General features: G+C 35.6%; 6 protein-coding genes and 1 long non-coding RNA gene across 9 annotated transcripts; 4 read left to right on the top strand and 3 right to left on the bottom strand.

Annotated features, from left to right (window-relative positions):
- Positions 1-19514: 19514 nt before the first annotated feature.
- LOC140883211 (eukaryotic translation initiation factor 3 subunit E) lies at positions 19515-23400 on the top strand. Its single transcript, XM_073289590.1, has 8 exons — positions 19515-19832; positions 20234-20388; positions 20631-20858; positions 20951-21072; positions 21510-21729; positions 22315-22457; positions 22887-23024; positions 23190-23400. The coding sequence occupies exons 1-8, from the start codon at positions 19622-19624 to the stop codon at positions 23287-23289; spliced, it is 1317 nt and encodes a 438-aa protein (XP_073145691.1). The 5' UTR covers positions 19515-19621; the 3' UTR covers positions 23290-23400.
- An 838-nt stretch (positions 23401-24238) lies between these two features.
- On the bottom strand, positions 24239-27249 carry LOC140883212 (cytokinin dehydrogenase 1). Its single transcript, XM_073289591.1, is given in 4 exon segments — positions 24239-25006; positions 25081-25343; positions 25423-25683; positions 25769-27249. Coding segments are annotated over 4 exon segments (1752 nt in total). The 5' UTR covers positions 26669-27249; the 3' UTR covers positions 24239-24678.
- LOC140883213 (uncharacterized) lies at positions 26519-30623 on the top strand. Its single transcript, XR_012150349.1, has 3 exons — positions 26519-26652; positions 26758-26877; positions 27266-30623. It is a non-coding gene; the product is annotated as an uncharacterized lncRNA (long non-coding RNA).
- A 5237-nt stretch (positions 30624-35860) lies between these two features.
- Positions 35861-39606, top strand: LOC140881491 (uncharacterized). Its single transcript, XM_073286848.1, has 11 exons — positions 35861-36243; positions 36461-36548; positions 37570-37661; positions 37747-37865; positions 38034-38149; positions 38222-38349; positions 38437-38523; positions 38724-38784; positions 38969-39009; positions 39090-39210; positions 39341-39606. Exons 1-11 carry the CDS (start codon positions 35912-35914, stop codon positions 39398-39400), a joined length of 1245 nt encoding a protein of 414 aa, XP_073142949.1. The 5' UTR covers positions 35861-35911; the 3' UTR covers positions 39401-39606.
- A 532-nt stretch (positions 39607-40138) lies between these two features.
- Positions 40139-44481, bottom strand: LOC140884338 (uncharacterized). Of its 3 annotated transcripts, none has more exons than XM_073291068.1 (14): positions 44411-44481; positions 44259-44339; positions 44113-44160; positions 43959-44023; positions 43770-43867; positions 43644-43695; positions 43334-43426; positions 42951-43061; positions 42450-42747; positions 41259-41728; positions 41035-41144; positions 40876-40934; positions 40598-40785; positions 40139-40515 (listed from the first exon to the last, which is right to left on the bottom strand). In XM_073291068.1, exons 1-14 carry the CDS (start codon positions 44439-44441, stop codon positions 40327-40329), a joined length of 1893 nt encoding a protein of 630 aa, XP_073147169.1. In that variant the 5' UTR covers positions 44442-44481; the 3' UTR covers positions 40139-40326. The 3 variants fall into 3 exon arrangements, with proteins under 3 accessions (XP_073147169.1, XP_073147168.1, XP_073147170.1); XM_073291067.1 differs by having other exon boundaries at positions 43644-43713; XM_073291069.1 differs by lacking the exons at positions 44113-44160; positions 44259-44339; positions 44411-44481 and having other exon boundaries at positions 43644-43670; positions 43959-44022.
- A 2836-nt stretch (positions 44482-47317) lies between these two features.
- LOC140878208 (probable calcium-binding protein CML36) lies at positions 47318-52966 on the bottom strand. Its single transcript, XM_073281818.1, has 3 exons — positions 52827-52966; positions 52460-52753; positions 47318-47441 (listed from the first exon to the last, which is right to left on the bottom strand). Exons 1-3 carry the CDS (start codon positions 52964-52966, stop codon positions 47318-47320), a joined length of 558 nt encoding a protein of 185 aa, XP_073137919.1.
- A 7463-nt stretch (positions 52967-60429) lies between these two features.
- LOC140878209 (uncharacterized) lies at positions 60430-61686 on the top strand. Its single transcript, XM_073281819.1, has one exon. It carries the CDS (start codon positions 60430-60432, stop codon positions 61684-61686), a length of 1257 nt encoding a protein of 418 aa, XP_073137920.1.
- The last annotated feature ends 10403 nt before the right edge of the window (positions 61687-72089 follow it).

A 72089-nucleotide genomic window follows, 5' to 3' on the forward strand; every position in this document is an offset into this window, starting at 1 on the left:
GGCAAAAGTATTAAGGCACTTCGATCGGATCGTGGTGGAATACTTAAGTGCCGAGTTTTTGGACTATCTAAAAGAGAATGGGATTCTCTCTCAGTGAACTCCTCCTATGACACCTCAGCTGAATGGTGTATCGGAACGTCGTAATCAAACTTTGTTGGACATGGTTCGATCCATGATGAGCTTCACTGAGCTCCCACCTTCGTTTTGGGGCTATGCTCTCGAAACGGCGGTATTGTTGTTGAACAACGTTCACACTAAAATAGTGAACAAAACACCATACGAGTTATGGAATGGCAAAGCTCCTAAGTATTCGTACTTGAGTATTAGGGGATGTCCTGCTTACGTAAAGCAGACAGTGGGAGATAAGTTGGATAGTCGATCCACCTTATGTTATTTTGTAGGGTATCCGAAGAATTCAATCGGATATTATTTCTATCATCCTACTGAAAAAAAATTGTTTGTTTCAAGGAATGTCACCTTCTTGGAGAAGGAGTTCTTATTGGATAAGAAAGGCGAGATGATGGAACTCGAAGAAATTCGAGAAAAACCCAAGATACAAAATAATGATCCTACACCTCAGGAACCATTGATGGACACGCCTATACCTAGAAGATCCGAGAGGACTTCTAGACCTCCTATTCGATATGGTCTTCTTCTTGAAGGGGATCAAGATGAACCCGACGTTGGATGTGATCCAAGAAACTTCAAGGAAGCAATTTCTGATGCGGATTCAAATTTATGGCTTGAAGCTATGCAGTCGGAAATAGATTCGATGCATACAAACCAAGTTTGGTCTTTAGTAGATCCTCCCGATGGAATTGTTCCAATAGGGTGTAAATGGATCTACAAGAGAAAACTTGGGCCTGATGGTAAGGTATTGACCTACAAGGCACGATTGGTGGCGAAAGGCTATACTCAAAGACAAGGAGTTGACTATGATGAAACCTTTTCACCAGTTGCAATGTTCAAGTCCATAAGAATCCTTATTGCCATAGCTGCTTGGTATGACTATGAGATATGGCAAATGGATGTGAAGACTGCATTTCTTAATGGAAACATTAAGGAAGAGATCTATATGACGCAGCCTGAGGGATACACATCCATGGGAAGTGAGCATAAGGTATGCAAGCTTCAGAGATCGTTCTATGGTCTCAAACAAGCATCAAGAAGTTGGAACCAGAAATTTGATGAAACAATAAAGGATTTTGGTTTCATCAAGAACCCGGAGGAACCGTGCGTGTACAAGAAAGTAGTTAAGCATGCTGTGACATTCTTAGTACCTTATGTTGATGACATCCTACTCATTGGAAATGACGTAGGGATGTTGCAGTCAACAAAGATATGGTTATCAGGTAGATTCTCGATGAAGGATTTAGGTGAGGCATCCTATATTCTAGGAATTCAGATCTATAGAGATAGATCTAAGAGAATGATAGGACTCACTCAAGCAACCTACATCGACACAATATTGAAAAGGTTTTCAATGGATGGGTCCAAGAGAGGACATCTACCTATGTGTCATGGAGTTTCTCTATCCAAGTCCATGTGTCCCAAGACTGATGAAGAGATAGAGAAAATGACACATGTACCATATGCGTCAGCCAAAGGTAGTATCATGTATGGGATGATATCTACCAGACCGGATGTAGCATTTGCTCTGTGTGTCACGAGCAGATATCAAGCCAATCCCGGTCAAATGCATTGGAAAGCCGTGAAGGACATTCTTAAGTACTTACGAAGGACTAAGAATATGTTCATGGTTTATGGAGGAAGAGAACTGAAATTGGAAGGCTATACCGACTCTAGCTTCCAAAGTGACGTGGATGACTCGAAGTCAACCTCTGGATTTGTGTTCATGCTCAATGGCGGTGCTGTCTCTTGGAAGAGTTCCAAGCAGGACACCACAGCGGATTCCACCACTGAGGCAGAATACATTGCGGCATCAGCTGCTGCTAAAGAGGCCGTTTGGATGAGGAATTTTGTCCAAGAGTTGGGCGTTATTCCTGAAGTTGTTGGTCCAGTCCCGGTGTACTGTGACAACACGGGTGCCGTTGCTCAGACAAAGGAACCAAGGTCTCATCAAAGATCCAAACACGTACTGAGGAAATATCACATCATCCGGGAGATTGTGGAAAGAGGAGACATCACTATCGAGAAAGTGGCCTCTGCAGACAATATCGCTGATCCACTTACTAAGCCCTTGCCAGGACCATTATTTGACAAACATCGCGAAGCAATGGGACTGCGTAGTATGACTAGTTGGCTTTAGGGCAAGTGGGAGATTGAAAGAGTGGGTGCCCGGTGAGCCAACTTGTGGCTAAGGGCTTTTATGACTCTATGTATAAACAATCTTTTGTTTAATATAATTTACACTTTTATGGCATTTACTTTATCTTTTATCATATTATTATGTTGTGACATACTATAAGATGTTTAGATGAAGACCTTGAATATACTATAGTGTATGTAAGATGTGGTGGCACATGGGGATGGCTATCATGAAACACATCTTATAGTCACTGTATATTCTAAACAGTTCCTAGTCGATTGAGCCGTCCGTTAATAAGGATAAGGATCGCTCGAGATTGAGACTAGCATTTGCGATGCCGAGTACCATGTTTCATTGGTATGGAACATAGAGATGTTCAAAGCATGCAAATGGATATTCATACGATGAATGATCGAACTACCTTATCCGGACTTTCCAAGTGATTATCACTTATCGAGTGGATAAAGTCCGCGGTTTTGGTTGTACACCATTAGTCCTTACTACTTGAAACATCATTGAGACTCTATATGCTAGTACTATACTTTGACTCATTTACCAACTCTATTGGGGTCATCAGGTGTCGGGATTGGGTACAGTTACGACACATATAGGAGTCGATGCTTTGTTGTCAAGGATTCACCACATACTTGGTAGTGTTGATATCCTATGCAATCTGAGGAGATCATATTAGTGTGACGAATCTCTGGCCAGAGTACATTATGTGTTTTAAGAAATGGTTTCTTAGTAGCACATGCGATGTCACTATTTGATCTTCAAGATGCATTGCATAGTTGTCGAATCTCGAACGACTCTCAATTTACCAATGGTTGTTGATTCGATTGGGATATATGGATTAAGGGACCGTACTGTACGCTAACCAAAATCTATTGGTTCTTGCAGGCACTATCAGTGATACCTAGGGAATCATGGGGAGATGTTGCTAGGCGCTCTTACCATGATTCGATGGGCAAGTCGGAAATTGTTGTTCCGAGTCACAAGGAGTTGTGAGCCCACGGCTAGCTGTATCCCTGAACCATTGAGGGTCACACAAATAATGGATTTTTAATTCTCGTTGAGATAATTAAATTTAAAGAGTTAAATTTAGTGAATAAAGAAGTGGGACTTCTTATTTAAGAGTAGAGGGAGTAAGATTTCCTAAAATGACATAGGGATGGGCATTTTTGGAAATCACTGAATTCGGATTCAGAAAATTTATCTTGACTCTAAAAGATGCAGAAATGGTTTCTATGCACATTGGTGAAACTGTTTTATCAATCTGAGTCACGATGAATTTTATATTAATTTCTGAACATGCGGGCTTTGCTTGTCAGGCTTGAACTTATGACTAATGGGCCCTAAGCTGTTAGCAGCCCACATTATAAATAAGTTATTGCAGTACAGAAATTACACAACAGAGGCATAATTTTAAAAAAACACTAGGGTTTTCTCTCTAGTGGCCGCCGCCCCTCCCCTCTCTCTGTCGAAAATTCCAGCCTGTGAATTTCGAATTTGCAGTCTGGTTTAACGGATCAAATTCGTTAATTCTCTTCGTAGAAACTTCTGATAGATTTTCTAGTGCAATCTATCAGAGGGATTAAACTTCTGTTCGTGGACCTGATTGAAGAATTGTTCGGTCATCAGTTCCAGGGATATACAACAAGAGCAGAGTAATCTGTTGGTGTCCATAATCTAGTTTCGAGATTCAAGGTAAAAATTTAATTGTTATTTAATTTTTACACGCACAATTTAATCGTAAAGTTTTGATATCCACGATATGGAATCATTCCATATAAAATTTTAAACTTCCGCTGCATCGGGTATCAATCCTTGATTGATCTGATCACAGTTTTCCAACAGAGCCAACAAATCCTCGAAAGTTCGGGGTGCTTTTTTCACCAGTGGTTTGAAAAATTCCCCCTCCCGAAGACCTTGGGTGAAGGCAGTTGGTCTCCTGAGCGCAGGTCGGGACCTCCAAAGAAATCTTATTGAACCTTTTGATGTAGGTTCGTAAAGATTCCTCTCCTGACTGTTTTGCTTCAAATATGCTATAGGCAGTCTTCCTATACCTCTTGCTACTACTGAAGTGCTGCAAGAACACTTGCTTGAATTCTGCAAACGATCGAATACTCTGTGGCTCCAACTTCTCAAACCACCTTTGGGCAGAATCCACCAAAGTGGTTAAGAAGACTTTGCATTTGATCTTATCCCCATAGCAAGGCAGCATAGCTACATTCTCAAAACGAGCCAGGTGCTCCTCTGGATCAGTGCTCCCATCATACTCCCGGATTTTTGCCGACTTGTAATGAGATGGCAAGGACTCCTCTATCACCTCCTGTGAAAAAGGGCAACACAGGATCTTGATAGACCAAATTCTGTATCTTCCTCCTAAGTTCATATAATTCGTCAGCCACGGAAGGCTGTATTGAGTGCATCCAAGAACTTTTCTCTTCTTTACCTTCCCTGGTCCGGGCATCAGGGTTCGGATTACCCCGGTTTTCTTCTTCTTCCATCGTGATTTCCTTTGATCGTGGCTGCTTTGTAGCTGCTAAGGATTTCTGTATCATATCCTGCATATATGATTCGAGCTGCTCCAGAGGAATAACAATGTTCCGGCCCTGCTGGGGGCCTTCCGAGGGTGTTTGTTCATGAGAATCCATATCTATGTCTATAGAACAAGCTATCCTACAGACGGTGCCAATGATGATGGTTTGCTAAACCGGGGCCCGAGCTGTCAGGATATTAAAGTGGGCCTGACGAGATGACCGGGCTAACAAGAATGATAAGTGATCCATCCTTTTCCGATTGAGGTAATCTGCACGCAAGGAAAGAACCGAAAGCACGTTAGTGGAACACCAAAAATTTTTCCGGCGGAGCCACTCCGATGCTTAAGTCAGGCTCAGAAATGGAGTGGGCTTTAGGAAAAATGAATATAGTGTTTTTGAGATCTCTTGTGAACACACCTCTATAAATACCTATGGCAAGGTATTTATAGGCCTTGGAGTGAGAGAGTCACTCCGCATTTCCAGGGAAGTGGCCACGATTTGGGTCGTGGGCGCAGGAGTTGCCCACGTTTACGTATCACGCACGATGAAACCGAAAGGTTCGGGATGATGGCAATCGTGGGGATCGTGCCCTTGAGAAATGGGCATTATCTACATCATGAAGACCTGGTCTTCCCGGGCTCCTGAGGCTCCTGGCCTGCCTTTGTTATGGTGACCAGCCCTGACACCCCTGCCTTTGCATAGCTCTGCTACCCCTGGGTTACCGGGTTATCAGTACCAAAATAAATAATTTTATAAAATCTAATTTAACGGATAAAACTTACAAATTTTCCAAAAATTCAAATTTATCCAAAAATCAATTTTAAAAATTTCGGACTCAAACAATTTGACCCGATGCCTCGTGGTCTAATCAAAACAATTTTCGATCGGACCAAAAACTAAAATTTCAAAAATTTAAAATTCTAAAAAAAAATCAATTTTTAATTTTCCGGGCTGCCCGGGACGTTCCCGGGCAGCCCCGCCCCCACGTGGGGCAGGGCAGCCCTACGTGGGGCCTGGGCAGCCCGTCGCTGCCCGTGTTGCCCATAAAATTTATTTTTAAAATTTATTTTTTTGTTTTCCAAAAATCGAGGCCAAAATTTTGTACAATCGATAAATTTTAATCGTTTGATCTGAGAACAACTTGTCTCTGGCGCCACTATTGGAACACATTTTCAGATCAGTCAGATCTGATACCCGAAGCAGCGGAAGTTTAAAAATTTTTCTTTTCTGATATGGAACGATTCCATATCATAGGTATCAAATCCTTACGATTAAAATAAAGAAGTAAAATAATAATAACAATTATAATTTTACCTCTTCAAGCTATGGCTTGAACTATGGACTCCAACAGATTAAATCTGCTCTTGTTGTAAATCCCAAAAACCGATGACTCGCTCGATCAACTCCTGAATTAGGTCCACGAATAGAAAACTGAAACCCTCTGATTGATTGCACTAGAAATCAATCAGATGTTTATCGAAGAGATTTACAGATTTGATCTGTCAATTTAGAATGTAATTTTCAAAAAAATCACAGACTGAATTCTCTCACAAAAGGGAGACAGAGTTCGAAAGTTCTCCTTAGAATTAATCTAGGATTTTCGAAAACTGTAGATGTGTGTGTGGTTCAAAAATCCCATCAACTCCTATATATAATTTCTGTACTGGACTAATTATATGTCTAATAGGACACTAACACCTTAGGGCCCATTAGTCATAAATTAATCCCAACAAGCCAAGTCTGTTATTATAGAAATTAATATAAAATTCATCATGACTCCGATTGATAAACTAATTTCACCAATGTGCACATAAACCATTTCTGCACCTTTTAAAGTCAAGATAATTTTTTTGAATCCAAATTCAGTGATTTCCAAAAATGCCCATCCCTATGTCATTTTAGGAAATTTCACTCCCTTTAGTTAAGAAGTCCAACTTCTATTTCACCAAATTTAACTCTTTAAATTCAACTATCTCAAAGGGGATTAGAAATCCATTACTTGTGTAACCCTCAATGGTTCAGGGATACAGCTAGCCGTGGTCTCACAACTCCTTGTGACTCGGAACAACAATTTTCTTACCCATCGAATCATGGTAAGAGTGCCTAGCAACATCTCCCCATGATTCCCTAGGTATCACTGATAGTGCTTGCAAGAACCAGTAGGTTTTGGTTAGCGTACAGTATGGTCCCTTCAACCATATATCCCGATCGAATCAACAACCATTGGTATATCGAGAGTCGTTCGAGATTCGATAACTATGCAATACATCTTGAAGATCAAATAGTGACATCGCATGTGCTACTAGGAAACCAAGTAACCTAAATCACATCATGTACTTTGGCCAGAGATTTGTCATACTAATATCTCCTCAGATCGCATAGGATATCCACAATCGTAAGCGTGTGGTGAATCCTTGACAACAAAGCATTGACTCCTATATGTGTCGTAACTGTACCCAATCTCGACACCTGATGACTCTCAGAGAGTCGGTAAACGAGTCAAAGTACAGTACTAACATATAGAGTCTCCATGATGTTTCAAGTAGTAAGGACTAATGGTGTACAACCAAAACTGCGGACTTATCCACTCAATTAATGATAACCACTTGGAAAGTTTGAAAGAGTTGATGCCCCGCTAGCCAACTTGTGGCTAAAGGCTTTGAGAGTCTCTTTTTGTAAACAATCTTTGTTTAATATAATATATGTTCTTTAAATGGCGTTCACTTTATCTTATTATTATATAATGATATACTGTTGCTATTTTGATAAAGACCTTGAATATACTAAAGTAAGATGAGATAGTGAATAAAGAGAGATCACTGTCATGAAACACATCTTATGTTCACTGTATATTCTAAACAGTTCCTAGTCAATTGAGCCGTCCACAAATAAGGATAAGGATCGCTCGAGATTGAGACTAGCATTTGCGATGCCGAGTACCACGTTTCATTGGTATGGAACATAGAGATGTTCGAAGCATGCAAATGGATATTCATATGATGAATGATCGAACTACCCTATTCGGACTTTTCAAGTAGTTATCACTTATCGAGTGGATATAGTCCGCGGTTTTGGTTGTACACCATTAGTCCTTATTACTTGAGACATCATTGAGACTCTATATGCTAGTACTGTGCTTTGACTCGTTTACCGACTCTATTAGGGTCATCAGGTGTCGGGATTGGGTACAGTTACGACACATATAGGAGTCGATGCTTTGTTGTCAAGGATTCATCGCACACTTGCGAGTGTGGATATCCTATGCAATCTGAGGAGATATTAGTGTGACGAATCTCTGGCCAGAGTACATGATGTGTTTTAGGTTACTTGGTTTCCTAGTAGCACATGCGATGTCAGTATTTGATCTTCAAGATGAATTGCATAGTTATCGAATCTTGAACGACTCTCAATTTACCAATGGTTGTTGATTCGATCGGGATATATGGATGAAAGGACCGTACTGTACGCTAACCAAAATCTATTGGTTCTTCCAGGCACTATCAGTGATACCTAGGGAATCATGGGGCGATGTTGCTAGGCGCTCTTACCATGATTCGTTGGGTAAGTCGGAATTTGTTGTTCCGAGTCACAAGGAGTTGTGAGCCCACGGCTAGCTGTATCTCTGAACCATTGAGGGTCACACAAGTAATGAATTTCTAATCCCCGTTGAGATAATTAAATTTAAAGAGTTAAATTTAGTGGATAAAGAAGTAGGACTTATTATTTAAGAATAGAGGGAGTAAGATTTCCTAAAATGACAAAGTGATGGACATTTTTGGAAATCACTGAATTTGGATTCAGAAAATTTATCTTGACTTTAAAAGATGCAGAAATGGTTTTTGTGCACATTGGTGAAATTGGTTTATCAATCTGAGTCACGATGAATTTTATATTAATTTCTGAACATGCGGGCTTTGCTTGTCAGGCTTGAACTTATGACTAATGGGCCCTAAGCTGTTAGCAGCCCATATTATTAATAAGTTATTGCAGTGCAGAAGTTAGACAACACAAGGCATAATTTTCGAAAACCTAGAGCCTCCTCTCTTAGGGTTTTCGACCGCCCTTCTCCCCTACTGTGTTCGAAAATTCAGTCTGCAAATTTCTGAATTTGCAGTCTGATTTAACAGATCAAATCTGTTATTTCTCTTCGTAGAAACTTCTGATAGACTTTCTAGTGCAGTCTATCAGAGGGATTAAACTTCTATTCGTAGACCTGATTGAAAAAATATTCGTTCATCAGTTCCTGGGATATACAACAAGAGCAGTTTAATCTGTTGGTGTCCATAATCTCGTTTCGAGATTTTAAGGTAAAATTTACATTGTTTAAATTTTATGTTATCAATTTTAATCGTAGGAATTTGATACCCATATGGAATAGTTCCATATAAAATTTTAAAACTTCCGCTGCACCGGGTATCACTTTCTTTTCGATCCGAAGAACGACTGTGTTCTAACAGTGGTATCAGAGCCAGGTTGTTCTCGGATTTTACGATTAAAATTTATTCGATTGTACCAGTCTCGATTTTTCAGAAAAATAAAACGAAAATTTAAAATTAAATTCCAGGGCAATCGGGCAGCGATTTGATCGCTGCCCAGGGCAGCGATTGGCTGCCCACCTCCACGTGGGCAGCCCTGTCCCACGTTGAGGCCGGGCTGCCCGGGATTGTCCCGGGCAGTCCGGAAATTTTAAAATTTAATTTTTTGATTTTTTGAAATTTCAGTGTTTGGTCCGATTGAAAATTGTTTTTGATTGGTCCACGAGGCATCGGATCAAATTGTTTGAGTCCGAAATTTTAAAAATTGATTTTTGGATAAATTTGAATATTTGGAAAATTTATAAATTTTATCCATTAAATTAGATTTTATAAAATTAATAATTTTGGTACAATTGATAATAAAATATGATTTTATGTATAAAATTGGATTTTATATGTAAAATATGATTTTATGGATAAACTAGATAAAATATGATTTTATATATAAAATAAAATTTTATGTATGAAATATGATTTTATCTATTTATATTTATTGTCATTGCATGATATCCAATAAATTAATTTTTGAATTAAATATTATTGGATAAGGATGATCGATTGCCATGACCAATATTATAGGTGTATGTTAGGTTGTTTACATTTGGTTTTAATTATTGTTGTTGGATTTATTAATGGGTCTGGTTTATGGCCCAATGTGAATTGTCATATGTAATAAAAGTGGGTCTGGTTTATGGACCGTTCGTTAACCCCTTAAATATGTATCTCATGCTTGTCATCGAAATTTATTGTAAATTTTAGACTTAGTGGGAGATGAAGATTTGAAGACAAAGGTGGGCCCAGCAGACAATAAAGACCGAAGAAATGTAAATTGGAAGCTCAATGTAATAGGATTGCATTGTATACTTGCATATTACCTAGGATTGGACTTAGACTCGTGATTGGCAACCACAGGTCGATTAGTAATGGAATCGATCATCCTAAAATAATATATGATATTATTGTTGTATGCATGTTTAGACTAAATTGTATGAATCCCGCAAGCATACAAATTTTAAATGATGAGACAAATTTTCGAAATTAAAATCACTCATTTTAAATATGATTTAAAATTGATATCAAGATAAACAAAAGGGCATTTAAATATTGTTTATGTAAGGCCCGGGATTAATTAATATTAATCCAAATTTATTTAATTTTAATCCGAGTATATTTAATTTGGGAATATTTAGAGTTTTGATTTAAATTCTAATATTCTTAAATTATTTAGGATTGAAATTGAGTTAAAATAAGGGCCGAGGACCAAATTGCATTTATGAACGAGTTGAGGGACTAAAGTGCAATTTTGATTGAAAGTTATCAGATTTGAAATATAATTATCAGCATGATACGTGTATGGTTGGTAGACAATTCAGAAGTTGAAGAACAGAGCAAGCTGAGACCTTTTGTTTCTTTGATTTTCCGATTTTCAAATCCTTATAACTTTTGAACCGATTGTTCGATTTTGATTCCGTAAATTTTTCTGGAATCCTTACGACAAGGGCTTCGATTTCGTGTAAGTTTATGTTGTGTTATATGGATTTCGAAATCAATAAAGGGCAGATATCAGATGTTGCATTTTTTATTATGTTTATCGACGTTTATGTGATTTTATATCAAAACCGGATTGATGAGTTTGTGTTATTTGTATCCAATCTTGATTCCAGCATGTTAATCGATTTTTATAGCTATTGAGATGAAGTTTTGAATGATATATCAGCTTGTTTTCTTGATTGAGAACACAACATATGGTTTGAATAAAAGAAGTGGTTTCGGGATTACGTCGGTTACCGATTTAGAATCGCTACGTCGTTTAATCAAGTTTTGGAACTGTTTTGATAGCCGATATTGAAGCTGAAGTTGTTATTGAGATGTTGTAAATGTTTTAAAATTTTATTCTTCCGTTTCAGTCGAGTTTGAAGGCTAAACGACACAAGACGTCGACTTGAACGAACGAAGAAAGAAAGGAGGTTTGAAATGCAATGGATTGATGAATTCTTGATGGTTTTGACTCGTTTCTGAAATGATAGATTGAAATGAAGTTTGATTTATGTATTTTGGTTGTATCTTTCAGATTTGAAGAGTTCAAAATCAAGATAAATGATGGTATAATGATGACATCGCAAAGTAGGGACTTTGAAACTCAAGAACGACTAATCTTGAGTTGGCCCGCAAAAATCACATACTTGTTTATGTTTTTGATTTGATTGTGATGTTGTCGATCCATCACAGGTAGTGGATCTTTATATTCGAGTTGATATGATGCTATATTGAATTAATTCTATGCCAAGGTTGCTGTTAACCTTATTTGCAAGTCGGTTATGAACTCGTTAGATGGATATCCATGTTAAGATCATTTATGAATCTTGATGGCTTCGAAGTTATATGAATCAATTCGTAGTTAAAGTGTTTGAGTACTCTATTTGTTGAGTTGAGTTTTAAATAGAGTCGATATGATTTATTTAACGCTTTAATATGTTGGTTATACTGAGAATTGTATCTCACCGGAGTTTATCCGGCTATTGTCTTGTTTTGTATGTGTGCATGACAACAGAGAGGGCAGAAACTGATCATCGACGTCATTGACAGCTGGGAGAGAGTCTAGCATGTGAGGACTCGGGTTGTAGAAGATGTAGTGAACTCTAGAAGCATGAAACTTTGGTTTAGATCATATGTATGAAGTTTGGAATACTTGATGTCGTTTATCGAACTTTAGCAACTTGTTGTTGTAATAAAATGCATGTATAAATTCTTGAGGTTTTGTTTATAAGTTTATGCATGTTTTGAAGTTGATATATCATGTTTTGGATTGATTTTTGAGGATTGAATTTGAAGGAATCGATTTTGACAGAAAAATGTGTTCTGCAGAATTTCTGAAGAACAGGGGCCGCTCGATCCGTAGAAATTGACGGATCGAGCGAGCATGGTATTTTGACAAACAAAGAATTCGAAGTTGTGGCTCGCTCGATCTGCAGAAGTTGATGGATCGAGCGAGGCCAAAATGTTTTCCATCAGAGAGCTGAGCAATTGTGCTCGCTCGATCGGGCATTTTTCACCGATCAAGCGAGGCATTGTTTATTTTAAAAAAAAAAAAAATTTTTACTTGGCTCTTGGTTTCTTTAGTTGATGTTTAATGAATGATTATCTATTCATTACTTGCCCTAATTGAGATTAGCAACCCGAGGTCCCCACGGTTCCTACCTTCCATCAACGATCAATGTATGAGATGCTACCCGCGGGCACGGTCCGGCTCATATTATTGGGGGGGCCCGTTCGTCGGAAAGCTGTACATTGGATCGACACATGTTGTAAGTTGTGTGGAACTCCCATGAGATTGGCTCATATTATTGGGGGATCCACATGACGACCGTCCATCTCAACTTAATATTGATGGGTTATCTTGACATGTCACAATAAACGGCGTCATATTATTGGGCCCTTATTGGACATGAGGTAAAAACATGGGGGTTACTTTGGAAGTAATTGGGCTCTACCTTTTGAAAATTATGGTTGGCTGATATTATTCGGGACTATGATTTGTCAATTGGACTCCATGTTCCCACTAAGGAAAGGAGTTTCCCGTTTTCACTAGAGGGTAGTGAAATCGTTAAAATAGTGAGAGTGTAATTCATAAAATTAAAATTCACCATATTTTATGTCTTAGTAAGTTAATTAAACAATCACTGATTATTGTCTGTTTCTTTTCAGTATTTCATTAAGATGAATTCGCGTAATCCACTATTCTCTATTCTCGAACAAAACAAACTGACTGGCGCAAACTATACGGAATAGTTCCGTAAGTTGAAGATTGTCTTGACCTCGAAGAAGATGTTCTACGTGTTAGAAAAATCTCCTCCGAAGGAAGCACCAGCTGATATAAGTTCGGAAGAGTTGGCCAAACTTGATAAATGGTAGGACCATGATATCAAGGCCAAATGCTATATGCAAGCTTCGATGTCTGATAAACTCCAGAGGCGATTTGAGGATACCGTGAATGCTGCTGACATTCACGCACAACTCAAGGAATTTTTTGGGGCTCAATCGAGAGCTGAAAGGTTCGCTACTGTAAAAGAGTTAATGACGTGTCGCATGCGTGAAGGGACTTCGGTCCGTGATCATGGGGTACGCGTGATTTGGCTCATTCAGAAGTTGGTAACGCTTGAATTGGTATTGGAGCATGAACTCAATGTAGACTTATTACTTCTCTTTTTTCCTTCATCGTTTGACGGTTTTGTGGTGAATTTCAATATGAACAAGATAGAGGTCTCCCTTGAAGAGATGGTCAATATGCTTGTAACTTATGAAGCCACTTTAAAGAATGATAAACCGGTTCTCTTGGTGGGCTCCTCTTCTTCTGCTAAGAAGGGGCCAAGTACAAAGGGTAAGAAACGTTCTGCACCATCCAAGAAAATCGAACTCGAGAAGAAGAACAAGACAAAGGCTTCAAACGTGAAAAAATCGAAGGATGTTTGCCATCACTGCAAGAAACCCGGTCATTGGAAACGTAACTGCAAGGAATATCTCGAGCAGTTGCGAACTGCGAAGGGTATGTTTTATATTGAAATAAATGTTTCACTTAATACTACTTCTTGGGTATTGGATACCGGATGTGGATCTCACATTTGCAATGATTTGTAGGTGATGACAAGAAGTCGTAAGTTTGGGATGGGTGAGACCCAGTTAAGGCTCAGGAATGGTTCCAGAGTTGAATCCAAAAGCTATGGGAAACATTTGTTTAATTTTGCAAAAACAATTTTAAGCTATATTTTGAGAGAGATGTTTTTATTTGTACCAAGATTTCATTAAAACATTATTTCTTTTTCTATTTTTGATAGAGAAGATATTTCTTGAAAATTTGCGAATGAGATTTGCAATATTTACAAGAATGAATGTTTGATTTGAAATGGACAAATTAAAAACGATCTATATAACTTAAAATTAAAAGACGTTCCAGTTGATTATGTTGATAAATCGGTAACAACAAACAAAAGAAAAATCGATAGTCAAAACCCGGCAAACCTTTGGCATGCTAGGCTAGGTCATATTTCCTCAAGGAGGATGAACAAGCTAGTGGGAGAGGGCATGTTTGATATGTCTGATATTAACTCTCTACCTACTTGTGAGTCCTGCCTAAAAGGAAAAATGACTAAATCTCCTTTCAAAGGGAAGCCTGAGCGTAGTCAAAATCTGTTGAATTTGATCCATACAGATTTTTGCGGACCATTTAGTATCAGTACTAAATTTGGTCACACCTACTTCATTACCTTTACTGATGATTATTCGAGGTATGGGTATTTATATTTAATGAAATATAAGTCTGAATCATTTGAAAAGTTCAAAGAATTCAAGGCTGAAGTAGAAAACAAACTAGGTAAGAGTATTAAAGCACTTCGATCAGATCGAGGTGGAGAATACTTAAGTACCGAGTTCTTGGATTATCTAAAAGAGAATGAGATTCTCTCTCAGTAGACTCCTCCTATGACACCTCAGTTGAATGGTGTTTCGGAGCGTCGCAATCGAACCTTGTTAGACATGGTTCGATCTATGATGAGCTTCACTGAGCTCCCACCTTTGGTTTGGGGCTATTCTCTTGAAACGGCGGTATTGTTGTTGAACAACGTCCACACTAAAGCAGTGGACAAAACACCATATGAGTTATGGAATGGCAAAGATCCTAAGTATTCGTACTTGAGGATTTGGGGATGTCCTGCTTACATGAAGCAGACAGTGGGAGATAAGTTGGATAGTCGATCCACCTTATGTTTTTTTGTAGGGTATCCGAAGAATTCAATCGGATATTATTTCTATCATCCTACTGAAACAAAAGTGTTTGTTTCAAGGAATGTCACCTTCTTGGAGAAGGAGTTCTTATTGGATAAGAAAGGCAAGATGATGGAACTCGAAAAAATTCGAGAAGAACCCGAGATACAAAATAACGATCCTATACCTCAAGAATCATCACAAAACACGCCTATTATTAGAAGATCCGAGAGGACTTCTAGGCCTCCTATTAGATATGGTCTTCTTCTTGAAGGGGATCAAAGTGAACCCGACATTGGATGTGATCCAAGAAACTTCAAGGATGCAATTTCTGATGCGGATTCGAATTTATGGCTTGAAGCTATGCAGTCGGAAATAGATTCGATGCATACAAACCAAGTTTGGTCTTTAGTAGATCCTCCCGATGGAATTGTTCCAATAGGATGTAAATGGATCTACAAGAGAAAACTTGGGCCTGATGGTAAGGTACTGACCTACAAGGCACGATTGGTTACAAAAGGTTACACTCAAAGACAAGGTGTTGACTATGATGAAACTTTTTCACCAGTCGCAATGTTCAAGTCCATAAGAATCCTTATTGCCATTGCTGCATGGTATGACTATGAGATATGACAAATGGATGTGAAGACTGCATTCCTTAATGGAAACATTAAGGAAGAGATCTATATGATGCAGCTCGAGGGATTCACATCCATGGAAAGCGAGCATAAGGTATGTAAGCTTCAGAGATCGATCTATGGTCTCAAACAGGCATCAAGAAGTTGGAACCAGAAATTTGATGAAACAATAAAAAACTTTGATTTCATCAAGAACCCGGAGGAACCGTGCGTGTACAAGAAAGTAGTTAAGGATGATGTGACATTCTTAGTACTTTATGTTGATGACATCTTACTCATTGGGAATGATGTAGGGATGTTGCAGTCAACAAAGATATGGTTGTCAGGTAGATTCTCGATGAAGGATTTGGGTGAGGCGTCCTATATTCTAGGGATACAGATCTATAGAGATAGATCTAAGAGAATGATAGGACTTACTCAAGCTACCTACATCGACACTATATTGAAAAGGTTTTCAATGGATGAGTCCAAGAGAGGACATCTACCTATGTGTCATGGAGTCTCTCTATCCAAGTCTATGTGTCCCAAGACTGACGAAGAGATGAAGAAAATGACACACATACCATATGCGTCAGCCATAGGGAGTATCATGAATGGGATGATATCTACCAGACCGGATATGGCATTTGCTCTGAGTGTCACGAGCAGATATCAAGCCAATCCCGGTCAAATGCATTGGAAAGCCGTGAAGGATATTCTTAAGTATTTTAGAAGAACTAAGAATGTATTCATGGTTTATGGAGGAAGAGAACTTAAATTGGAAGGCTATACCGACTCTAGCTTCCAAAGTGACGTGGATGACTCGAAGTCAACCTCTGGATTTGTGTTCATGCTCAATGGCAGTGCTGTTTCTTAGAAGAGTTCTAAGCAGGACACCACAGCGGATTCCACCACTGAGGCAGAATACATTGCGGCATCAGCTGCTGCTAAAGAGGCCGTTTGGATGAGGAATTTCATCCAAGAGTTGGGCGTTATTCCTGAAGCTGTTGGTCCAGTCCCGGTGTACTGTGACAACACGGGTGCCGTTGCTCAAGCAAAGGAACCAAGGTCTCATCAAAGATCCAAACACGTACTGAGGAAATACCACATCATCCGGGAGATCGTGGAAAGAGGAGACATCACTATCGAGAGAGTGGCCTCTGCAGACAATATCGCTGATCCACTTACTAAGCCCTTGCCAGGACCATTATTTGACAAATATCGCAAAGCAATGGGACTATGTAGTATGACTAGTTGGCTTTAGGGCAAGTGAGAGATTGAAAGAGTTGATGCCCCGCTAGCCAACTTGTGGCTAAGGGCTTTGAGAGTCTCTTTTTGTAAACAATCTTTGTTTAATATAATATACGTTCTTTAAATGGCGTTCACTTTATCTTATTATTATATAATGATATACTGTTGCTATTTTGATAAAAACCTTGAATATACTAAAGTAAGATGAGATAGTGAATATAGAGAGATCACTGTCATGAAACACATCCTATGTTCACTGTATATTTTAAACAGTTCCTAGTCAATTGAGCCGTCCACAAATAAGGATAAGGATCGCTCGAGATTGAGACTAGCATTTGCGATGCCGAGTACCACAATTCATTGGTATGAAACATAGAGATGTTCGAAGCATGCAAATGGATATTCATATGATGAATGATCGAACTACCATATTCGGACTTTCCAAGTGGTTATCACTTATCGAGTGGATATAGTCCGCGGTTTTGGTTGTACACCATTAGTCCTTATTACTTGAAACATCATTGAGACTCTATATGCTAGTACTGTGCTTTGACTTGTTTACCGACTCTATTAGGGTCATCAGGTGTCGGGATTTGGTACAGTTACGACACATATAGGAGTCGATGCTTTGTTGTCAAGGATTCACCGCACACTTGCGAGTGTGGATATCCTATGCAATCTGAGGAGATATTAGTGTGACGAATCTCTGGCCAGAGTACATGATGTGTTTTAGGTTACTTGGTTTCCTAGTAGCACATGCGATGTCACTATTTGATCTTTAAGATGAATTGCATAGTTATCGAATCTCGAACGACTCTCGATTTACCAATGGTTGTTGATTCGATCGGGATATATGGATGAAGGGACCGTACTGTACTCTAACCAAAATCTATTGGTTCTTGCAGGCACTATCAGTGATACCTAGGAAATCATGGGGAGATGTTGCTAGGCGCTCTTACCATGATTCGTTGGGTAAGTCAGAAATTATTGTTCCGAGTCACAAGGAGTTGTGAGCCCACGGCTAGCTGTATCCCTCAACCATTGAGGGTCACACAAGTAATGGATTTCTAATCCCCGTTGAGATAATTAAATTTAAAGAGTTAAATTTAGTGGATAAAGAAGTAGGACTTCTTATTTAAGAATAGAGGAAGTAAGATTTCCTAAAATGACATAGTGATGGACATTTTTGGAAAACACTGAATTTGGATTCAGAAAATTTATCTTGACTTTAAAAGATGCAGAAATGGTTTCTGTGCACATTGGTGAAATTGGTTTATCAATCTGAGTTACGATAAATTTTATATTAATTTCTGAACATGCGGGCTTTGCTTGTCAGGCTTGAACTTATGACTAATGGGCCCTAAGCTGTTAGCAGCCCACATTATAAATAAGTTATTGCAGTGCAGAAATTAGACAACACAAGACATAATTTTCGAAAACCTAGAGCCTCCTCTCTTAGGGTTTTCGACCGCCCTTCTCCCCTACTGTGTTCGAAAATTCAGTCTGCATATTTCTGAATTTGCAATCTGATTTAACAGATCAAATCTGTTATTTCTCTTCGTAGAAACTTCTGATAGACTTTTTAGTGCAGTCTATCAGAGGGATTAAACTTCTGTTCGTGGACTTGATTGAAGAAACGTTCGTTCATCAGTTCCTGGGATATACAACAAGAGCAGTTTAATCTGTTGGTGTCCATAATCTCGTTTCGAGATTTTAAGATAAAATTTACATTGTTTAAATTTTATGTTATCAATTTTAATCGTAGAAATTTGATACCCACATGGAATCGTTCCATATAAAATTTTAAAACTTCCGCTGCACCGGGTATCACTTTCTTTTTCGATCCGGAGAACGACCGTGTTCCAACAAAGTTCGAATAGGGTAGTTCGATCATCCATAATATGAATATCAATTTGCATACTTCGAACATCTCTATGTTCTATACCAATGAGACGTGGTACTAGGCATCGCAAATGCTAGTTTCAATCTCGAGTGATCCTTATCCTTATTAGCGGACGGCTCAATTGACTAGGAACTGTTTAGAATATACAGTGATTGCAAGATGTGTTTTATGATAGTCATTCAATTCTACTATCACATCTTACATGCACTCTAGTATATTTAAGGTCTTTATCTAAATATCGTATAGTACGTCACAACATAATAATATGATAAAAGATAAAGTAAATGTCAATATAAAAGTGTAAATTATATTAAACAAAGATTGTTTACACATAGAGTCACAAAAGCCCTTAGCCACAAGTTGGCTAACCGGGCACCCATTCTTTCATATTATACCCTTTTTTCATTATAATTTGGTCAAAATCAGGTGAACATGTACCAATTAAGTCATTAACAAAAGTTCGTGTATCAATTTGACATTTAATCAATAGTTCATGTACCAAATTAATTTTTACTTTAATTTTTAAATAAATTAAAATTAGAATTATTATGATTTATTCTTTCATGTTCCTCTTTATCTTAGGATTCATTAAACATTTATTTAAAAAGTAAAAAACAGAAAGCCCAACAAAAATTTCTTATTGCTACTTGCCTTACCCCCGCCCGTATTCTATCTTTATCCCAAATCAAACTCCAAAACCCTAATTGGGAACAGCCGCCGTCTACTTGCATATCCACCGAGAATTCATGGCCGCGAAATACGACCTGACACAGCGCATTGCGCCACAGCTTGACCGTCATCTCGTTTTTCCTCTACTTGAATTTTTACAGGAGAGAGGATTGTACCCTGAAGAGGATATTTTGAAGGCTAAAATCGAGCTGCTTAACCACACAAACATGGTCGATTATGCCATGGACATACACAAGTCCCTCTACCGATCTGAAGATGTTCCACAAGGTAAGGTTTGATTTTTATGTTTATCCGAGAGAATTAGGGTTGGGGTGAGGGAGTGTGTTACGGGATTTTTGGTATGAGCGTGCGGTTTAATCTTCGTTCCGATGGAATTTCTGACTGGGAATTGTGAGTACTGTATTTAGTATTTTTTTACCATGTCATGGAAAGTTTTGTCATGGCTTTGTTTCTTTGAGATTTCGACATATATTAGCTGTTTTACTATCGGTCATGTTCTGATTATTTTGAGAACCGGGAGTTAATGCATATTCGTTTTTCTATGGGCATCAGGTATAAATTCTTTATTACTTCTGTTGTGAATTGCTATTTTAGGTTTTACATTTTATGATGCATTGTTCTGCAGTCTGTGTATGATTAACTGTTTATGAGTTTGTTTGGTGGTTTAGAAATGGTGGGGAGAAGAGCCGAGGTGGTGGGTGGGTTGAAATCATTGGAAGAGGCCGCAGCTCCCATAGTTACCTTTCTGCAGAATCCTAGTGCTGTTCAAGAACTGAGAGCTGATAAACAGCACAATCTTCAGATGCTCAACGATCGCTATCAGGTTGATGTTTAACTAGTCTGCGTAACCTGTTGTTATCTTGCTTCAATGCATGGGAAATGCTTTTCATCTACTTCATAATCTGAATTACACTTACATTTCTATTTATTGGATTGTGGATGGTTTCTGTGATATAGTTATGTTATGGAATATATAATGAGTTGAGCTGACTGGACTATACATTTTACGAACCTTATCTTGAAACTTTAATGTAACTGATTAACAATGTGTTTTTTGATTCGTAGATTGGTCCAAGGCAGATAGAAGCACTGTATAAGTATGCCAAATTTCAGTTTGAATGTGGCAACTACTCTGGTGCTGCCGATTATTTGTATCAGTACAGAGCCTTGTGTACGGACATGGAAAAGAGTTTAAGTGCATTATGGGGAAAACTAGCAGCGGAGATATTGATGCAGAACTGGGATGTTGCTCTGGAGGAGCTCAACCGCTTGAAGGAAATAATTGACTCTAAGGTTGCTATAACTGCCATCTGAACTATTAGCTTGTGCAATTACCGCTTGGTTGATACAGGATATCGAATTTTATTATTTTTTATGTCTGGCAGAGTTTATCTTCTCCGTTGAATCAAGTACAAAGTAGAATATGGCTATTGCATTGGAGTCTGTTCATCTTCTTCAATCATGACAATGGAAGAACCTTGATTATTGACTTGTTCAACCAGGACAAGTATGACTCTGGGACTTATTTACATCCCCTTCTTTGGTTTTATTTGGTCTGGTGATGTTAGAAATGATTATGTTTTGCTTCCGTAAGTATTATTTGAGTTGTCTAATTTCACCTAAAATTATCGAAGGAGGGGGCGGTGTTTGTCTTGTTACTATTACCGTGTTTGAACCAGAATCATAATGCTAGAATCATTGGCATGTGACAACCAATAGATACCTCCTACTCCAGAAAACTTACCTGCCTATGTTCTAAAATTTTGATCAATAACTCAAGTTGTGTCCCAACTACTTGCATTTTTTCTCGGCAACCTTTCTGCCAAGCATCACACTTTTTTCTTGGATGCCATATTTGATATTAGTACCTCATGTGACATAGGTTTGTTCCCTCTATCTGACCCAGTGTTCTTCAAGCATTTCTTAATGGTATATCTTTTTCAGGTACTTGAATGCAATTCAAACAAATGCTCCTCATCTTCTACGTTACCTGGCAACTGCTTTCATTGTCAACAAAAGGAGGCGACCTCAGCTTAAAGATTTCATCAAGGTTATTCAGCAAGAGCAGTACTCTTATGAAGATCCAATCACAGAGTTTTTGTCATGTTTATATGTCAACTATGACTTTGATGGGGCTCAAAGAAAGATGAAAGAGTGTGAAGAAGTAAGCTTCCGAACTGTAAACAGTTCTTCAATCATATTCATATGTGAGGTCCTGTCATTGTGAAAAGAAATAAGCATGTAAATCATGCTTATTTATATTCATGTTTCTATACATTGTTTTTGTTGTTTCACCTTCCATAGGCATTTACAATTGCATGTGGATTATTGTTGGATATATAAAGTTAATTGCATGTGTAAAAGATAATATATGAATATATGATTTAGATCAACTGTACCTCAATTAGACATGTGCAGCATTTAGCATTATGCTTATTTTCTTGTTGAAAATTATTATTTTGATTCAATTGTGTCCCGTGTGCATTGATCTATTGTGAAAAGATAACTTCGCCTCTTGCATTCATGTTATGATAGTTCCTTGCCAGTTGGACTTTTTTTAGAAGATATCCGATCTATGTTGGTTATTTTGCTATCTGCTAAGTGCTTTAATCCAGTGCAATTGAGTTGACAGGTTTTTATTTTTCTTTTGAGTTGACAGATAATTGCTTGTTATTCTAATATATTGTGAGTTGGTTGTCATCTCATTGAGTATCCATGTTTATGACTAAGTCTTTTTATCATGTTGCAGGCAATCCTAAACGATCCATTCCTCGGTAAACGGGTTGAGGAAGGAAACTTTTCAACTGTACCATTAAGAGATGAGTTCCTTGAGAATGCTCGACTTTTTATTTTTGAGACCTACTGTCGCATTCATCAGCGCATTGATATGGGGTATGTGCCTAACATTGTTTCTAGGCAAGATAAAATTTATGTCACAGAAGTCTCGCCTCTCCCCATTTCGCCACAGGAACATACATACAAAGCCCCTGTGTTTTTTATGATATTTTTTTGTAGTGAATATAATTGGCTACCAAATCTTATGGTTGATGACAAATAGCTTGATTGATGCCTAAGTGCTGCTTGGGTGCTTTCTTGATCACATGAAGATTTTCATTGCAAAAATATTTGTTTCTCCTGGTTATTTTACGATGACTACAACAATGTTATCTTATTTATGTTAAAAAGTCATTATGTGTAATAATACGTCCATGCTGTTGTGTGATGATGAAGTGCCAGCCTTCCATTGTTTTGCCGTTGATTCTTTTTCGTAATTGGACAAATTTGGAACATATTGAGTTATTACTTGGTGCTGTTTTACAGTGTGCTTGCTGAGAAACTGAATTTGAACTATGAGGAGGCTGAGAGATGGATAGTGAATCTCATAAAGACTTCAAAACTTGATGCCAAGATCGATTCCAAGACCGGAACAATCACAATGGAACCGAATTTTCCCAATGTGTAAGTTGCACTAAAAGAATCATGTTGTGACATTAACTCTGTTTAAACTTTATTTTGGTAGTCAAGATCTTATTAACATCATATTTCACGTATATACGCATATATAAACGAAAGAAATATAAGCATAATATGCTTGGCCATGATATGCTATTTTGTTCCTTTCAGGTATGAACAGCTTATTGATCAAACAAAGGCACTTTCTGGGCGCACTTATAAATTAGTAAGTCAGCTCCTGGAACATGCTCAGGCGCAAACTGCTCGGTAGATTGGAGCGATGAGTGATTTTGATTTTGGCCCGAAGTGATTTGGTTTTATTCTTCCCGAGTTTGTCAAGTACCCTTTTTATTGATCTGAAGTTAACAGCTTTAAAATTCAAGTTTTGGCATATTCACAAGCTAGCTGATGGATCATCACTGCAAGAATTGTGTATCTTTGGGATGCTTGCGCATACGTAGGAGAGTATAATGAATTTTTTAAGGGCAAACAGGGTTAGAGGTAAAGCGAAATAATCATGAAGAACACTGATACTATACAAGCGGAGCAATTTGTCATATAAATATATGAATAAGCCATTTTTCTTATCTTAATTTAAAAGAAAAAAAATTAGATATTTATTTCAAAAATCTTTGCTAAAATTCATCATGAGCGGCGGCGACCTTTTCGCAACTTAAATCCGTCCGAATACCAATACAGGAAGTGCGATGCGTGGATGGCCGATTCCTTTGTTCTTCTTTTAATAATTATTTTCATTTTTAATCAGATATATATTTGATAACACAAGGGATGAATAATGAAATATGATGATGATTGGAGATTTATATCTAATTCAAAATAGTTATATATATATATATATATATATATATATGTTTATAAAGTTAAATGTTTATTTGTTTTCAGAATATAAAAAGAAAAGGATTTAACAATGCTTATAATACTAAATGAGATAATTTTTAATTTAGTCCCTTGTTTTATGTCTCGTTTCTAATTAGGTTCTACGTTTTTCAAATGACCCAATTTATTTTTTTTCGTCATATTTTTGTAATTGATCTTTTTGTTCGATTTGACGTAAAAACAGACAGAATCCGTGTACATGATTTGTTTAGCCCGTTTAGAAAATATGTTTATTCATTCCCAAATTTATCTACACCTAATCTACTCATTAATACTGTTTGAAGATCTAATTTTGCAGCAAATCCATAATGGATAGCCTCGTAATCGCAATTTATTTATTTACACAGTAAAAAACACAAGCCTACAGAAATTAAACATTTCTCAAAAAATAAATCTAATAGCTCTCACAAATGCTCCGGTGGTATCTCCGCCGTCTCCACCAAGTAAAGCCACCTCTCCTCCATCGTCATCCACCGTCTCACACCTCCGCCTGAACCCGTCACCTTGCTGCCACCCGTGTCGTCTCCTCCCGTCATTTTCACTGTTGTCTCTTTGTGTATTATTATTTCATTACTTGGGAGTTTTGTTACTGAAATTCACCAACTTAACTGGATGGAGACCATAATTTTTTTGATGATTTCTCAATTTTTCAGTTTGATGTTGTGCTTTATTCTGAGATTCTAGTGGTTGGTAAAAGCATTGCACGTTTATGCTATAAATTAAATCAAACTTGTACACTTTTTTATGATTTATTACTTATGTTTCATTGTCGTGTCAAGGCATTTGCTCTTGGGAAAATTTTTTGTCCAGGAGCCAGGATTGCTAAGGGATCATAGGTCAATTTTCTTGTGCTGAAAGCTTCCCACTGACTCCCAAAGTGAGCTTTCCACTCTGCTTTTGTGTTATGATGGGGCAAGTATTGTTTTACTCGCAGCCGCTGCTTCTCACACAAGTCTAAAATTCTCTTGTTTTGAGACAAAATGTATTCCAGACCATCTTTTCCCCTAGAAGATGGCGTTGCTGAAGCTAGCATGGCAACTAGGTAGAAAACTTCCTCCTCAGGTGTAATCATGGATGTTGTTGTTTTCCATCTGTGGCAAACAATCAATTTATACTGTGCTTTGAATGCAAATATCACATGCATTCTAGATGGAGATCACACTACCTTGATTTGTTGACTGGATAGATCAGTACAGGACCATTGCTTGTATCCTTAACAATGTTTCCAAATACTTGTTGGGCGAACTCATGGATCCTACTCCTAGGAATAAGAAGATTTAACCAAGGGTGTGGAACCTCCCACAGTCCTTTTTCCCGAAGCTTTATCTCCGACGCGTGCACTCTATCCAGGAAATCTGTGTAAGGGACTTCTGACCAGAAGAGAGTGGACTTGATGTAATTCAATTTCGATAAGAGGGTTTCGATCTCCTGCATGCGATGTCAGCACGTGATTAACCTTAACGAATACTGGTTAGAACCAGCCATAGGGATGATTAAAGATTCTCACCTCATCAATGTTATCGGCCTCTTCTGGATTGAAGTATTTTGCAACTTCCAGGCAAAATAGAATCTTTCCTTCTGAAGAGAATTGGTTTGCCTGAGCAGGGTCCTTTGGTTTGAAAGATGATTTCCAGTAATCTAATAAGCCAGTTCTGTTAATGATGACAAACCCTTCTATATAATCAAAAGTGTCTTCTGAAGATATTAAATGCTCCTGATCGTTGGTGAATGCAGAGAAGTCTGAATAAAGTGCTCTGATCCATTTAACCTGAGAAATGACAGCTTAATGTCTTAAGTATTATTAACTTTGGCTGTGGTAATGTAATGTTTTGTCGTGTGACTCGTCTCATTACCTTTTGGGGGGCTGCCTCCAAGGCAATTCTAGCTTGAGTAATGATCCCAAATTGTCCTAGTCCTCCAAGTACAGCGTGGAAGAGATCAGCATTCTGGTCTTCTGAACAAGTTACCTCTTCTCCTCTGCCTGCACGGAAATTAAAGTTTCTGTTTTTTCAATGCCGCTGGACATATATGCTAATTATTTTTGTGAAATGCGTTTCATCTTTCTTAAATATACATGTGCATGACAAACCTGTGACCACTTTCAGTTGGTAGACATTGTTGATCTGCGGTCCATGTCGGAACGCCTGACCGCTAACTCCAGCATTTGATAGTGTACCACCAACTGTGAGATGGAGATAATCAGTCCATGATTTTGGTGCCAGCCTGTGCTTAAGACTCTCCCGGAGAATATTTATCCAAAGCTCTCCAGCTGAGACATCAACGTAAGGTAGTTTTCCATTGTGAAAACTCATTTTCGGCACCTGAAGCGATTCCATAACAATAACAACACCTCGATATGCCTGTGCTTGGCCTTGTAGGGAGTGGCCACGGCCTCTGGCAGCAACTGTAAGCTCTGAAGTCAAACCCATGTGGAAAATACACTTTATAATGGAAGATATATCAGAAACCGATTTTGGGTATAACACTGCATATGGCATGATATGGTATCTATTGCCAAAGTCCCTTGCCGCATGTTCAAATTTATCAAAACTTAGGTTCCCATCAAATGACATCTTTGCTAGTGATGAATGTATGACTGATGGAACTGAGTGAAGAGATGCTGTGGGGGTGACAAAAGACTGGTTGGAGCAAAGGTGTTCTCTATTGACGGTAAAGCCAAGTACAAAAACTAAAATAAGCCTTAGGGCTATATTTTTCTGCTGAAAGAAACTTTGAGGTTGTGCAGTTATCATCTCTTTTAGTTACTTGAAGAAAAAAAGAGAACAGTTGTTGTATGTTTTACTCGGAAAAGCCTAAATAGATAAATGATGAATATGCTCAGGATTGACGAGAATTTATAGAGCCCTGTGAAGAGATTCTTGTGGATTATTGCTAGAAAAAAGTGTTTTGAGAAATTTTCTAGCAAGCGGAGATTTATACACAGCAACAACAATACTTACTGGTTGATACCTTTACCTTTTTATTTTCTTGTCACTGTCTTGCTGATTTTATTTATTTTTGGCAAATATATTTGTGCACTTGGACCAAACTGCAAACTATTCACATTTTCATTACCAGATGATTCTATGTGATTATAGTTCATGTACTACATGTACGTCAGGCAGTGAATCCTGTCCGGATTACATAATTACTTTTATTTGGCCTAATCCAAGTCAATGACCATGTTATAAAAAAAAAAAAAAAAATTACAGGTTTTTTTCTCTATCAGTTCACCACAAGTGGGGTGGCAGTGCACTTGTTTGAAATCTCTGTTCCAAGTTCAACTGACCTCATGATATATTATTTTATAATGTTTTGTTTGTTTTCATTTGCATGTATGTATCCTACAGAGAAAATCGTTTAGTTTAATTTTTTGCTGGTGAGTTAAAGCTTTGGGGCGGCCCCTACCAGATTTCAGTGCAGAAAGTCTGCTTCCTTTTCTATCTCTGAACCTTCTTTGCCGATGTAAGTGTGGCTTACCTTTTTACGAAAAGTAACTTAAAAGCCGAACAAAATCCTTATCTATTGATTCATTCAACTCAAATATTAGCCATCATTAATTTCGTCTTGATTAAAATATTTTAGAGATTGAACGGCATTATATATTTGTGCCTAATTAGTATAAATGTTGGACGATTGGGTGAGTGAGTCGTGTGTGTCTCCAGGGGGCATAATTCACGTTGCTCTGTTTCATATTCGTGCGCATTTGTGTTCATGGACTCGTAAAATCTGCTGTAAGTATTACCTTGATTGTGACGGGTGATAGGGGGAGATTATGATGAATGAAAATAATTCTCACGGCCCAACTGCTTTTCCACCATATGAGAAACGATCATTTAGTTAAATCTTTGAAGTTCAAAGTTAATCACCATACATTATCCTATTTACTTTTTCTAGTCAAAGGACGAACCCTGTATATCTTTGTGTTTAGGTCCGCGAGCAAATGTGTTCTTTTCGTGATATGAGTGGGAAGGATATATTACTTGATTACCATGTTTCTTTCTTTCTAATGATTTCCATACATTGATGTTGACATTGGGTCTGATTAGATAATTGAAGTGCTAATTATCCATACTTGTTTGTATGGTTATAACATCTTGTCATGAAAGGAAGTAAAGTAAAGCCACCTATTCTATTCTTTTCTATTCTATTCTATTCTATTCTATTCTATTCTATGCCATTGTGGTTAGAAGCAGCTTTGGTCTTTGGTTAGAGAGTTTTTCATGTAGGGGCTTGGGGACAAGTTGAGTCACGTCCAAGGGTTTGATGCAAAATAGAATGGGAAAGTGATACTGAGTAGATGACAGTCTGAAGGGAGGAAACACTGAAAAAAAGTTACCTATCAATTCGTTTGGTCTTTGGAGTGTTGGATCCCAGCATTGGGACATGCCTGAATCATTCCACAATATAATGCTAGGAAATTATTTTATGTTGCTTTCTTTGCTAAACAATTTACTGTTCTGATAGTTACCACTCCATCTGGTTTTTTTTTTTTTCTGGTTTTCCAGCACTATAGCTTCTGTTGCTTCAGCAACAATTTGACAAGTATTTATTATTTCCCCTCGCCTTACACATACAAACAGTACTTATTCTGTTTTGCTGATTCAACTTGTGTCGTACAGTATTTAATTTCCTCCTATTAACTTACTTGATTTAAAAAAATGCAACTTTCCCTTGTGAAACGTAGGTTTACTCAATATGACATGCTCATACTTTCAATATGTATCAGTTTCAAAGAGGATTCGAGATGCTCAAAGAAAATAAGTGTGATATTGTGTTGGTTTATACTCTATACACCACTAGGGCAATGAGACTGCATCTGCTAGCTTTTTTTCACTCACGGTGAGCTAAAAACTATAGCATGTGTTACTGATTTTGCTGCAGCTACTTTTCAGACACAAGCTGATGTTCAAAAGATAGTGCACCAAAAGATAAGTCTGTACAAAGGCAGACATCAAAAGTAAGTGCAGACATACACACGTATTCATTACGTGTGAACAACATTAACAGTTTTTTTCTGTGCTTGATGGAGGTTAGTCTGTGCTTGCTTGTAGCATAAACATCTACATTTATCTTATCTGGGTTTAATTGATATATCTCAATAGACTAATCTACATGGCACCCACAGATAGATAGATGTATGTATGCACGTGAATAAATTGAAGTTGGCGGCATGCAATAATTTAATGTTCCTTTGATTTCGATCCCATAGTTTTAGTGTTTAAAGTAAATTGCATTCGTAACTTGTGTGTATGTCCTTAAAAGTGTATGTTAAAGGACAAATTGCTCACTTCACTTATTATTGTTGCTGTACTTGTACTGTTATGTCCTTGTATCTTGTGGTTGAAGTGTGATGTAGGTTCTGATGGTAAGGAGATTTGTGTACTCCAAGAAGATACTATTTGCTATTTTGGGAATATACAAGACAACCTCAAACATATATCTTTGAAAAATCTCTTCTTTATCAAATTAAAATATCAAATGCATGCACAATTTACTAACGCCAGTACTACTATTTGATCAAATATGCATATTTAATTATTGCCTTTTGAATCCCACTTCTGCCTATTATTATTATTATTTTCCCTTTTATGGTCCATGATTAATGGCACACTTTGTCAAATTATTACTATGAACGTAGTGTTTTTACCATTCTGTTGGCAAATTGATATCATCTGAATATTCTCGTTGACAATATATACCTTCCCTTCGAAGGAACAATGTATAAGTAGGGGTTGTGATGATTTGATTTTAATATACGTTGGCGCATGTATGTATGTATGTATGTATGTATGTTTTGTGGAGTATGAGTTTCAGGCTCAGCACAAACAATAATGCAATTAATTGGTTATGTGCGCGAGAGAGAGACTTGACATTAATGTAGATTTCGTTGTTCACCAAAAGTGAAGGGTTAGTGTAATTCATGATCCTCGATATGGTTAATTCAGTCTTTTTTTCATTTATTTATTATTATTATTTGTATTTCAAGAGAATTGAATTGTAACTGTCGAAATTGAATGATAGTGACCTACCAAAGCTATTAATTTAGTTTCTTATTGATGGGGACACACTGAGACTGAAGTTTCGTATTGTATGTATATTGTATAGTCAGTCCATTTATGTTTTATTTATCGTATAATATAATATAATATATGCTCACATCACCATCAATTTCATACGTGCATGTATATATGTCCGTCCTTTTTGAATTCGAAGATTGGTGTGAACAAAAATTCTTCAGAATTTGCTAAACCTTTTTTATTTTTTGTTTGTTTTTTACTCTAGTAGTCCACTACTTTTATTTATATCATAATCATATATATTGATAATTAATGTTTATCTAAAGATATAATGATGTAATATGCATTTGTTGTGTATACGCGATCCCAAAAAAAGACATGCCATCCCACGTGGGTGTAACTGACTTTATTTGTCCCAACCATTCATTGTTCTTCATATTTTTATTGTATTTTAAAGAAGAACTTGAGAGCTCGATTCTTTACTTTATCGGGTAGCCAAACATTTATTGAATCTAAAAATCATGATTTTTGTAATTTTTTTTTAAAAAAAAAGAAAAAAAACATGGAGATGGAGAAAAGTGTGTTTTTGGACTTAATGATTGAGTGATTTTTCCGTTAATTTTGTGATCTATCGCTTTTGGGTCCAAACAAACAGAGGATGGATGTTGTGTAATCGAAATTAATTGGTGTGTAGGGAATGGAAAATGGACTTGGTTCAATTCCTGTCAGACTGATAATTGATCCAAAGGGATGATGAGTTTGTGTGTTCCTAATCCTGCCTGGGTCCGATGATTGTGAATTTGAAGTCCCTAAGAAAATGGCTTTTCGGGGCACGCTTGCTTGCTTGGTTGATGGGTACAGAGCTAGCAGTGCTCTAATTTGTTTCAAGACTCTCTCTATTCTTATTCAGAATTAATCAGATTCTTTTTCTTTTTTAATAATAAAAACACGTAGACGACGCAATTGCAAAGTGTATCTATCCTAGCTCGATGAAGATAAGAGTAGTTTTTGCCTATTGATCTTTATGGATATGTAATGGAAATGGAAACGAGGCTATAGATACCTAGGGCCTAGGGGGCAATAGCCCATGCACTACTACATATATATGTCGGGTTGTGGATCATATAATTGAGAAATGTGTTGTGTGTGTGTGAAATGGGAATCAATTTAGGTAGGCAAAATGTTGTGTGTTATATTATTTATAGGGTTCCTATCCTATATATGCATGGAAAGTGAGGGGATTAGTCCTAAAATCTCTATCACATTATCAACTTAATTCTGACAAATTAAAACAAAAGAAAGCCCAATCCTCTATGATTTATGTGGAATGGCTTGAGTCTGCTGTTTCATTCAACAGCCAGCAATTATGAACCGATGGGCTCGGCCTCAACTGATATTCCCATTAACACTTTGCCCACCACATTTCAACCCATTTTTACTTTGAATGTCCATTTCCATTTTTAAATCAATCAACTTCGAGAAATCAATTCATTGCTTCTTGTCTAACGTCGATAATAGAACCACTTATGTTTAATTTTAATATAAGATTTTCAGTTAATGTAAAATTATATAAAAGGTATACTTGAGGGAGGAAAACTTGCTTGCGTACTTGACAACTAAAGAAAATCTTTCAAGTCGACCGTCGACCTATTGTTTTTTGAAATAAAAATATCAAAAAAACTATGATGGTTTAAAACAATTCTATTGTTTCTTAAAAACATGGTGGCACGCTTCGATTGGGTAGATAAGCACTTGATCAGTGATCAGGTGTACAATTCTCCCCATCAACACTTTTTCGGACTAGCATGTTGTACAAGACTTGTTCAATGCGGTTTACCTAACTAGAAATGTAGTTGGGAGTTCTCATGTCATATAAAAAGATAGTGGCACATCTTTTGGCAACCGCTGACTTAAAAATCGGACACACTTTTATGATGTAGGAACGACCCACAGAGAAGTACTATATCAAGACGTGTTCGAAAAATTGTTGATAGTACTCAGTCTACTGAAGCTCTTGTTCGGATAAATTTATTTTATAGCTACATCATTATCAAAAAATTTCAAAAGTCAATTTAAACCACCAGCTAGTAAAATAAATCTTCACTGAATTTTAACTTAATCAAGCTTTCTCCAAGTATTCTGAATCGATCACTCATGGAAGCTTGGAGGAAATTGTTTAGGTATTGTTTGTAACCTTTAAAAATAAGTGATTATGAAAATTTTTTAAACAAATTTGTTAAAAGAATCTCCATAATCACTTATTTTTAGAGGTTGCAAATACTACTTTAGTCAAAGTGACAAATTAAAGCAGTAGCAGAAGTCAATCTTTGTTTTATTCCTCGAAACAGCAGCTGATGCTTCATTGATATATATGCAACAAATAAACGGGAATGTGAGCGAGCAAATGAAAAGTAAGCTTTTGGTATCTCCGAAAATACTCCATAAATCCCGATATATATATATATATATGTATAATATAGGCCTAGTTTGTTCCCATAAATTAAATGAGAGAGGGATAAGATCAGTAATGCATGTGATGTGCTAAAAGATGAGGCTATGTTATGTAAGCCTAGAAGAACAAAACTGCATGCAGCGTTAATTAATTAATTTAGAACCGTACGTACGTAGTAGTTTCCATTGCTTTGTTGAGGATTTTGACATCGTCTATGTTTCATGTTATCTTGTTGATGGTTTTCTTTTCGATATGTTTGTTTCCATATCTTCTTTTTGAGTTTACTAGATATATATGGATATATCTTGCTCGGATTCTAGGTTTGGATCTCACCTGTAGTGAGAGAAAATTATTTTTTTGCTCCTGTATATTTGGCACTTTGCGATTTCAGTCTTTTATATTTTCAGATTTCAGTTTTAGTTTGCTATCTTTATTTTTTTGGCAATTTTAGTAGTTTTTTCTGATATAGCACTGACGTGACACCAATTCAATGCTGATGTGGAGCTGACGTGTACAGTGTCACGTAAGCATTTTCGAGTAAAAAAGACCAAAATTACCAAAAATCAAAACATGCAGGACTAAAACTGAAATATGAAAACATAAAGGACCAAAATCGGAAAGTAACAAACATACATGACCAAATTTGCAGTTTTCTCCATATAGTGAGAGTTTTGATATTGTGAGCACCTATCATGTGCACTTATGTGTGCACCTGCTGATGTGACGTTCACCTATTGGATGTAGAGGATGTCACGTCAGCGGTGCACACGTAAGTGCACATCATGGGTGCTCACAATATCAAATCTGATAGTTATGATATTTAAGTTTACCACAATTTTATTTCATTTTATCTTTTCTATTTTATTAAGAATGAGTCCTTCGTACGTTTGGTATGACAATAAACTGCTTTTGACTCGATCTAAACATGCTTTTTTTCGAACTACTAGATCTAAACGTGTTAATAAAATAACTTCCTCCTTTTTTTATGTTTTTTTCTTTTTTTAGGCTGACATTTTTCTCTTCACCACTCCATTTTCTCCTAAATTGTTCAATTGAAATCCTCTTTATGCTTTTATTTTGCTTCAGTGAGAAATTAATTTAGCATCAGGCTCGGACCTAACATGAGGCGAGTGAGTCCACCGTCTCAGGTACAGGTCCAAAAAAATTCATAAACTATTATTAGTGTATGTGTGCCATAAATTTTTTTTAAATGTCATGATTTTGCCCAAAAAAATAGTATTACCGCATCTTTGTCCTCTTCATCAATCATTTTTCTCTTTAAATTTGAAGTTACAATCACATCGCATGATAATTAATAGAGAACGACTCTTGGATTCCAAAACTTTCACCACTCGCTTTCATTATTGATTCTTGGATTTCATAGACTTATATGTTATTTTTATTTTATTTTTCTAATTTTTCTGATGTTTTTTTAGGAATGTCTGTGATATTTTTTTTTATTCGTGGGCATGATTAGGTATAGTGTAAAAAAAAATTTCAACTTGGTGCATTCATTTTCTTGAGTTCCGTATATTATCAAATAATTGATGTTTCTGTTGATAAAATAACAAAGTATTATTTAAGTGATTATTTATAACATTTTAATTTATTATTTAATGATATTATAAAGTTTTTGAACATTATATGTTTGCGTATAATTATTAGGTGGGTTAATTGCATCCACACCCCCTGTGAAAAGTCAAAAAGGCATAAAACACCCTGTATAAAATTAATAGCATGTTAGACCCTATGTTTTAAAAAAATTAGCATAAAAACCCCTATGAGAGGGTATAAATGTGCCCGAGTTTGTATAACATAGGGGTGAAATGTGCTACATTTTAAAAAACTGAGGGATGCATTAGCTTATTAATATTTCTTAGGGGGTTTTATGATTATTAGACTTTTTACAGGGGAGATTAATGCAATTAGCCCTTATTAGGTCTATAGTATTTAGCTTGTTTAGTTTTCAAAAACTCTCTTAAATAATTTTTAAAAAGTTGAAAATTTTATTTGTAAGTTCGACAAAGGCCCTAGGTATGACATTGTTTAGCGTGCAAGTAAATCTACGGAGAAAACTAACAAAACTCTAGGAGAAATCATTGTTAGAGACAGAGACTTCGTACTCAATGGTTAGGAAGGTTATTTTTCTCTTTTTCTCCTTCAAATTTTATGAGGGGATTCTTCTTTTATATTTACTAACAATCGGGTCCTCGGTTTGTTTGGTGACTGCATCCACCTTGAAGCGCAAGGCGAGCCACGCTTCACGTGCAGGGGCTGAGATACCGTACCAAAATATCGAATTGTAGGGATATTGTATCGAAATTTTTTCGATATACTGACATTTTTTCGATATACCGAATTTTTTTTCGATATCTATACGATATCAATAGGAATTTTTTTCATACCAAAATTTCGGAATTTCGGTATCAATACCGATATGAATGTTTTTTAAACCGATATTTTTGGTACGGTATACGGAAACTCACCCCTTCATGCTCTCCTGCATGTCGCTCTGCAAGACACCGCTCCGCGGACTCATCTCGTAGGCGGCGCTAAGTTTTTATTATTGCTTTCTTTATTATTGTTGCATTTTATTTATTCGTTTTTTGTGCTTTTTGCTATGTATTTCAGATTTTTGTTACCTGCTTGAGGGCTTGGCCTTCGTTTGGATCATTTCAACCTACCTATACATGCACTATCCCAATGATGTATTCAAGGGTGATGATTTTTCAATATTTGTGAGGTTATAGTCTTTAAAAAATTGTAGCCCAATCACTCAACTAAAAAAATTGTGGGACTCACATGTATTAATAGATCTCAACCCTTAAATCTGCTTTGAGTCAATATGTGCACAAGTAGAATCTCACTTACTCATCCCCTCAACTGATTTTACTTGCTTTATTTGTTAATATACAAGTAGAGATCAGCCTAACCTCGACCACAATTACACCAGAAATAGAAAACATTCACATAATTTTTTGTGAGTTTCTTTAGTGCGTTAAATTTATTTTCGTTATTTTTCCACCAGAATTAGAAAACATTCACATAATTGCCACCTATGGACTGCATTATCCGATGTGTTTAATTCCAATTGGATGGATACACGTTCTACATTTGACCAAATTGACTCACCGGGGATTTGTACACCATAGACCGTTGATATTTCCCACCTTCGTTCTATAATAAAAAATAATATTTTTTATAATTGAATTAAATAAGAGATTGTTAATAAAATTCATATGAAAACTAATAATTTTTTCATGAATATATTGGGTAAGTTTCAAAATTTGTTTTATAAGATTAACTATAATTTTCGTGTTTCAAGAATATATTTATGTTGTTTAACTGACTAGTGTTATTATATATTTTTTAAAAATTATTTCAAGAATATATTTATGTTGTTTAACTGACTAGTGTTATTATATATTTTTTTTCTAAAAAATATAATATATTTGTGTTTCTGGATCTAAACTTAAACAGCCTAGTGATCGAGAAGGGAGAGAGAGACAAGGGGAAAAAATAAAATGGCGAGTCGGAAGAAAGTTTCAGAAGCCGCCAGAGTCGACGACGGGAGATCCAAATTTGAAACAGACGCTCCTCCACTCCGTGCTGCTAAATTTTCTACCATACTTAAATTTTTTGGCCTTTTTTCCATTCCATATTTCTATTTGATTTTCTCTCGCTACAACATTGACTACCAACTTAAAAAATCGATTTTGATCAATGCATTCGTCAGCTTCTTAGGGTTTTGCATTACCACGTTTATGATTCCCGTGGCGTCCAAATACGTTCTCAGACGGAATTTGTTTGGGTATGATATTAACAAGAAAGGTACTCCCGAGGGATCCATTAAAGTGTAAGTTCAATTTCCACTTTTCATTCTAAGGGTTTCTATCTGCTTTTTTAAAAATGTCATCTTTCATCCGTTTTGGTTGGTTGTGGATGGCTATTGTGGTCTTCTTCAACTTAGATTTAGATTTTGTTTTTTTGTTCTGGATAACTGGCCCTATTCTAGATTAGCTGTGGAAGCCTATTGTAAGTTAGTTTAGTTGTTGGTATTTGATTTAATGCAGGCCTGAATCTTTGGGCATTGTCGTGGGGATAGTCTTTCTAGTGGTGGCAATCTTGTTTCAATATTTCAACTTCACCGCAGATTCAAATGTAAGTTCAGCATGTATTCAATGAACTGTTGTGATATGTCTATGCCGGAGCATGACACTCTTTATTAATTAGATTTTATGGTATTTGGCTGCATTAAAAAGTTTCCATGCTTTTTATAGTTTTGGTGATTTTTTAATTCGATACATGAGGTGGAGATTCAATGTTTGTTTATAGCAGATTGTTCATACACATGGTGCATAAAACACATACTTGATGAATGTCAATGAGTAGTTAAAACACACACGTGATGAATGAGAAAATGCAAGTATTGTTGCAACTATTAGTGAGTGAATAAGTACCAAAAAGTCGATGTCTTGAATATCAGACATGCCGAGTTGAGACTGTGATGGTATTTTCGTTGTTCAAAATTTTCCAAATCTTTATAAGGAACTTCTGAAGATATAAATAAAAAAAGACACTAGCTTGATATTGGATAACCAAGAATAAAATGAGGGGTTGTAGCAGCATTTAAAAGGGTATTTTATTGCTGATCAGTTTTGAAACATACTGGAGACAGAACCCTAAGAAATATGGCTTATGGTATCAAATTCCATATATTAGTATGCTGATTTACAATGATCGTAAAGGAAAAAATATGCTTATTTTTTAAATATGTTATGTCTAAAACAGCAAACAAACTTGCAATGCAGAATTATCAATTATATGCATACATTCCTAAAAGAGTTTTCTTTTCACTAATGACTTGTTCATCAGCATAAATGGAAAATAGAGAGATGGCGGTCTTTGTGTTTAGGTGTCTCGGAGAAACTCATCAAATACCCGAAAAAATAGTGATTTGAATAGCTAGGAAGAATCATGTACTTAAATCTGAGGCAGTACGAAATTAAAGCAGATCTTATATCTGTGTCAAGGCTTCTTTTCTTCAACTTACATATCCTTTGTTTCCGTTTCATTTAAAAGTCAATTTTATTTTATTTTATTTGTTTTTCCCTTTGACTAGTTTAGTTTTAGTGTCTTCATATATGCGGAGCAGTAACATGTTGCCTTCTATTATGATAAGTGGCTTGTGGAGTATAATGCGGCCCTTGCATCGATTTGCTTCATGATGCTTCTTGGGTTTGTTGATGACGTCCTTGATGTACCTTGGAGAGTGTGAGTGACTCGAATCTCACCTGCATTAATTTCCATGTACTTCTTCGGTGGATACTTATTAAGCTTTATTAAATCCTGAAGACAGGAAACTAGTTTTGCCATCTATTGCAACTCTTCCGTTATTGATGGCATATGCTGGACACACAACTATTGTTATACCAAAGCCTCTTGTTCCATACATTGGATTGGAGATTTTAGATTTAGGTAATTTGTTTTCAACAATATTTCTTTCGATACTAATTGATATTAATGATAAAACAGGAGCCATTTTTGGGTGGATATGGTTTTTGTGAAACATATCAGTGATGTAGTTGAAAATTTTCATAGTCTATGCTAATGCAACTTCACTTTTGTTGTCTTTTATATTGTCAGGATGGGTGTATAAGCTTTACATGGGGCTCTTGGCTGTATTTTGCACAAATTCAATTAACATTCATGCTGGCATTAATGGCCTCGAAGTTGGACAAACAGTAGTTATTGCTTGTGCTGTAAGAAAGAAGTATTTTTACATAATAATCAGTTCGAGTTTTTGTACCAAATTTGATGTATTTTAATTTCAGATCTTGATACATAATGTCATGCAAATTGGGGCGGCTACTGATCCCGAGTACAAACAAGCGCATGCATTCTCTATCTATCTTGCTCAACCTTTACTTGCTACGTCTTTAGCTTTGCTTTCTTATAACTGGTAACGATTCTGACACTCTTTTTTAGGCACCCATCAAGATTAATATCTGTATTCTAACTTCTGTATACATGCTTGCCATTATCACAGGTATCCATCTTCAGTTTTTGTTGGTGATACCTACACATACTTTGCTGGAATGACCATGGCAGTTATTGGCATTTTAGGCCATTTTAGGTGTGGTACTTCATTTTTCACTCCTTGCATTACAAGGCAAATTGATCTAGGGGAGCATACCCAATTTTATGGCACAATCTGCTAGAAAATTATTGAGTGTCAAATGATTATAAGTTCAAACAAATGAAGGACATGCACTTTTTGTTTTATCAATTTACCAGTTTCGATATTTTGATTTATTCCTATTAAATTGTTGGCAGTGAAACACTTCTGATATTCTTCACTCCACAAGTTCTCAACTTTCTCCTTTCACTCCCTCAGGTTCTCTCTCTCTCTCTCTATATATATATATATATATATATATATATATATAGATGTTTTAAGCTGCCCAACAAATTCCTGCCCACTTCTGAAAATTTCTATATTTATATATATCACACACGCACAAATTACATGATGGAATGACAAGAAATGGGAAAAGTGTGTTGATTTTTTCTTGTTTCAGCTAGCTGGTATTATACCATGTCCTCGGCATCGATTACCAAGGTTAATTGTTGCTTAGTTTCCTGTTGTAGAGATTCTCTCTTTGCATGGCACGTTTGATAAACTTCTCTTGTTATGCTCAGGTTCGACCCGAAGACCCGTTTATTAACAGGGACAAATGACGGGACTCTAGTTAACTATTTTTTGAGACAGTTTGGTCGCAAGTCAGAGAAATCTCTGTGTGTTCTGCTTTTGGCATTTCAGGTAACACTGTACCAAGTCCCTTGTATTAAGTCCATAAACGCCTATGCTCTTCCATCTGTACGAGACCGCAGTGACAGAAATTACTGCTTTTTTTAAATTCGAAATTTACTGCATGGGATATGATTTGCAGGCCATTTGTTGCGGTTTCTGTTTCTTGTTGCGGTGGTTACTCACAGGCTGGTATAAATGAAGAACTCGAATCAGTGTGAGAATTTTTGGAAGATATCAGTGCCCTCTTCCTCTCCAAACGAATACTTTCATTGCAGATTTGAGACAAAAAATGGAGTAGCTTTGTTTGCAATATAACTTGAGAAACATAGATAAACTTCTGTACTGTTTCTTATCGTATCTTTGCCATATAATTTTAGAAGCATCGATGAACTTTTGAATTGTTTACTCTGTTTCCTTGAGATGCAACGAAACTGCCCTTTTATCTTTTTTTTTTTTTTTTTTCCCTTTTCTCTTTTGGACGAAATTTGTTACTAGTGAAGACGGAGGGGCTAATTGCATGCACACCCCTTGTGAAAAGTTTAAAAGGCATAAAACCCCCTGTGTAAAATTAATAGCATGTTAGATCCTATATTTTAAAAAAATTAGCATAAAAACCCCTATGAGAGGGTGTAAATGTGCCCGAATTTGTATAACATAGGGGTGAAATGTGCTACATTTTAAAAAACTGAGGGATGCATTAGCCTATTAATATTTCTTAAGGGGTTTTATGTCTTTTAGACTTTTCACAGGGGGTGTGGATGCAATTAACCCGAAGACGGAGACTAGAAAAGTTTGTATTTGCTTCCTGGAGTAGTCAGTCACTCATAACTCATAAGTCATCCCCCATTAAATTATGCGAATATTTGTTGCTGCGGACAATAAATTTATGTGCGCCAATAACCAACCCCTTGATGCTCTAAAGTTGCTTGCGCTCGTGATCAACGACCTATAAAATATAGCCATGAGATTTTAATAGATCTAGATTCTATTTTTACACAAGCTCAGGTGCGATCCAAGGCACTTCATAAACATACTTGCAAGTCAAAGAAACCACCACTGATTTCTGAATTATTTTTGGAACATAAAAAACCGTAGGCATTTCTTCAGAGCTGTCATCAAAATAAGTTAGAGGGATTCTGCGAACTTTGTTGCATAAAGATCAACTTCTTGCCTCATGATGCAATTCATTAACCAATCCATGCTAAATGTCAAGATACCCATCTTGACTGCTGCGAGCACTTCTTCCATGTCTTCTTCACATGCCAAAAATATTGTTTTCGATAAATCCTCTACTTCACAAAATTCTCTGATCACCTAAATTTTTCCAAGACAATGAAGTTTTATATTTGCAGTCCATGCCATTCAATGCTAAAAGAACTGGTTAGTGGTGGCTTACTCTTCCTCCTGCCGACTTAACAATGGCTGAGAGGGTACTAGCTGGAGGTTGTACATGAGTTGCTGGCCATATATCCAGACCTTTAAGTAATGTATTGGGATTCGCTCTAGCTCTAAGAACTGCACATTTTAGCTCGCATCTGTACTTGCCCACGTATTCATCATCTTTCAGAAGAAATGGCATTTCATCTGCATTATCAGATGAAAACCGAATTGCTTACCGTCACTAGATAAATGGACGTTAAAATGATTCTGAAAAAAGTTGGAGGTGGAAGTTACCTACAAATCTACCCTTTCTGAAGCTTTCTTTCAGCCATGCAGCGGAGATAACCCAACATCTGCATTTAGTTCAACGAGTTTACATAGCATAGAACGAGCACAAGATATAATCAAATAACCATAGCACTACATTATATCTCATTCAGAGAGAAGCCAAACCCTGAACAGAGAGCAATGCAAAAGTTAAATGTCTTTCTGGCTTTCCCTGTAACAACATGAGTGCTTTCACTTCCATTAGAGGTAACAACTCCCCCCATGTCTTCAATTACCTATATGAAACGAAACATATAGGCTCAAAATGAATATTACCCAATCTGTTTCCTGGCTAGGGAGGTGAATCATTATAATAACTATAGTAGTGTTTTGGCAGATAAAGACAATACCTTTGTAAGACTTAACCTCTTATCATCATCAGCAATGTTCATGAGCATAATTTTGACACACTTTTCTGTGGGTGGGACTAACGGGAAGCTACAATTATCAATGGACATATTTCCTGCTCTACGTTCTTTGTACTTTCCGCAAGTGCTTTTACTCCGGGAATTAACTAGAGAAGCTTCCGAAATAAGTTTGTGTTCACTGAATGCTTTCAGGTTTCTCTCATAGAAATTCACTATTCTAACATCATTTGTCCAAACAGGGCATTGAGAAACCACTTGACAATCATTTGAATGAGTTCCCTTCACTTTTTTAGACTTCAGGGACGTGCTGGAAGTTCCCCATATCCGTTTCTTATATCCCTGTACTGAACAAGAACAATTCTCCAGGTCAGCAGCACCTCCAGCTTCTGTTACTCCATTCGTATAAGCCACATAACACTTTGCAATGGGAAGTTGATCAGCATTTGGGCAATCTATAACAAAAAAATAAAGTAGATTAAGAACACAGCTGAATTTCAAAGGTAAAGGGTACATTGGACCATAGAATGCACTGGTTTTCGTGTAAAACAGAGTTCCACTTGACTAGAACTAAAAGTAAAACCTTTTAGGGTGTATATGGATAGAGTTATTTGGATTTGTGAGGAAATTTCAAATCATGGCACTGAAATGATTACCTTGAGGAGCGGGTTTTTTAAATGAAGCAAAAAAAAATAATACTGGACCAACAAAAGAGCCTTGATCTTAATATTCAGTGAAATAGATACAATAGACTTACGATATGAATTTGAAATCAAATACCTTCAAACCCACTTCCAGATGCTTCCTTAAGGAACACGCATGTCATAAAAATTATGAAAGAAGTACAAATTACTACACGTGGCTCAATAATATTAACGTGACACCCAATTTCCTAAGCTGGAGTTGTTGGTTTTTTCATGAGCTACTACCGTCCTTACATGTTTATAATTACTTCAGGCCAGTTCCATATGCTTAGACTACTAGACTTGTGAACTTAAGGACAAAGAACGCCCCTCTATCGAGTACATGTATCATATTCCGTATTTGATCTGCTAAATGTAAGCAAGCACTGCAGAGTAAATTTGGTGATGAACTTTATTATACTTTGTGAAAATAGTGACGAAAATAAAAAATACCAGCATACCCTGGCATTGAAAATTATCAAAGTACAAGTACCATCATCGGAAAATTTTTCGAGTCCCAGTTGTTCAGAGTCAGAGTATCGACTCCCAGTCCATTGAAGATGTTCTACTTCCTTGCAGGGTTCTTGGACGTCTGTCATGTTTGTTAACCCTTGATACTTCATTTGTAAGGGCAACAAGAGTTCCATAGCTTTGGATGAGGCATCCATGGAAATATGAGACGCCAAAAGAGTTGAACCACCAGGAAAGCATAATGCTCGCCGAACACCAGCTTTAATAGGAAGTCTACTAGCTCTTCCCTTTTTATTCACCTTGCCAATCACCGTGAACCCCTGCATATAGTTTCAATCAAGAAAGTATGCAATTGCAAGTGCATAAACTATTTTTAAACAGAGGCAACAAGAAAGAAGCACGATGTTGCGACAAAGCCATCTTTCTCAGGCCATGCTTAGCCTTCTACTTGAATGTAAAAAATCAGTGTTGAAATTTTTCCAGTGGTCATGACCCAATTTCAAACTAGACATTAAGCACGAACCAGTTTAATCCAAAATCCTTCAGATTCTGTGTCTCCCCAGCAGAGTAAGGTGCGAACACCTACATTCAGCAGTCTTTCTCTCAATTCCGAGAATAATAAGCTGCCAATTCCCTGAAATTCTATCATTTATAAGCAACTCCAATCCGAAAGCCCAAATGAGAAAGATCCATGAAGGTGTGCATACGGAAAACTAATTCGGCAAGAGTGAACAACATTTGAAAGGGAAACCAAAAGCATAGGAATCGTTAGCTCAACAAGGTATGCATTATACAATTCGGATGCCATGTTACTGTAAATACATAATTGACATATTAGTTAATATCATGTGTATCCCATTGAGCCCAGTTTGAAACTTAAAAAGGGGAGGAGATGAGGCCTAGAACCTTGTTTTGAAAAACTGAGTTGACAGCCGCAAGAGGTATTTCAGCATACAGTGTATCAACCGGAATTATTTGATAAGTAATTGCTGCAATGACCTGTTCAAAAATACAATTGAACCGTAAGCAAAGTGCATCAGCAAGTCATCCAATTAATGTTCACTCACAGTAACATCTTCGTAGTGACCCAAAAAAAAACTTGGGTCAATGCTCTCAACAATCACATCAACTGAAAAGTTTATGGATTGCAATGGGTCAATGCTCTCAACAATCACATCAACTGAAAAGTTTATGGATTGTAACCGCTGCAACGTACCTCTCCAGGCTGGTTTACATCCTTGCACTTCATCATTAAAGTACAATATTTTCTGGATAAAATAAACCAACTGGATGGTTATCACTTATCAAGGACAACAAGAGCGAGGAATGAGCAGGTCCTTACCCATTTGTAACACATCTTTGAAGAAACGTGGATTCCTTTCCAGTATTAGAAGCATAATTCATTGCAGGTAACTCCTTAATGTAAAGAGATAATGCTTCCTGAAACATCAGTTAAATAAACAGGAAACATCATATTATAATTGATGTGAAACTCAAAATGACATGCTTAGAATGATGTATGTATTTCCACCTGAACAAGGGACCTGCTATGGCTTTCTACATCGTTTGGATTAGCTAGCACGAAATAATAGTCTCCTGGAAACATAAATAAACACAAGAGAAAGGGATTTGATTTCTAATACAATGATAATTAATAAGTAAAAAGTAAAGAAGAAAATAATTACCGCGACCGCAATGCTGAGACCTATTATGTTTGTTGGTTTCTTCTACCACTACCGCATCCAATAATGACCATAAAAAAGGGAACAAAAAACAAACAAACAACAAATGAACACCCACAAATCAATTTAAATAGGTCGAAATCAGTTACCAGATATTTTAATTTTATCATCAGTTTGGGCACTATTTTGGGCGTTAAAATTCTTCGCTTCCACTGCGACCTGACGATTTCCTGGGGGAAAAAACAGACACACTCAAAAACAGCAAAATGGAATTACACAACACAAAAAGATTGATTGTTACCGATGGAAGAGCTTCTTCTTGTACGCTCCATTGGTGGATGTGAGTTGGGAAATGAAATGAATGGTTGCTTATTCGTTTGGCGGGAAATATTAAAAAATCTTTTTCCAGTGGGCCTACCCATATTGTAATTGGATCATTGATCCAAGTACTGGTACATGTATCATGGGCCTGCCCCATATTGTAATCGGATCATGGTCCAAATACATACATCGTGGGCCTGCCATCAGATTTGGAATAAAATTTAATTGTAGCTCAAATATAATATGGTACATGTTTCTTTTTATAAATTTAAAAAATTCTTCAGAAATACTCCCAACCATACTTTGATATATCAAATATTCTCTCAGTGTAATTCTTAAAGCATCGTCATAATTTTTAAGGGTTTAAGATGTACACATAATCGAAATATTTTAGTAATATTTCGACGAACGCAAAAAAAATAAATTACTGTTTGTGGGATTTATTCGTGAAACTTGCTTATAGATCGAGTCAGAGATCCAACAATCATGTGCCTTATTTTTTACTGAAAAGGTACCACAATTCATTGCTTTTGGACAATAGATTCTCCTAACAGAGGCAGAGTTCAATCTACCTTATGAATATTATCCTAATAAAAGATCTAACAATCCATGATTTGTCATGTCAGCACTATAAGACTGCGTTTACTTAGTGAGATGAAATTACATGTGATAAATCATACTAGAACTATTAAAATAATTTTGAAGGATGTGGAATAATGATGGATAAACAATAACATGTTTACTTTTAGTTATTAATTTTGGGATTGAAACAATGATTGATGGACGAATTAAAATTTTACCCTCCACCTATATTAAATAATCTTATATTTAATTTTTTATTCATATATAATTTGGATTTGATTATTTTTTAATTGTAAATTATTATTGATTCACAATCGAGTCATTTTCACGTATTAAAATTATTGGGTATAAAAATATGTATTGTTTTAAAATAGTTAAAATTAATAAACTGAGTTATAAAAGAGTGATATAAATTTGGAAGAAAACACATGAATTAAAGGAGTGTAAATTATGATTTATGTAGATTTTTTTTCCACAATTAGTGTTCATGGTATGTTATACCATATATAATTAAGGATGAAATATCCCATGAAATAAGGTTGAATGACGGGCCTTGAGATTTGAAGAGAATTGATTTTTTTTAAAGTAAACAATGGATGAAATTGGATTAACAAGTTCATGCTATGGTTATCAAGCCAAGTAAACACACCCTAATATTAATGGTGCATATGTGTTGAGACGTAGATCATCTGATAATTGATTTGGGTATTATCCTAAAGAGAGGGTCTCAAGAATCACATCAACATATATAATAATTAATTATGTCCATGTGTAGATATATGAACCATTGGATGTATGATTTGAGTATTACTCTTAATGTAGGATCACAACAATAAGGTCATAAGATTATTAGTTTTTCAATACGTTTCAAATGTTTCTGTATTATATAAGATTCACAACAATCTGGTGAGACGGTTGCACGTGTCAATTTCGTGAGACGGATTCTTTATTTGAGTCACATATTAAAAAATATTGTTTTTTATGTCAAATGTATTATTTTTAATTGTAAATATGGATTGAGTTGATTCGTTTCACAGATAAAAATCTGTGATACCGTCTCACAAGAAACCTATTCACGTGAAGCTTGGTCGATTTGTCTGTGTCCACTTTACATCACCGATGAAAATAAGTCAGAGTTCTAATTGATTGCGCCATTTTATTGCAAGTTTTTTCATACAAATGTATATATTGTTATTTGTAAAACAAAAAATGAATCGAATTAATTCATCCTACCATTTTTAGAGTTTTTATTTTGTCCTCCCGTTTGTATCTAGCTCCACTATTGTTTGTCTGCAGATAAACTTATATGATCGTATTATTTTCAAGAAAATACAACCACATTATCTTCTGAATTATATTTCTCGCTCTCTTTATATATTTTCATTTTAAACTTATAAGCTTTATTTTCCCCCCAAAACATTAAAAACTGCTCCATGTAAGCGATTTATTAATACATAGTAATTATTATAGCTAATTCCAATCAATCGTATTTTGTAATATTTTTTCAACAACCAGCTTCACGCACCGTAAAATCAAACACGCTCTCTCCTACTGTATATATTCATCCCAAATAATATTTTTGTGTTTTTTTTTTCACACAAATCAAGAAATCATTGAAAAAATAAAATTCACAAACAAATTTCTTAATTTATATATCCACGTTTAATTGAAGAAACAAATATTTTCAGTACATGGGTACTATATTAGTAAAGATTACAAAGAAATGTTACTGAACAATATATTGAGATAACCGAATAAAAAAATTTATATAATCGTTTTAATCATCTTCCAACGCAAATGAAAGAATCACAATTTGTTTGTTTGTTTTTTTCAATTTATCACTCAAATTTAAATAACAACCTCTTATATAGATTTTATGGTTGATTTTTGGCAGCAGCTAGTGCATGTTACGTACGTTAGCATAATAAGATACACGACCACGGGATCTAAGATAAAAACTATTTTCTATTTTTAATAAGAATTATCCCAACAAAAAATTACTTTGAAAAAACATTAATTCGAATCTCCTTGTTGGGGTAACAATATCCCTAATCTAAAAAATTCAAGTTGTTATAAGCCAATGTTTTTCCTGTTTACACACACAATAAAATAACTCATAGAAATACACAAAGTTTTCTGCCATCAAAACATTAGAATAAAATTAAATTGAACTCGATGAAAATACACATATTATATATATATATTCCCAGCATAAGCATGCACAATATTTATGTAGAATCGATCCTAAATTCAAAGAATTTCGAACGATCGATGGGGGCATGCAAAAAAAAATGAAATTTATTTGTCATGATTGGTGCAGAAGCATCATACGGCGAAAGTCGTCGAAGCAGACGAAGCCGTGTCCTTTGATGTCGACGTTTGTTATCATCCGACGGCAGTCGTCTAAAGTGCAATCGGGGATGGTTTTGTGTTGAAAGTTGGAAATTGTTGACGACAGCCCACCAACCATTTTAATGTGTTCACATGCATTGTCTAAACGTGGCAAAATAAATCAAAATTGATTTCTTTTCTGAAGGCTTTCACATTGGAGGATGATGCCTATAAATAGGGTCATTCGTTCTTCTTTTAGACATCCCAAAATCAGAGACCATAGGAAATAAAAAACAAAAGAAAAAGGTTTCTAGGTATTTTTTTGAGGGTTCTCTTGTGTGAGTTAGAGAAATATTTTCTCGGTAATACTCGGGGTTTGGGGTTGGTGAGAGATATAGTGTTTAATATACACTTGTAATATTTCTCCGGTAATAAATATTTGCAGCAGCTCCGTGGACGTAGCCTATATTGGGTGAACCACGTACATCTTGGTGTTCTTGTTGATTATTTTTTATTCCGCAATTATTATCGTCATGATCGTTCCGGCTTAATCCATAACAACTGGTATCAGAGCTGTTACGGTGTTCGGGAGCCTTGGTGAAAAATTTCTTAAAATTTTGAGTATGCTCTGTGGTTGCAGCTTTGTCTGATCTTCCACATCAGAAAAGATTTTTTGAAATTTTATTAAGGCAAGTGAAGCGATGGCCGGAAATGACGGATCGGGACCGAGAATCAATAAGTTCGACAGTACAGATTTCACGTTCTGGCACTTACAGATTAAAGATTATCTGTATAGCAAGAAGCTACATCAACCTCTATCCAGGGTGAAGCCAGAAAATATGGAGGATGATGAGTGGGAGCTTCTTGACCGACAAGTGTTAGGGGTAATACGATTGACTCTAACAAAGAACGTGGCACACAACGTGGCGGAGGCAAAAACCACGGAGAAAATGATGTCCATTTTGTCGGACATGTACGAGAAGCCATCAACAAATAATAAAGTGTTCCTCATGAAAAAGTTATTCAACTTAAAGATGGAGGAAGGTGCTTTGGTGGCAGCACACATCAATGAATTCAACACGATTGTTTTCCAACTAACATCGGTTGAAATTAAATTTGATGATGAAATTCGAGCACTTATTCTATTGGCGTCTTTGCCAAATTCTTGGGAGCCGATGCGGGCAGCGGTTAGCAATTCTGCTGGAAAGGGAAAGTTACAATTCAATGATGTCAGAGATCGAATCCTTGGTGAAGAAGTTCGCAGGAGGGATTCGGGAGAAGCAACATCATCGAGATCTGCCCTAAATCTTGAAAACAAAAGTAGGGGTAGGAGTAGCGAAAAAGTTTCTAACCGATGGCGTGGCAGATCCAAATTAAGAACTGGAAAAGAAAAAAATACCTTTGAAAAGAAATTGAAGTTTTGGAGCTGTGGTGAAACTGGTCACATGAAAAAGGACTGCAGATCACCCAAGAATAATGAAAATGCTATTACTGAGGATGTAAATGATACCTTAGTACTATCCATGGAAAACCCGGTTGATTCTTGGGTTATGGATTCGGGAGCTTCATTTCATACCACTGGTGATCGTGAGGTATTCAGTAATTACATTGCTGGTAATTACGAAAAAATTTTCCTGGCTGATGGAAAACCGTTGGAAATAGCTGGTATGGGTGATATCAGTTTGAAAATGTCAAACGGATCCATCTGGAAGCTCAACAAAGTGAGGCATGTACCAAATTTAACCCGAAATCTGATCTCAGTGGGACAGCTCGATGACGAAGGCCATAAAGTGACCTCTGGTGATGGCTCTTGGAAAGTGAGCAAAGGAGCCATGATAGTTGCTCGAGGAACGAAAAGTGGAACTCTCTACATGACTTCCAGTTGCAGAGATATGTTAGCAGCTGTGGATACTGGAGCTAACTCAAGTCTATGGCATTGTAGACTTGGACATATGAGTGAGAAGGGAATGAAGATGCTGATATCAAAAAGAAAGCTACCGGAGTACAAAACTGTCGAACACAAACTGTGTGAAAGTTGTGTTCTTGGAAAGCAGAAAAGGGTGAGTTTTTCAAAATGCGGTAGAGAACCAAAAGCAGCAAAGTTGGAGCTGGTTCATACTGACGTGTGGGGGCCATCTCCTGTGACATCTCTCGGAGGCTCACGATACTATGTCACATTCATCGACGATTCGAGCAGGAAAGTTTGGGTTTATTTTTTGAAAAATAAATCTGATGTTTACGAAACCTTCAAGAGATGGAAAGTCATGGTGGAAAATGAGACCAACTTGAAAGTGAAGTGTTTACGGTCTGATAATGGTGGAGAATATGAAGATTTTGAGTTCAAGAAGTATTGTGTACAGAACGGGATCAAGATGGAGAAAACCATTCCTGGTACACCTCAACAGAATGGTGTAGCTGAAAGAATGAACAGGACCCTGAATGAGCGAGCCAGGAGCATGAGATTGCACGCTGGACTGCCGAAATCATTATGGGCTGATGCAGTTAACACTGCAGCGTATCTGATCAACAGAGGACCTTCGGTACCACTTGATTGTAGAATACCAGAGGAGGTTTGGAGCGGCAAAGGAGTAAACCTTTCGTTCTTGAAAGTGTTTGGTTGTCTCTCATATGTTCACATCGATTCAGCCAACAGAACGAAACTTGATCCGAAATCAAAGAAATGTTTCTTTATTGGTTATGGAGATAATGAGTTTGGTTATCGGTTCTGGGATGACCAAAATCGAAAGATTATTCGGAGCAGAGATGTCATTTTCAATGAGCAAGTTTTGTACAAGGACAAGTCAGACATTGCAGCAGGAGATAAATGTCCCGAAGTCCTGAAGTCAAATGAGGTGCCATTGATAGATATTCCTATGAATGAGTTGGAGGATAGTAACCAGGAAGAAGAAACGGCACAAGAAGTTGATCCACAAACTCCGGTGATTGAACTCAGGAGATCGTCGAGAACCATCAGACCACCTCAAAAATTCTCCCCTGCACTTCACTATATTTTGCTGACTGATAAAGGTGAACCGGAGACCTTTGAAAAAGCGATGCAAAATGATGATTCAATCAAGTGGGAGTTAGCCATGAAAGACGAGATGGATTCACTGTCATCCAATCAGACTTGGGAGCTGACAGAACTTCCGGAAGGCAAAAAGGCATTACACAACAAGTGGGTGTACCGGATCAAAGAAGAAGTTGACGGTAGCAAGCAGTACAAGGCGAGACTTGTTGTGAAAGGTTTTCAACAGCGGGAAGGCATTGATTACACCGAGATTTTCTCTCCAGTGGTGAAGCTGACCACTATCAGAACTGTACTTAGATTAGTGGCGAATGAAAACTTACATCTGGAGCAGTTGGATGTAAAGACGGCATTTCTTCATGGTGACCTAGATGAAGAAATTTATATGAAGCAGCCACAGGGATTTGAAGTACGAGGGAAGGAGAAAATGGTATGCAAACTTCAGAAGAGCTTGTACGGTCTCAAACAAGCTCCAAGACAGTGGTACAAGAAGTTTGACGAATTCATGAATAACAACGGTTTCCTGAGGTGTCAGGCGGATCACTGTTGTTATGTGAAAAAGATTGATGGTTCTTATATCATTCTACTGCTATATGTGGATGACATGTTGATAGCAAAATCTTGTCTGGAGGAGATTGATAAACTCAAGAGAGTTATCAAAGGAATTTGCAATGAAGGATTTGGGAGCTGCAAAACAAATTCTTGGTATGAGGATCTTGAGAGATAGGGTGAACGGAGTCTTGAAGTTATCTCAGACAGAGTACGTGAAAAAGGTGCTTAGCAGATTCAACATGAATGAAGCTAAACCGGTTAGTACTCCTTTGGCTAGTCATTTCAAACTAACCAAAGCTCAATCACCATTGACGGAGCAGGAGCATGCTTATATGAATAAGGTTCCTTATGCATCTGCTGTCGGAAGCCTCATGTATGCAATGGTGTGCACCAGACCAGACATAGCACATGCAGTGGGAGTTGTGAGCAGGTTTATGAGCAATCCAGGAAAACAACACTGGGAAGCAGTGAAGTGGATTCTCAGATATTTGAAAGGTACTATTAGTTCATCTCTGTGCTTCAAAAATTCAGATTCAGGCTTACAAGGTTTTGTAGATGCCGACATGGGTGGTGACCTAGACGGCAGAAAGAGTACTACTGGATATGTGTTCACATTAGGTGGTACGGCAGTAAGCTGGGTGTCTAAGTTGCAAAAGATTGTTGCACTTTCGACTACTGAAGCTGAGTATGTTGCAGTGACAGAAGCTAGCAAGGAGATGATATGGTTGAGATCATTCCTTGAGGAGTTGGGTCAGAAGCTTGAAGATAGCACGTTACACTGTGACAGTCAAAGTGCTATTCATTTGGCAAAGAATCCTGTTTATCATGCAAGGACGAAGCATATACAAGTTCGATACCATTTCATCAGATCAGTTTTGGAGGATGGAATCTTGATGCTTGAGAAGATTCCTGGAAGCAGAAATCCAGCTGATATGTTCACAAAGGCGGTGACCACTGACAAACCGAAGTTATGTTCGACTTCAGTTAGACTGCAAGTATAAGAAAGGAAGCATGAGCTGCTGTATTGACTGTGTGAAGCCATGATTGGAATCAAGTCTTCAAGTGGGAGATTGTTGAAAGTTGGAAATTGTTGACAACAGCCCACCAACCATTTTAATGTGTTCACGTGCATTGTCTAAACGTGGAAAAAGAAATCAAAATTGATTTCTTTTCTGAAGGCTTTCACATTGGAGGATGATGCCTATAAATAGGGTCATTCGTTCTTCTGTTTAGACATCCCAAAATCAGAGAGCATAGGAAATAAGAAACAAAAGAAAAAGGTTTCTAGGTATTTTCTTGAGGGTTCTTTTGTGTGAGTTAGAGAAATATTTTCTCGGTAATACTCGGGATTTGGGGTTGGTGAGAGATATAGTGTTTTGTATACACTTGTAATATTTCTCCGGTAATAAATATTTGCAGCAGCTCCGTAGACGTAGCCTATATTAGGTAAACCACGTACATCTTGGTGTTCTTGTTGATTATTTTTTATTCCGCAATTATTATCGTCATGATCGTTCCGGCTTAATCCATAACATTTTGAAGACCTGGAAAAGCTCCTCCGGCATGATCTTTCCGTTGTGATCGGAGTCGAAGAAATCAAAGGTGGTCCTTGTCTCAACGTCGCAAGAAGGCGGCGAGAATGCTGAGCCGGCGATGGCGTAGAACTCATCGAAGCTGATGAACCCGTCCTCGCTCAACATCAATTTCATGAGTTCGTCGGGTCTGGGTGGGTCCGGGCCGAGACGGGTGAGCAAGGACTGGAGGTCCTCCTTGTTGATTTTGCCGTCCCTGTCCCTATCAATCATCTGGAAAGCTTGTTTAAGGCAGTCCCGAGTATTATTATTATTATTATTATTATTATTATTATTATTATTATTATTATTATTATTATTATTATTATTATTATTAATTGGGGTACATAGTACTAGTGTTGGGTTTGTCTGAGGAGCAAGAGGAGTTGAAGCTGGAATTGTTGGTTGTTCTGGAGACAGAGCGCCGTGAATTCTTGAAAAGCTTAGCGGGGTTTATTATCTTGCTGAGTTTCATGGCGGAAGAAGACAGAGAAATGGTGACTGCAGTGATGAGAAAGAGAAAGAGAAAGAGAAAGAGAAAGAGGGAGGAAGCAGTAGCAGCAGAAGCTTAATAAATTGAGTGTTTGGGCATTGCCATAACCATATATATATATCTCTTTATTATATGAAACTTAAATGATAAGAGCAAAAAAAAAAAAAAAAAAACAAGATTCAGTCCAAAATTAACCTTCATCCACCGTTGGAGCAAATCTTATTAATTAATTGGAGTTTTACGAGTACGTCGTAAATTACACTTTCAAGAACTCAACACAACTGAAATCAAAGCTTTGATTCTTTTTTATTTCCCTCTCAGTCGCCCGTGTTTAAATCACTCTCGAATTCACTCACTAACTTGTCTTGAACTAATTAAAAGTGTTTCACTCTTTTCTTCTCGTTCATCTCCCTTGCTTCCAGCTGACTCATATAAATACAGATATATAAAGGTGACTGATGTTGACACGTAACTGCTTGCGTACCCTTCCGAAACATTATCTGACATCTTCTTAATGTCCGCCGACACAACTCTGACAATCACTAACAACCTTGTATCATTTGTGCGGAAGACTGAATGATCACTGACCAGCTAACCACCCAGTCGCGCAGATGTCATCTCAACATACGGGGTTTTTTTATATGTAATTTAAAAAAAATTATATTTTGCACAAATAATGCATGGCATGGGGTTTTGCAGTAATACTGCAAAACGCCCCTACCAATAGCGGACCCTGCAGTAAAATTCAGGGTCAAGCGGACGCTCACATTATTTTAATTAAAATAATGTCAGCGTCCGCTTGCTCACAGAAGGGGACGCTGCCACATAGGCAGCGTCCGCTTCTGACAGAAGCGGATGCTGCCTATGTGGCACCGTCCCCTTCTGTGAGCAAGCGATGAGCATGCTAATTATATTAATAATATAATACCAAGGTCCGCTTTTAATAAAAGCGGACGTTGATTCATATCGTCCGCTACCTCCTAATGCGGACGTGATTCGAGACACTCAAAATAATTAAATTATCAAGCATGTAAAAATCATCACAATAATACACAAAATTATCAAGCACGTATAAAATCACCACAATAATGCATACAACCTCCCGACAACAAATCGTGATCTTTCCAGCAAGATTCCCAACTTTATCAGACAACTAATTCAGTAACATGATCCTGACAAGATTCTCATATAGCTTTTGACCACATTGAATAATGTGTTTAAGCTTTTCAAAATTTGAAATCCAATCGTTCAAATTTCTATATAATAACAAATATTTTGAAGAATCATAATGTCTATCACTCTCTTTTACTTGAAGAAATTCTTCACAATTTATAAAAAATTATTCTTTCCTTTCCTTTTTTCCTCCTTTCTCCTTCTCTCTTCGTAATACATTTCTTGAAACTTCATCTCCAGTATGGATAACATTCACTACAAGAAAATCTTAAAACAACCACACTAAAAAAACAACAGTTTTTCTTAAAACTGTTGTTTTTTCTTTTTTAACAACATTTTTAACTAAAAGTGTTGTCTTTGAGCGTTTTTCTTTTGTGAAAGACAATAATTTATCCAAAACTGTTGTCATTGAGGGGTAAAAGACAACATTTTTAATAAAATGTTGTCTTTGAGCGGGTTTTTTGGAGTCTACCACAACAGTTTTAAAAAAATGATGTAGTTGTGCATTTTTTCAAGGGCTAATTTTTTTAAAATTGTTTTCATTAATTTTTTAAATCACAATACGTTCATTTTGGCTTAAAAAGGAACAAAAAACATTTTTTTTAAAAAAAGGAAAAAACCCTATCCCATTCTCTCTCTCTCTCTCTCTCGTATCTCGACATCTTCACCTTCCTCTGTTCACCTTCTTCGTCCGAAATCAGAATTTCAAATCATTTGAGGGGTTTTGTTTCTAACACTGGTAGCTTTGCATTTCCATGTTTTTGATTCTCATTTCTACCCAAATAGAGCCCTTTACCTGACCTGGTTTTGCGAATATTAATTAACAAATTCTTCAAATTTATGCCTGATTTCAGGTCGATACTTACGGCTTCCCGGTCGTGAGATGTTGGTGTTCGAGCTTAGGAGAGTTTCGAACCTACCCAACCATTTTTCAGCGATTTATGGCAGCAATTAAGATTTTTTCCGGTGAGTATATTCCATCTTGTTGTATTTTGAGTTAGGATTTTTAAGATTTTGATTTAACCTCTAGTGGTTGAAATTCATTGATGGAGGTATAGATTTCGGGGTTCTGATGATCGCCATACCGATGCATCTGGACCAGCCAATGAATGTCGAGCTTTTGGTGGACCTCCGCGTTGGTGTGGATGTGAAGAGAGATGAGAAAGGGAGGCTCCGAAGTAATGAAATTTCAAGAATGATACAATATGTTTTAGGCAATGAAAACGGGGATTTTTAGAGGAGGAAATCTAAAGAACATGTGGAAAATATGATAGTGAAAAGTAGAGAAGAGATGGATGGAGTTGTGCTCAAGTTACAAGAATTTTGTGGGAAGAGTTTTGATGAGAACATGTTTATTGTTTGATGAGGTAAGGTTTCGTATATGGCCAAAATTTAGAAGGTTGATTATATATAAATCTCTTCTTTTCTTTTTAGATGACGCGTTTGTAATTTGTGTTTATTTATCTGTTTGTTTTTGGAAGATTCGTCTTTGCATGTGAATTACTCATCATTTGGTTGGATCTATAAATTATGGTATTTGTACGTATGCTTTGATTTATTATCCAAATACAATATACATATATATATACATATATATATATATATATATATATATATATATTATAATGCTATTCACATGGGTCAAGATATTTAATATGCTATTTTATATGTTTTGTATGCTCTTTTTTGGTGGAGCATGTGGAGATTGCAAGCTTAATTAAGAATTATTTAGATGTTGAGACAAAAATCATAAAGTAGGTAGAGCTATGCATGATCTTACATTTCTCGTGTTATAGAATATAGATATGGTGTATAAATGGTAGCGATATAATAAAATTTAATTCCTTTTTGTATGATATCTTGAAGCATAACTTATCCGGGTGCGATCCAAGAAGCTTTAAATTAAAGAGAGTTGTAATGATGGAGGTTGTTTTCGATTTTCGATCTGCTTCAAGGTATGTAATATATCCTTGAAGAATACTTGCTCTCGTGTGGATATTAGTGTTTGGATAAAGTTATTGCATTTGGCCCAAAAGTAGACAAAGTTAAAGTGGGTGACAAGGTGACGATCAAGTAGTTTTTCTTTCTCACATTTAAATAAAACCAGAGCATATTAATTTTTGTTTTCTGTGCATACAAGGTTTGTGTGCTTCTTGAAAATGGTGGTGCATATGCAGAGTTTGTGGTGGTTCCCCATTTTACAGTTTTCCAAGTTCTTTAAAGTGCTTCCGTTGTTTAATTAAGCAGCAACATTGCTTGAAGTGTTGCGATTAACTTTCTTTGCTCTTTTAGTATGGACAAATGTCACACCTGACAAAACAATCTTGGTATTTTCAAATTAATTTTGATAATTTATAAAATATCAAAACCATAAAAACGTTGATGCTGCAAGCAATTTGCAGATACATGAGGCTGCAGCGAGAATTGACTTTATTGCTATTCAATATGCTAAGTATATTGGTTGTCAAGAATTTTTGGTGGCAAGTAACAATGCTAGCTATAATTTTCAATTTGATTTAATTTACTAGTTTATTGGCCCACTGATTCGCATGTGTTACCATAATCCTAGCACATAGCAAAACATGTTTGTTTGACCAAGACCTGAATCTGCAATCTAAGCACTCGAATCTCAAAGAATCCAGATCAAAATCAGGCCTAAAAGCCTCTGTTACAGCTTGAAGTTATGCAGGTTTTATTGCTGCTATTTCTTTTGATTTTGAGTGTTTCTAGTTGTTTGAAGCTTGTTTTTAAAAATAAGATAATAAATCGATCATTACTTGTTTTCTAGCTTGCTTTCTATCGCTTTTCTGGCAAGATTTTGAGGCAGGAAACTATTATCTCGAGTCCAGCCTGGTTGTTTCAGATTTTGGGTTTTAATTTCAATTTTTTAAGCTTGCAAGTTGAGTTTACAGCTATATTTTCTCGAGTAAAAAGTAACAACGTCTTCGTATTATGGTTCAAGATTTCATTTTTGTTAGGTGTATATAGCTACTGCACAAATATTCACTGCATTTATATGAAAGTGGCCTTCACTTGCCTTTTTAAATTACAAATTTTCCAACGCCTTTGCTACTTGTTAGTCCCTTTTGATCCGTAGTTGTATCTTGGCTGATTATTTGGTGCAGTTTTGGCTAAGGGAAGATCCTCAAAAGATATTTCATAATTTATGGCCTTTGTTTGAGGTGAGATGCTGTATACAGATCTGATTAGCAGAACATTCATGTGCTTTTTATTAGTTGTGTATTTATGGTGTTGGTGGAGCTGCATTTATGCACTTTGGGAACTTGGTTTTGTCGCTAGTTTTTGCACGAAACTTAGTGATACCGTCTCGAGTGAGATAGGAAAGGCGTATGGCAAGACAATGTTAGTATGGCTTTCCTTGTGTTTTTTAGTTATCACCTACTCTATATTTATGTGCATATACTTCATATTAATATTATAATTATTAAATCATGAAATTCCCCACTTCTAATGCGTAAGAAGACATGGAAGTGCTCTTAAATATGGATACAATTTTGATTCATTTTCTTAAGCCTTCTTGATGTTGTAGGTATTTAGTCAATAAATTCAAGATAGTGCTTCGGAGGACAGAGGAGCCATTAGCAATAACTATTGCTGGAATTTTAGCTTTGATTCTTCTTGCTTCTGTTGGTTGCATACTGAGTGAGGTAAAGAGAGTATTTGCCTTTCGCTATTAATGCCAGAAAGGTTTATAGCTATTAATGTCGAGTCTCTTTCGCTATGTGGCCTAACAAAATGTTTAACGTGGGAGGATTATTTATTTGGTAGTTATTTAGATTTTTTTTCCATACATGTGCGATACCTTTTTTCATATATGTGCGATACATGATTATTTCATCGTGTTTACGATACAATTGATGTGGTTGTGGCATAGTCAGAACAAAAACAATTGAGCTCATAATCTTAGAAATGTTTGATCACCACACAATGTTATTTCAGGTACACCGTTAATTTGGTGGTGTTCTTTATCGACAAAAAATTGTGAGGTTAGCATTTGTTGTTCACTCAAGGCTTGTGTCTACTTGAGTATATTACATCTTTTTTCCCCATCGTTACAACTCCTAATATGAGTTTTGCTCGTGCAGAACTTCCAGATCGATCTGGAGCTGCAACCCATTGAGCAAGGATAGCAAGACCAAAGATGGGGTTAATCACAAAGTTCTTAATGGGCAGGCCGAAGATTCTACTACCGACCGGATAAAATAAAATTGGCTTCTTCCCAACCATTGTTTTACCTCTCTGTAATTTGCACATATTCTTCGATCATACAACTTATGTTTGATTAGACTTTGTAATTAGCATGTTTCATAAAATTCCATATTAAAAATTTATGAAATTGAGTAACTACGTGGAATTTGATATTTGAAGGTTGAAAACGAGTCTCTCTATGATTGAATTACACAAGTGCAAGAAAAAGTTGAAGAAAGCTGTTGGAGAAGATGAATGTCCGATCATTCCAACAACCATTAGATACGTTCGAGTTATTAAATGAACTCTTTATACGTGTCCAAATGCGTATTCAAAATGTTGTAAATATTATTTTCGAATGTTGAAAAATTGTATATTAAATTTTATTTTTGAATTTTGTACTTTAAATTACTTAAAATGTGAAAAATTGTATATTAAATTTTAATTTTTTTTGTTTTTTATTTGAAAAAGGACAGCATTTTTTACCTGTTGTCGTATGTGTTTAAAAATGTTGTAGAAGGTCTCCTAGTTAAAAGTCACGCTCAAAGACAACAGTTAAAAACTGTTGTCTTTGAGAGAAAAGACAACATTTTTTAAATGTTGTAAAAATGTTGTCTTTTCTCTTAAAGACAACATTTTTTAACTGTTGTCTTTGAGCGTGCTTTTTAACAACAAGGTCTTTTACAACAGTTTTAAATCCCTTACGACAACTGGTAAAAAATGTTGTCTTTGAGAGTTATTCTTGTAGTGATTGATGTTCTTTTATATTTTGGTGGTCACGTTGTTGTTGAGAATGGATCGGTTGAATATAGTATCCCGTATATTAGACCGATTCGAGTATTGCAATCAATTTCTTTGTTCGAGTTGGTTGAATGTGTGCATAAAATGTCGGTCATTGATCCGATGAATTTTAGTCTGAAGCTGTCTACAAAATACTCATTCCTGGATAAATCAATATGACATGAAATTCTAGTCGACCTTGCTGATGTTGACGCTCTGGAGTTTGTAATGCAATGCCCCAATATAAATGTATTGCATTTGTATGTTGAAGCAAATCAAATTCATCAAAATGAAGAATCATATATTCCACATGTTACAGAAGGATTGAGCAATATGGAGTGAATCGTGAGGGTGGTTCGTGGGATCAACATATCATTGGTCCTTTTGAACATGTTCCTCCATGCTGGACAAATACGGGTCTGAGTTGGGATCAAAACGTCGGTGCAACAAATTTGTATTCAAACAACCAGAATTTTGCTCAACACGATGATGTTCCTAGAATTGATGATGAAGATGTTCCTAGAAGTGCTAGTGATACTGAACCAGAGATGTCATATGGGGAGTCTGGAGAAGATGACAACGACGCTGATGATTTGAATGATGATGAACGTGTGAACACACATGCAAATATCCATGAAGGAACGTCATCTCGTCCACCACCTCGTCAAACATTACAGAGGCAAGTCGTACCATTTATCTCCACTGATTCTGAGATGCCCTCATTTTTCAATAAATACTTTGGAGAAGAGACTCCGGATTCCATCGGTGTACCTGTCGGGGCACGAGCAAGTTATTACAATCCGAAAAGAGGAGAACTTGGTGTAAACATGTTATTTAAAGATAAGAATGATCTCATTGCTTCTGTGAAAGATTATTCAGTCAGAATTTCCAGGCGTGAATATCGTGTAGTCGATAGCACACGCATTCTGTGGAAGGTACAGTGTAGAAATGATTCTTCTACCGCTCGATGTCGTTGGGGTCTTCGAGCTTCTTTCAAAGAGAAAACCGGTTACTCGAAAATAACTAGATATGGCGGTCCTCACACGTGTATATTTACCAACGTGGGCATAGACCATCATAACCTGAATAGCGATATGGTCGCACAGACGTTGTTGGGTATTGTACGTTGTGATCCTTTGTACAAAATTAAATATATCATGGAGAGCATGAAGGATAAATACGGATACCAAATCTTGTATACGAAGGCGTGGCGAAGTCTGAAACGTGCAGTGGAAATTGTTTATGGGACTTAGGAGAGTTCTGTGCAACTGCTTCCGAAATATATGCGTGCTCTGTGCAAATATAATCTCGGAACAGTTGTCGAGTGGAAGCATCTTAGATCAAACAACGAATCAATAAAAACATTGAACTATGTTTTTTGGGCATTCAGGCCTTCTATAGATGGATTTTGCCACTGTCGGAAAATCATTAGCATTGACGGCACACATTTGTATACAAAATATAAGCACAAAATACTGATCGCAGTCACTCTGGATGCGAACAATCAGGTGTTGCCATTGGCATTTGCAATCGTGGATGAAGAGACGTCGGATTCCTGGAAATGGTTCTTGGAAAATGTTGGTCAGTATGTTGTTTGTGGTGAAAGTGGAATATGCCTAATTTCTGATAGGCATAAGGGTATTGTTCGAGCAGCTGAGGATCTCCACTATTTTAAACCTCCGCATGGTGTGCATCGTTTTTGTTTGAGACATGTGTGCTCAAATTTTAATGCGAGATTCAAAGATGTGCATTTGAAAGATTTATGTTGGGAGGCGGGCAAACAACATCAAGTCTGTAAGTTCAACGCAACAATGGAGGCCATCAGGAATAAAAATATTTTAGCACACAGGTACTTTGCTGGAATCTCAAAGGAAAAATGGAGTATGGCTCATGACGGAGGTTGGTGTCGTGGGGTGATGACGACAAACATGTCTGAATGCTTGAACAGTGTGTTGAAGGGAGCTCGTAGACTCCCTATATCTGCGATAGTGCACTTGACTCTTTTAATATGTGTACAATACTTCATTGAACGTGTGGCAAAGGGTCAACGCATGGTTCAGGAAAATCAGCTGTGGTCGGACTATGCAAGTCGCAAATATGAAGAATGGGCAAGAAAATCTAGCGAACATCGTGTTGTCAAATATGATGTACGTACTCAAACTGCTTCAGTTGCGACCGGGGGCAGACCAAGTCGTGGCCAACATATACAAGTGGTGAGGTTATCAACTAGTGATTGTTCATGTGGTAAATGGACAATTTTTGGAATCCCATGTTCTCACGTTATTTGCACCGCGAAATACCATTCTTTAGATCCGACAAACCTAGTTCAGTCATGGTACAACATATCGAACTACCTCGCGGCGTATGAAGGTAGATTTGAACCTCTTTCCGATGAACGATATTGGGATCCACCTACCTTTGAGCTGCATCACAACCCGGTTAGACGTGAAAGAAGAAGAGCTGGCAGGGATACAACAACTCGAGTGAGGAATGAGATGGTCAGACCAATGGTCAGGGAGAGACAACGACGGGGACAATAATTGGTAAACATTATATTTAATTTATCGCTTACATTATTATGATATGTGTATTTTGGAATTTTGAAATTAATTTTCATATATTTTTTTTTTCCAGGAACATCAGATATGAAGACTGTTGTATCGTGTGATATTAATATTATAATAATTTTTTTCGTTCGTGTTTTCATAATAAATGTGTACATTGTTTTGTTTGTACATTTTTCATGTATGAGTTTAAATAAAATAATATATGTATGCATTTTATTGTATTTGTATATTTTTTTTAAATATACAATATATTATAAAAATGCTATATAATTTCAAATAATAAATATTAAATTTATTACTAATAAAGTATATGTTATTAAACGATATAAATCTTAAAGTGTAAATAAATGAGTTTAAATAAAATAATAGATGCATTTTATTGTATTTTTATATTTGTTTTTTTTAAATATACAATATATTATAAAAATGCTATATAATTTCAAATAATAAATATTAAATTTATTACTAATAAATTATATGTTATTGAACGATATAAATCTTAAAGTGTAGATAAATGAGTTTAAATAAAATAATAGATGCATTTTATTGTATTTGTATATTTGTTTTTTGTAAATATACAATATATTATAAAAATGCTATATAATTTCAAATATTAAATATTAAATTTATTACTAATAAATTACTCCCTCCGTCCCAATTATAATGTCCATGTTTCCTTTTTATTTGTCCAAAATATATAGTCATATACCATAATTAGTAATATTTTTTTACACTCATTTCTTAACATACCCCTATTAACTACACCTTGAAAATTGTGCAATCATTTTTTAATACATTAAATAGGGATAAAATAGGAAGTTTATATAAAATTTGATTTCCCAATAAATTTTTCTTAATCTGTGTGAAAATCCAAAGAAGACATTATATATGGGACGGAGGGAGTATGTGTTATTAAATGATATAAATCTTAAAGTGTAGATAAATGAGTTTAAATAAAATAATAGATGCATTTTATTGTATTTGTATATTTGTTTTTTGTAAATATACAATATATTATAAAAATGCTATATAATTTCAAATATTAAATATTAAATTTATTACTAATAAATTATATGTTATTAAACGATATAAATCTTAAAGTGTAGATAAATGAGTTTAAATAAAATAATAGATGCATTTTATTGTATTTGTATATTTGTTTTTTTTGTAAATATACAATATATTAAAAAAATGCTATATAATTTCAAATATTAAATATTAAATTTATTACTAATAAATTATATGTTATTAAACGATATAAATCTTAAAGTGTAGATAAATCACATTAACAAATATATCACGATAGGTGGTTACAATTACAATTACGTAAATGACCCTCTGTTCCACAACCACGTGGCCTACGTCTACGCGAACCTCTACGCGATACAAAACCTTGAGGATTATTTTGGACCACATCGTCATTGTCCTCACTGATCTGATTTTGTTCATTTGAATAACCTGTAAAAATAACTGGTGAAACAACATTTCTTTGAGGTGCCGACGTGTTAGAAAAACCAGGTGGCTGATCGCTGATCAATTCGGTAATACTTTGGATATGGCTCTGAAATGGTGTCCGATAATCCTTGTCATCATATGAACCAGATGGCCCCGTGTTTTCAAAAACACCAGATGGCCCTGCATTTTCAAAACCACCAGAAGGCCCTGCATCGTCTTGCCAACCAGATGACCTTGGAACATATCCTAAAGGTGAACTTGGAATATCATGTGGTCCAGGAGCAAAAAAATTCTGGGGATATGGTCGAAAACCAATCCTGCTGACCGTGGGAGAAATAGTGCGAACAGTTATGCGCTCATACCATCGAAAGTAGTCATCATCTGTCTGCCTAGATCTTCCATGCAATTGACCTTGGACAACATAATGTAACCTTCTGTTCCAAACATTAATTGCATTTTCATGATATTCCCTCCAGTCTGTGTTGCGATGACCTGATCTGTTGATGTTGTGGAGGTCATCGTTGTCAACTACAGGTCTTGGAATAGGTTGACGCATTTCAAATTGCCTTAACACTCGATTCAGACGATGCATCTCCACAATTTCAAAGCAAATCAAAGGACAAACGCATCGCCAAATATTATTGTCGTATGAATCCATAATTATTCTGACATCTGGATCGTTTCTGTCAAATACTATCCAGTTAAACTACAAAATAAAAATTAAAAAAATTACTTAAAATTTTCTATAAACAAGTTCATTGTTGCACTGTTCATATATTTTCATAGTATACCTCATCATGATTCATACGATCAAATGAGTCTCTTATAATTCGAAGAGAGTGTGTCGGTGCATGAGTATAACTGAAACCATTGTTCCACCTACAATAAAAATATGATTAAATATCGAGTAAATTAATCAGAGTTCATATTATGACAATAATGTTTTTACCGAGCACCGTATGGAGAAAATGGCATAATATCTTCAGCAGGATTCGGGGCCACAAAATGAGATAAGCCAGCTCGATCAGGATTAACACATTTAATCCTGCTCCATGCCCATACCTGTTATGAGTATAAAATATAATTAAATAAATATTAATTTAATCTCATTTAATCATTATAAATTATACCTGCAAAATATATAGAGGTCCGGCTATTTTAAATTTTCCTATACGTGTTGCATTGCACAACTCACGATATAGGAACGCTAAAACTGCACCTCCCAACTGTAAGATTTTATTCGATCCATGTTCCGGAGCAGTTGTAAAAAAATCAATCTAGCCGATCCTCCTTGATAATCTGGTAGCATTATTCTTCCGATAATCATCAATGCTACACACCGACTATATTTCACAACATCAACCTCGGAACTATTATCATCAATGTATGTGGAGGTGCAGTGTTCGTATAAAGAGGTCATTGACAAGTGACCGCCTTTGAAATGCGTCGCTAATGGCGTACATCCCAATAAATTTAAACATATGTGTTGCCATTCTCCCACTTTATGCGACACATCTATACCAGATATAACCTCACCATGAATTGGTAAACCCCAAATAACTGAAATATCCTGCAACGTGATAGTCGCCTCACCACATCTAAAATAAAATGTGTGTGTTTCACGTCGCCATCGTTCAACCAGAGCAGTGATCAAATGATTATCATAAACACGAAATCCACACTGCAAAACACCGAAAAATCCCATATGATGTAAAAATGCTTTAACACGGCTATGTAACCCATTCTCCGTATATAATTTCCAAATCAAGTTGTCCGATCGTTTGGCCCGATTAATTTCATCAATATTTCCCAAAGAAACTACTGATGATATATGTGATGCCTGCAAATACAACACGCTTGAATCTTGTACTGTTGCTATTCTGAAAAAAAAATAATGACAATCGCTAATCAATAAGTTAGATAATTATAACAATCAATTATACTTATAATAAATATACTAAAAATAATACATATCATGATCGAATAATAATCTTCATGCTATTTGGAAATAAAATAAAATATTAAATATGAATTACATTAATTATTTTATTTGTTTCAAATAAAAATAAAAACAATAAAAATAAAATTAATAATAATAATAACAAAAGATTACTAAAAATTATTTCAATCATCTTTGTAATACTATATTTTATATAAAATAAATACGTTAATAACAATCACAAATTTGTCCTTAAACTAACTTTCCTTATATTTTAAATATTATAAATATTTTATATCACATTTTAATATGAACACAAAATATAAAATATTGGGATATCAATTTGAGATTAAAAATAATGTTGTATGAATATTATTTTTTTATAATATTTAATAAAAATATGAAGTCATTATCAACGTTATATTTATAAGATAATTTTTTTTATTTTAACTCTATGAATTTTATGTAAATAAATAATAAATAAAAATTATTATATTATATTATATATATATATATATATATCTATTGTTATTTATTTTAAAGAAATATTATTTTAAAAATATTTCAACTATAATTTTGATCGATGATATATTATTTCAAATTTTCAATTTATTAGCAATATATCATTATAACATATTATGATTAATTAAATATATATATATATATATATATATATATATATTTATATATGTAAAACTATAATGAAAAATAATTAGAGATTAAATAACATATTTCAAACGTTAGAATTAGCTAAAAGTAACATATCTTGTTTCAAATAATCGTAAATAAATAAAATAATATATTAATTAAGATTAAAAAACCAATAATTAGTTATGTTAAACATAGTAACATACTATTACTATCTATCTTGAATTTTTATTTACGTAATATCACAAATTTAATGATAATTATAAATGTTTAATATTTTAAGTAACTTAATTTAGGAATTAATACTATTGACGAACTTACTAAAAACAAGGGCAATCAAATAAATAGTACAATTATAGAGCGTGAAGGATTAACCAAAATATTATATAATATAAAAATATAATATATTAACATAACCAACAAACTATAGTCAACATTTAACTTACAAAACATGAATAATAATAGTATTATTTAAAATATTCACAAAACTTAATATTTGTTATAATAATATTAATACGTACCTCTATGTTATTTTACGTTTAATATCAAATTTACCTGCAAAAACAATATGAACAAAAATTCATATGAATAATAACACAATTTTTTAGAGAAATTATTTTGCATGAAAAATATATAAAGAATTAAAACGATAACATTACGAACATACCTAATTCAAAAAACAACGCAGAGAAGATTTCAAAAAGTTTCGGTGTTGCTCAAAAAAAAAAAAAAAAGCTTCGGTGCTTCTTCTATAAAATAAAAAAAAAAATAATTTAAGGAAAGGGAAGGAAAGCTTCGGCTCTTCTCCAGCAAAATAAAAATGAGATGCTTTCGGTGCATAATAATGAGAGCAACTCACAGCATGCCTATTTATTATCGCAATCGCAATAATTTTGCATCACGGGCGTTTAATTTCGCTCGTGATGCAAAACAACAAAGCGGACGCTGCCAAGGCAGCATCCGCTTTTTGCAGGAGCCGACGCTGCCAAGGCAGTGTCCGCTTTTTGCAGAAGCGGGAGCTGCTTTGGCAGCGTCCGTTTATGCAGCAAGCGGACCCTGCATTAAAATACAGGGTCCGCTGTTGGCAGGAGCGTTTTGCAGTATTACTGCAAAACCCCCTGCCAGGCATTATTTGTGCAAAATATATATTTTTTTAAATTATATATAAAAAAACCCCTCAACATACCCAAACTGATTTTCTCTGCAACCGACTCCAATCTCAACTGACTCCATCTTCGCAATACCAAGACTGATCCAGTCAATGCTAGATCGATTGCTTCCTTTCTTCTATTTGAGTCTTTCCTCAGCTGCTTTCATTTGTTCAATTTGGTATTCAGTCTGGTGATTAGTTTAGCTTGTCACTTTAGTTTGGGCAATACACCAGTTCCCACTAAGAGTCTCTATACCTCAGTTTAGTTTTGGTCTCCTCAGATGAGACCAACCAGCTTTGCAGACATATCAGTTTAACACATTTAGATTGCATCATATTTTCTTCCAAAATCTCAATCTACACGTATTACGTCTATATTATATAGTCATATTTTTTTTATACATATATTAAGAAAAAATATTAGAAAATTAAATTATATATATACAAAATTTTCATTTTATTTGTATTTAGTATATTTAAAAAATGATGAAACAATTTTCAAAATATAGTTAACAAGGCTATATTAGTAAAAGAGTATAAAACATATTATTAAACACTATTGTGTCTTATAATAATTCTTCTATTCCGATCATATAAGAAACATTTTTTTTTTCTTTGTCCTAGATATATAAACTACACATATTTCAATAATAATTTTCATATTCTTTAATTTTACTAATATGTGTCTATTAACTACATTTCAAAAATCATGCTACCATTTTTGAATACATTACATATGGATAAAATGTAAAGTTTGTATATAATTTACTTTTTCAATAATTTTTCTTAATTTGTATGAAAAAAAATAAAATTATACAAACGAGACGAAGAGAATATAAGTTTACTGATAAAAAAATTATTTTTTATGTAATATATATATATATAAAAGTAACTCAGTAATAATGGAAAAAATTATTTTTTATGTAATATATATATATATATATATATATATATATATATATATATATATATATATATTTACACATATGGCTTCTTGAGATTATACTCAACAAATAATATAGAAAATCATTTTAAGTATATTTAAAAAATTATGATACTTTTCATGAAATTTTGCACACACACATGAGATAACACTTGCCTACTATATATTCAATACACCGACACTAAATCATTGATTTTTTAAAACTAAATTTACGCGTTATAAATTTACTTTTTTAAAAAAACATCTCTGTAATATGGATCAATGGTATGGATATTATTTAGCGGTGTGTAATTCTAATTATTCGATCCTATGGGTTAATCAATAAATACATGGAGATGAAGCATTTTAGGACATATTTTTATATCTAAAGTTGGAAGGATTATACTTAGATGAAGATGTAAAATTACCGTGACATTTATATAAAATTTGAAAAACTCAATATAAATTTGTCCGAGCACTTGAGTGAAAAAAATAAAAAAAGAAGACATGAATTCACTACAAAAAAATTTCGGCATTTGTCACGGTTTATATTAAACCATGGCAAACTTTGCCACGGTTTAACAAAGCCGTGGTAAATTTCAACGGTTGAAAAGAACCGTGGCAATTTGCCACGGTTGATCTAACCGTTACAATATTTTTATCACGGTTAATTTTAACTGTGACAATTTGCCACGGTTTTTATTTATTCGTGAGCAAACTTTGCCACGTTTAACTCTAACCGTGACAAATTGCCGCGGTTTTTCACACCGTCACCATTTGCCACGGTTAATTTAGAACCATGGCAAACGTATTGCAATGGTTTTTTTCTAAACCGTGGCAATAGACAACGGTTAAGGTAAAACCGTGGCAAAAATTTTGCCACGGTTTTATGTAACCGTGGCAAATTTCATTCTACGTGTCTAAAATAATTAATTATTTAATATTGTCACGGTTTAACTAAAACCGTGACAAATCTAATTAAATAATATACATTATACATTGCCACGGTTGAATTTTAACCGTGACTATATTGTCACGGTTATTTCTAAACCGTGACAATATTGTCACGGTTTACTAAAACCGTGACAAATCTAATTAAATAATATACATTATACGTTGTCACGGTTGTATTTTAACCGTGACTATATTGTCACGGTTATTTCTAAACCGTGACAATATTGCCACGGTTTATCTAAAACCGTGACAAATCTAATTAAATAATATACATTATACGTTGCCACGGTTGTCTTTTAACCGTGAATATATTGCCACGGTTATAGTTAAACCGTGACAATATTACCATGGTTTATTAATAACCGTGACAAATCTAATTAAATAATATATATTATACGTTGTCACAGTTGTATTTTAACCGTGAATATATTGCCACGGTTATAGTTAAATCGTGACAATATTGCCACGGTTTATTAATAACCATGACAAATCTAATTAAATAATATACATTATACGTTGTCACAGTTGAATTTTAACCGTGAATATATTACCACGGTTATAGTTAAACCGTGACAATATTGCCACGGTTTATTAATAACCGTGACAAATCTAATTAAATAATATACATTATACGTTGTTACAGTTGTATTTTAACCGTGACTATATTGCCACGGTTATAGTTAAACCGTTACAATATTGCCACGGTTTTAATTAAACCGTGGCAATAAAAAATATATTCTCTCTCCCCGATCCCCTTTTCTTCTTCCTCTTCCCTTTTCTTCTTTTCCTACTTCTGCGAAACCCTACCTCTGCCCTCCGTCGCCCTTTGTTCCTGTACGTCTATCACTCTAAATAATATGATATTCTAGATCTACATGTTTTAGGCTTCATTTTCTTGTAGTTTTTTCATTTTTTCGTTGCCAATTTCACTTGGACTCCGTCGACCCGTCGTTGCCCGCTGCCGCCGCCGCCTGTGCATGCCGTCAGGATGCCACTGTCGTTGCTTCTGGTGAGTCAGTTTATTTTTTAAATTTGTTTATGTATTAATTTGTGTTTGGTGATTTATCAATTAAATGGGTTTTTTTTTTGTGTTTGTAAGGACACTTTTGTAGCCCTGCCGCCGCCCTTCGCCGCCGCCTATCCGCCGTTCGCCGTCATGGCGCTGTTGCCATTAATAATATTAAATATTAAGCATTGATTAATAATATATATAAATAAATATTTTTAATATCATACATTAAAATTTTTCCACGGTTAAGATAAACCGTGAAAACTTTTAATATAAAACATTAAAATATTTCCACGGTTAGTTAAATCGTGACAACGTTTGCCACGGTTTATATCTAACCATGACAAATGTTGCCACGGTTTATCCTAACCGTGACAAATTTTAATCGTGACAACGTTTGCCACGGTTTATATCTAACCATGACAAATGTTGCCACGGTTTATCCTAACCGTGACAAATTTTGCCACGGTTTAAGTAAAACCGTGGCAAAAGTTGCCACAGTTTATGTTGACCGTGGAAACTTATCGCCACGGTTGATGTAAAACGTTGCAATACATTGCCACGGTTTTTTGTAAACCGTGGCAATAGATTGCCACGGTTTTTTTAACCGTGGCAAACGTTTGCCACGATACTTTTCCGGACGGTTTCAGTAAATCGTGGCAAAATCGTGGTAAATTCAATTTTGCCACGGTTTTTGTCACGCTAGAACCGTGGCAAACGCCGTTTTTTTTTGTAGTGCGAAATACGTGGCTTTAAATCCTTGCATCCTGCATATTCCTTCAAATGTTTTAAAAATCTATGGCGAAATTTGGTACATATATATATTATACCAGCAATATATAATTGGATGTACGTACAGATGCAATAAATTTTTGATGTTGAAGACGAGCAAGATATGGCGATGATGGTCATTTTCAAACATAAATCCCATCTATTATCACATGCATGCATGCACGCGTCGTTTGTTTCTTGCTACTAATTAACTAAATACTCTATTTTTATTAATTTTCACACAATTCTTCCAGCTTCAGATGAGAACTTACGAAAATGTTTTGTTTATTTTTTGGGATATATATATAAATATATATGCATTAAATATCAAACGAATGTGTTTATGCATATATATTTTATTTTGTTTTGATCGTACAAAAATTTTAAGATGCATGGATTCAAATTCATGCATCTCCTATATATATAAGTACACCATACAAATTTATTAATCTGTATTGGCGAAAGTAATGTTTTCTGATACCAAAAAAAAAAGATTTAGGTAGAAGGTAGTGTTTGAAAGCTTTTAGAAAGCAATTTTCAGTTTTTTCTTAACAAAATTTTAAAATTTTATTAAAAAAACTGAAAAGTGCTTCGTAAAAATTATCTCAAACACTACCTTAATATTATTAAATGAAAGCGATTGTACGTCAGGTCGGCCAGCTGAATCATGCACACTTAAAAAAGGTACCTTGTTTGGAACATTATAAATTAATTAGTTGAATGATTCAATTGTAAGTTTGGTCTTTGGAGGTAACGTGAACTAGGGAGTATCACCTTAATTCTAATATTTGGTTCAAATTTAATAATTTGTCTAAAGCGATGTTATATTGGATTATGGAATTTTATTTTAAATAATATCTCTCTCTCTTGTGCAGGCATGGATTTTGAGAATAATTTGCTGGTTTCGTATTTTGGAAGCTTGAGTTAATTAGTTTGGGAAAAAAACCCATGATTTTGGAAAGCTGTTATTACTTATTACTCGGGGACAGAGAAGCTTTAATTTATTTTTGTTCAAACACATATATCATACATATTGAATAATCACTTATCCTACTCCAAAATGAATTAAGCTTGGGGACGGGCATGTTAATAATGTTTATTATATATATATATATATAAATCTTCCACGAAATCCTGAATACGCTGCTTAACAAACATATATTTGTTCGGAATGTCAAATATGCTGCATGCACATGCCACCGCCAACCAGGATCAATCATTACATTATATATTATACATTAATTTATAATCATTTTCAATCTTTTAATTTGTACATCAACTATATTAATAATCATTATAACAAAAATAATACTTTAAAATTTTATTAGATCGAATTGGTAATATTAAAACTAGAGATGCCAAAAATAGATAAAAGCCAGTTTATTTACAGGCCTGTGCCATATGCATATAATTTGGCGTCAAAAAAATAAATAAATTTGATGATGTTGATTTTTTACCTCGGGTTCGGTTTGTTAGAATAGATCCTCAAACAGGTCGGGTCGGGCACCACTGAAATCTGCACAAGCAA

Source organism: Henckelia pumila, chromosome 2 (assembly GCF_033568475.1).
Source record: "Henckelia pumila isolate YLH828 chromosome 2, ASM3356847v2, whole genome shotgun sequence".
Taxonomy (NCBI): Eukaryota; Viridiplantae; Streptophyta; class Magnoliopsida; order Lamiales; family Gesneriaceae; genus Henckelia; species Henckelia pumila.

Bases quoted from the DNA above. Each gene is read 5' to 3' on its own strand.
- LOC140884338 (XM_073291067.1), bottom strand. From the start codon at position 44,441: ATGGAGCGTACAAGAAGAAGCTCTTCCATCG. The intron at 43,868-43,958 runs GTGGAAATACAT...CTGATGTTTCAG, and splicing joins ATAGCAGGTCCCTTGTTCAG to GAAGCATTATCTCTTTACAT. The intron at 40,786-40,875 runs GTAACTTCCACC...CTGATAATGCAG, and splicing joins CAGAAAGGGTAGATTTGTAG to ATGAAATGCCATTTCTTCTG.
- LOC140883211 (XM_073289590.1), top strand. From the start codon at position 19,622: ATGGCCGCGAAATACGACCTGACACAGCGCATTGCGCCACAGCTTGAC. The intron at 20,389-20,630 runs GTTGATGTTTAA...TTTGATTCGTAG, and splicing joins TGCTCAACGATCGCTATCAG to ATTGGTCCAAGGCAGATAGA. The intron at 21,730-22,314 runs GTAAGCTTCCGA...ATCATGTTGCAG, and splicing joins AGATGAAAGAGTGTGAAGAA to GCAATCCTAAACGATCCATT.
- LOC140881491 (XM_073286848.1), top strand. From the start codon at position 35,912: ATGGCGAGTCGGAAGAAAGTTTCAGAAGCCGCCAGAGTCGACGACGGG. The intron at 36,549-37,569 runs GTAAGTTCAGCA...TATTATGATAAG, and splicing joins ACTTCACCGCAGATTCAAAT to TGGCTTGTGGAGTATAATGC. The intron at 38,524-38,723 runs GTGTGGTACTTC...AATTGTTGGCAG, and splicing joins GGCATTTTAGGCCATTTTAG to TGAAACACTTCTGATATTCT.
- LOC140878208 (XM_073281818.1), bottom strand. From the start codon at position 52,966: ATGAAACTCAGCAAGATAATAAACCCCGCTAAGCTTTTCAAGAATTCA. The intron at 52,754-52,826 runs ATAATAATAATA...TAATAATAATAC, and splicing joins AGTACTATGTACCCCAATTA to TCGGGACTGCCTTAAACAAG. The intron at 47,442-52,459 runs CAAAATGTTATG...CAACTTTCAACA, and splicing joins GAGGAGCTTTTCCAGGTCTT to CAAAACCATCCCCGATTGCA.
- LOC140878209 (XM_073281819.1), top strand. From the start codon at position 60,430: ATGCGTGCTCTGTGCAAATATAATCTCGGAACAGTTGTCGAGTGGAAG.